Here is a 72,089-nt window from a genome sequence, read left to right on the forward strand (position 1 = left end):
TAATAATAATAATAATAATAATAATAATAATAATAATAATAATAATAATAATAATAATAATAATAATAATAATAATAATAATAATAATAATAATAATAATAAATAAATAAATAAATAAATAAATAAATAAATAAATAAATAAATAAATAAATAAATAAATAAATAAATAAATAAATAAATAAATAAATAAAAGTTCTAATAACTAACAATAAATCGGAAAATAATAAAATACAGTAAATAAAGCAAAATAAAGGTTATTAATGCAATCAGTTCTGTGACCATGTAACCTGCTTGAATCAACATGATTAAATTAAAGCAATCTGGTTTCGAATTATTAATGAGAGTCGGCAAGGGGTATTTCCGTAAGCTGTAATCAATTGCTTTTATTCTCGTAATAATGTAATTCAAATAAATAAAAAAAAAACGCAAATTCGTGTGATGAGTGATTATATTCGTCCGTAATTTGTACAAATATCTTGTTTTTTGTAAGCGCATGAAGCATTTTCCACATTAAATGTTGCAATTCGTACGCAATTTCCAATTTTGATTCTTAAACACAAATTTTCAAATATATTTTAAAAATGTAAAATATAATTAGGAATTTGCTTTATCTGTAAGTGTAAAAACCTATTTTTCACTGTAAATGGAACTTTCATTTTATTTTCTGTAAAAACGTGAAATGCCTTTTTTTTTATTTCTTGTAACCTGTACCAGCTGTCCCCCCTTGCCCCCTCCATTAATTTCCTCGAATTCTGCATTTATTTGATATCATTCTAACTGAGTAACTGCGCATGCTCCGATAAAGATGAATTATGGTCACACTCAATGATATGCAAATCTGGACCTGTAACAGTTGGTAGGGATAATATTTACTCAAACGTCGTGACGCACATCTTTTCAGTCGCTTTAATTGACGCTGTTGTATTTGCTGGCCGTTTTCGACAGGAAATCTATCCAAAATCTGAAGAGAGAAAACGGAACTCTATCTTATTGTTACATTCGTCTGTTTTAAAGCTTGACCTCCGTACGTGACCTCGAATTTCCGGAATTCTTTCTTATGCAAATTATCCAAAATGGCGCTGTGCTTCTGAATTGTCGTCGTTATTCCACTACATAATTTGTTTTAAACGATTATTTAGTAATTTTGCTGTCCAGTTTAGGTGAGTATAACTTCCTTTTACATAGAAATCAAGAAGTCGATGACTGTTGTTTAAAATTTTTACTGTGAGTTGTTTTTATCCTAACTACACACAATTCACCATCCCGAGTTCCACGTAAATACATCCTTATAAATACGATGCACTGTATACACGGTTACCATCGATGTATTAATCTATCGAAATCATCAATCCAACAGAAAACCGATAACCTATCAGTCATACTGTAAATTCTGTTTTATGACATTCAAGCCAATGGTCGGCGTTTCTCCAAACACAGAACTATTTTTGTGTGGATTCCCTCACTATACTAAGCTGCATTTCCGAGCAATACTTTCAAGTTGATGTCACTGTGGTGACGTGGTGAGGGTTTGGCGAAATTGTCGGTCGATACTGTAAACTACATGATGTATTGGGGTAGGTGGACACTGGAGGAAGTGGCTTGAATTAGAGTCATTGGTGAACCTTTAAATGTTATTTAAAGCTTGGAGAGAATTCTTTTTGCAGCCCCTCCCCCTCTCCCCACCTCCCACGAATATCAGGTAGAGGGTCGAAATCGAGGTCTTTCCTAAAGCTGTTCTAAAATAAAACCATACCCTGAAAACTGTTGAATCCAGTGATGCTAAAATGGAAATCTAGGTGATACCCTAAATATCAGAAAACCACTGTCTGTTCACATGCTTATATTTTTCTTTTGTTTATTACTGTTAAAAAGTTTAAATCTAGGCAGTATTTTATTTAAAGTTGGTTGTATAATTGTGCCTGTTGTATGTAAGTTGTCTCCTGAAAATCTTAGCATTTTATAGCAATAACAATTGTATGTTCTAAATTCTTCCGTGATGAATAAACTTAACTTTGACTCAATAGATTAATACTTTTAAAAACCTACACTAAGTTTTTGTTAAACATGGACAATATGTCCTGAAACCAAGTCCAAAACAGTGAAACACAAAATATGGAACACAATTGACCCTTAGTTTGTACTCTCAAAACTCTCAACTTTTGTAACTTTTGCAAAACAAACCTTCAAAACTTATGTTTGTTTTTTTTCAAAACTTGTAGCCATTGTTATGATTGCTCTGAAAGAAAATAGAAACTTTAAACATATATATAACTATCTATGTGTAAAACATTCTTTTAACTTTGAACGCTTGATGAACAGGGTGATAGGCACGTACTTGATTCTGTGGGGTTCAAAGGTCAGTTTATTGACAGTGATCGTAACAAATTTATCTGAAAACAGCATATTCTTTTTAAGAATCATTTGTTTTTACATAAATGTCTTTGATACACTAACACTGGGGCCTTTTGAATGGCATAACTAAATGTTGAATATTGAAGATATAAGAGGTTCTATATTGTACTACACATAGAATGGAACTCATGGCTTCCTTGTATTTGAACACTAATGAATATTTGGAGTTTATCCAACTAAACCTCATGGTCCTATATTTATACTACTGCTCACTGTAATATTGAGTTAACTTATAAAATAAACAGTACATTTTTCAGGGCCATGGTCTTAGTAAACACATCCATAATGTTATTTGTTTAACATTTTTGTGGGAAAATAATGTCTGTGCAATAAAATAATACAGGATTAGACAATTTTTATGTTATTCAATATTCGCTTAATACTTACTGGAAACTTTGAATTTTAATTTTATCATTTTCTTTTTTACATGTATTATACTTATGACTGCGTTTGTGAGGATAGAATAATGTGATCGTCATGGTTACTTATTAAAGACATAAAATGTCAACTTTTTTCCAGTTTTGCTAAAATCACCAAAGCTATGTGGTTTATAGTAATGTACGGTAGTATTATCTATAGTATCAAACCAGTGAAGCTAAATATATATTGACAATAGAAATGACTGCAGTGAGCTGTACACATAATTTGTATGCAAATATGGAATATTGCTTTACCAGTGTTTATAACAAGGAACCATATTGGTGAATTTTATAGACAAAATTCAGTGTAAGGAATTTGACCTTTAGATAATAATAATAATATTTTATTCAAAATTGGCCTTAACAATTTCATAATATGAGCAGCATACAGTTATAGGATATTTAATGTGTTAATGTCAGCATAATTCATAAAAGACAAATCAACCACCTTAACCAGCCAAAGTCCACATATTTAGCCTCCACCTTTTCACTGTATTTTGGCAAATTCTGTTCAACAAGCGCAGATTTAATTGTGCCCTCTTTGGCAATTCAACATCTAACTACATGTATTACGTTTTACAAGTTTTAAAGCGAGTATCATTTACCTATACATGTTACTAATATGAGAAATATTTAGGCAGATTTTGCTACATAATTTAGATTTACAATGTTTGGTTTTTTTAAAAGCAAGCTAAGCTTCAAGTCACCTTCAAGCTATATCAAGTCTCAAGTTACACTGTACTGTAGACCTGGTTAAATATTTTTAGTCATGTTGGCTAGTACAGTATGTTATTTTTCTTGGCAAACATGAGGATAAGACATACATCGCAATATTTTTCAGATTTATTTAGCAAATGTAGTAACTTAAAATATGCTCCAATATACTTTCCTGATGTTACCTTTCTGTGGACAATTTTATGTATGATCATGAATTTTTTTTAAGAAAAATACTTTTCTTGAATGGGACTTAGCCATCATGGCATAAGTGAAACCCAGTCATTGGTGACTGATGAAGGTTTAGAAGAAGCCCTGTGATTGGTGACAGGCAATACATTTTTTTGAGAAAAATACTTTCCTTGAATTGGCCTTCATCATGGCATAAGTGAAGCCAAGTCCATCCCCTATATTTCTCAGGTTGAACAATTACCAAATAATGACACAAATGTATGGGATAATATATTTTACTTTCATTTATAGTACTTGTAAATAAATCAATAATATATCAACGGCCAAAACCACATTTAACCAGACACAGTGGAGGGTGCTATGGAATTGAATTTCTAAATCAAAATACATTTAAATCTTTTTGTAATATTTTATATTTAATTTATGACATGCATAACAATTGTGACCTTTCGGGACTGGCAAGGGTTAGTGGAAGCCCTGTCATTTGTGACTAGTTAGCAGAAGCCAAGCCATTAGTGACTGGTGAAGGTTTAGCGAAAGCCCTACCATTGGTAACTAGTGAAGGTGTCACAAAATGGCGGAAAAGCAGCCGTGGTGGTCGCCACTTTATGAACAAAACGAAACAAAATGACAATTGCAACTGAGTTCAAAGCAAGCTGCACAGACTATATTTATATCCAAGCATCATCAACAAGAACATGGAAAGTACAAGATGTAAATATGTTACCATGCAATGGTTTACAACCTTGGTGGGCTCATAAATTCTTACAATGGTTTAAGCACTAAAAGATTTAACAATAAAGTGATACACTTATCTAGAGTTCTTGGCGATGTATGTCTTTTATTATAGTCAGCGATCTTGTCTCTCGAAGCACGGAGCAGTAAGCATCAACGTGGAATGAAAGCAGGTAAACAATGGAGACAGTACACGACCTAGACTGACAAAGTCGTGACTTCTTTCTTGTTTTACAAAAAGAAATAATTAATTGTTCTTTTAGTCATTTTAGTGTGATTGTGAAATTAATAACCTGGCCGCTAAAGAAATCCCGACTGGACGCATCTACAGGCATTTGTCTGCTATTAATTATTCATGATGTCATTGATTATTCATGAGTGGGTAGGTGAAAGGTTGCTTCGATTCGATCGCAGAGGTGGATACTTTAACTTTCTAAGTGCAAAGATACTTTCATCCATGTTTACTGAAAACAAGTGGATTTAAATGTCCATTGTATATTAAGCAGTCTTTCAAAATCGCCGGGATCTCAGAAGTGTAAGGTCACGTAATTAACATAGATACGATAAGACGTATACAGCTGCACTCTGATTCATTGTTAATGCTAGTCAACAACTGTTAATTAGCATAATCACCGGAGTGATTCCGCTCTGGTTTTCACTTTAACGCAAGGGGTCGCCTGCAGATGCGTCCAGTTAGGATTTCTTTCGCAGTCCCGTTTTCATTACAGAATCTGCATTTGCGAATACCACAAAGCGATACTTAATTACTGCGGTTATTTATCCGTCTTCAACTCACTTCCTAACCAACCAACTCAGGCTTTACGGCTATTTCCCTGGAAGTACACAGCGATACGTCTCAAGCCAACCATGCCGACAAAAACGATGACATGGCCCATTGCTGATATGACATAAATTAGGAACTTGCCCATGAAATAACACACCTGTATTAGTCGTCTGGCACTCCCTGTAATCTAACGCTGTGTTCATGAAGGACTGTCTCATGTAAAAGTGGTGTTCCCGGACAATGAAACTTTGCGTGGTACTCGTACACCTGGTCTGCTCTCTCTGTCGTTCACTTCCCACGTGATCTCCGAAGATACCCGAAATTTTGCTTGGGGTCGAGCTAACATGCAACAATACCAGAAATTTAGTCATGTCAACCTGGTTTCATTCGGAGTTTCATGTAAATGTATAAAGTTACATAAATGATTAAATCTATTTCTGACAGAAGGCTTATTGGAAACCATGCCATTAGTGACTGGTGAAAGGTTAGTGGAAGCCCACCAGCCATTGGTGTCTGGTGAAGGGTTAGTGGAAGCCATGCCATTAGTGACTGGCAATGGACTAGTAGAATGCCAGCCATTAGAGATTAGTGAAGGAATAGCAGAAACCCAGCTATTGGTGACTGGTGTAACTTAGCAGAAGCCCTACCATTGGTGACTGGTGAAGGCTTAGCGAAAGCCCTTGCATTGGTAACTGGTGAAGGCTTATTGGAAGCCCTACCATTGGTGACTGGTGAAACTTAGCAGAAGCCCTACCATTGGTGACTTGTGAAACTTAGCAGAAGCCCTACCATTGGTGACTGGTGAAACTTAGCAGAAGCCCTACCATTGGTGACTGGTGAAACTTAGCAGAAGCCCTACCATTGGTGACTCGTGAAAGCTTATTGGAAGCCATGCCATTAGTAACTGGTGAAGGGTTAGTGGAAGCCCACCAGCCATTGGTGTCTGGTGAAGGGTTCGTGAAAGCTGTTTCATTGGTAACTGGTGAAAGCTTATTGGAAGCCATGCCATTAGTGACTGGTGAAGGGTTAGTGGAAGCCCACCAGCCATTAGTGACTGGTGAAGGGTTAGTGAAAGCTGTTCCATTGGTAACTGGTGAAAGCTTATTGGAAGCCATGCCATTGGCAACTGGCACTTGGCTAATAGAATGCCAGCCATTAGAAATTTGTGAAGGATTAGCAGAAACCCAGCTATTGGTAAAGGTGAAGGCTTAGCGAAAGACCTACCATTGGTAACCTGTGAAGGCTTAGAGGAAGCCCTGCCATTGGTGACTGGTGAAGGGTTAGTGGAAGCCCAGCCATTGGTGTTTGGTGAAGGCTTAGCATAAACCCTACCATTGGTAACTGGTGAAGGCTTATTGGAAGCCATGCCATTGGTAACTGGCAATGGGCTAGTAGCATGCCAGCCATTAGAAATTTGTGAAGAATTAGCAGAAACCCAGCTATTGGTGACTGGTGAAACTTAGCAGAAGCCCTACCATTGGTGACTGGTGAAGGCTTATTGGAAACCATGCCATTAGTGACTGGTGAAAGGTTAGTGGAAGCCCACCAGCCATTGGTGTCTGGTGAAGGGTTAGTGGAAGCCATGCCATTAGTGACTGGCAATGGACTAGTAGAATGCCAGCCATTAGAGATTAGTGAAGGAATAGCAGAAACCCAGCTATTGGTGACTGGTGTAACTTAGCAGAAGCCCTACCATTGGTGACTGGTGAAGGCTTATTGGAAACCATGCCATTAGTGACTGGTGAAAGGTTAGTGGAAGCCCACCAGCCATTGGTGTCTGGTGAAGGGTTAGTGGAAGCCATGCCATTAGTGACTGGCAATGGACTAGTAGAATGCCAGCCATTAGAGATTAGTGAAGGAATAGCAGAAACCCAGCTATTGGTGACTGGTGTAACTTAGCAGAAGCCCTACCATTGGTGACTGGTGAAGGCTTATTGGAAACCATGCCATTGGTAACTGGTGAAGGCTTATTGGAAACCATGCCATTAGTGACTGGCAATGGACTAGTAGAATGCCAGCCATTAGAGATTAGTGAAGGAATAGCAGAAACCCAGCTATTGGTGACTGGTGAAACTTAGCAGAAGCCCTACCATTGGTGACTGGTGAAGGCTTATTGGAAACCATGCCATTAGTGACTGGTGAAGGGTTAGTGGAAGCCCACCAGCCATTGGTGTCTGGTGAAGCTTAGCGAAACCCCTACCATTGGTGACTGGTGAAAGCTTATTGGAAGCCATGCCATTGGTAACTAGCAATGGACTAGTAGAATGCCAGCCATTAGAAATTTGTGAATAATTACATGTAGCAGAAACCCAGCTATTGGTGATTGGTGAAGGTTTATTGGAAGCCATGCCATTGGTAACTGGTGAAGGTTTATTGGAAGCCATGCCATTGGTAACTGGTGAAGGTTTATTGGAAGCCATGCCATTGGTAACTGGTGAAGGTTTATTGGAAGCCATGCCATTGGTAACTGGCAAAGGGCTAGGAGCATGCTAGCAATCATACAGTTGTATTCTTTTATTTACATATATACATGTATATATTATTATATGGCTAATTTGTATTTTATGTATTGATATTTAAAGAAATCTATATTTATTCTTAAAAAAATTGTCTGAAATTTTAAAATTTGATTGAATACCTATGAATTGACATGTAACATTAGTTCATGCTTTCTATTATACAGCGACAACTTATTTATTTATATCTAAAGTGGCAACAGTTGCTGGACTATTTAGCTCTTTTGTATTTCCCCTGGCCATCTGTTTCTCCTTCTTTGACTCTCACATATTAAAATGTAAATATTCAATAACCATAACAAAATTTGCACAATGTGTTGGTACATTGTGTGGTCTTCTGTAAAACTGGTTCTTTTGAATTCAGCTTGGAGGTGAAAACATTGCTGCATTCTGTATTGTGAGTTTCTGTTTTTGTGAGTCATTCAGTGTTTGTTGCAAGACAAATTTTAACTCGGGGTCTTTTATAGTGTTTATAGTTTGCGTATTAATGATATGTATAATTCATACATCTAATGAATTCTGTTTAACTTGATGATATCATACATGTAATGAATTCTGTCTAACTTGGTGATGATGTCATACATGTGATGAATTGTCTAATTTGGTGATGATGTCATACATGTATTGAATTCTGTTTAACTTGGTGATGATGTCATACATTTAATGAATACTGTTTAACTTTGTGATGTCATACATGTATTGAATTCTGTCTAACTTGGTGATGATGTCATACATTTAATGAATTCTGTTTAACTTGGTGATGATGTCATACATTTAATGAATTCTGTTTAACTTGGTGATGATGTCATACATGTATTGAATTCTGTCTAACTTGATGATCATGTCATACATTTAATGAATGCTGTTTAACCTGGTGATGATGTCATACATCTAATGATTTCTGTCTAACTTGGTGATGATGTCATACATGTGATGAATTCTGTCTAACTTGGTGATGATGTCATACATGTAATGAATTCTGTCTAACTTGGTGTTGATGTCATACATTTAATGAATTCTGTCTACCTTGGTGATGATGTCATACATGTAATGAATTCTGTCTACCTTGGTGATGATGTCATACATATAATGAATTCTGTCTAACTTGGTGATGATGTCATACATTTAATGAATTCTGTCTAACTTGGTGATGATGTCATACATGTGATGAATTCTGTCTAACTTGGTGATGATGTCATACATGTAATGAATTCTGTCTAACTTGGTGATGATGTCATACATGTAATGAATTCTGTCTAACTTGGTGATGATGTCATACATGTAATGAATTCTGTCTAACATGGTGATGATATCATACATGTAATGAATTCTGTCTAACTTGGTGATGATATCATACATTTAATGAATTCTGTTTAACTTGGTGATGATGTCGTACATGTAATGAATTCTGTCTAACTTGGTGATGATATCATACATGTAATGAATTCTGTCTAACTTGGTGATGATGTCATACATGTAATGAATTCTGTCTAACTTAGTGATGATGTCATACATGAAATGAATTCTGTCTAACTTGGTGATGATATCATACATTTAATGAATTCTGTTTAACTTGGTGATGATGTCGTACATGTAATGAATTCTGTCTAACTTGGTGATGATATCATACATGTAATGAATTCTGTCTAACTTGGTGATGATATCATACATTTAATGAATTCTGTTTAACTTGGTGATGATGTCGTACATGTAATGAATTCTGTCTACCTTGGTGATGATGTCATACATGTAATGAATTCTGTCTAACTTGGTGATGATGTCATACATGTAATGAATTCTGTCTAACTTAGTGATGATGTCATACATGTAATGAATTCTGTCTAACTTGGTGATGATATCATACATTTAATGAATTCTGTTTAACTTGGTGATGATGTCGTACATGTAATGAATTCTGTCTAACTTGGTGATGATATCATACATGTAATGAATTCTGTCTAACTTGGTGATGATATCATACATTTAATGAATTCTGTTTAACTTGGTGATGATATCGTACATGTAATGAATTCTGTCTACCTTGGTGATGATGTCATACATGTAATGAATTCTGTCTAACTTGGTGATGATGTCATACATGTAATGAATTCTGTCTAACTTGGTGATGATGTCATACTTGTGATGAATTCTGTCTAACTTGGTGATGATGTCATACATGTGATGAATTCTGTCTAACTTGGTGATGATGTCATACATGTGATGAATTCTGTCTAACTTGGTGATGATGTCATACATTTAATGAATTCTGTCTACCTTGGTGATGATGTCATACATGTAATGAATTCTGTCTACCTTGGTGATGATGTCATACATATAATGAATTCTGTCTAACTTGGTGATGATGTCATACATTTAATGAATTCTGTCTAACTTGGTGATGATGTCATACATGTGATGAATTCTGTCTAACTTGGTGATGATGTCATACATGTAATGAATTCTGTCTAACTTGGTGATGATGTCATACATGTAATGAATTCTGTCTAACTTGGTGATGATATCATACATGTAATGAATTCTGTCTAACTTGGTGATGATGTCATACATGTAATGAATTCTGTCTAACTTGGTGATGATGTCATACATTTAATGAATTCTGTCCAACTTGGTCATGATGTCATACATGTAATACATTCTATCTAGCTTGGTGGTGATGTCATACATATAATGAATTCTGTCTAACTTGGTGATGTCATACATATAATGAATTCTGTCTAACTTGGTCATGATGTCATACATGTACATCAAATAAATATTTGTATTTCAACCTTTTTATTTAAAAAATGTTGGTGAGTTGGTCTGAATCTGGAAAAATTTCCTAACTTTGTACAAATGTAGTAGTTCAATTCGCTAGGCTGCTCAAAGGGTTTTATAATATTTGAGTGATGTAAACTACCAAAATTGAGTAGAGTGTACCTAAAACACTGGATGTTTTATATGAGAAGGTGGCCTCTGACATGTACCGGTATGTATAGATACAAATTTTATTCTTTCCAGCTGTCTACTAGTAGTTTCTGCTTATGTGATGCATAACACAGAATCCTCAGACACTAACACTGTATGTGTTCATTTAGTGCCACAAAAGTTATCATGCTTCTGTATTAAGTGGATTTAAAAATTGATAGAACAGAGATTTAAGGCAGCTAGTTGGTTGCTTTTGTAAAATGTTATTAAATCATAGAACAGTTGTAGTTGCTATAACTTAAAAGTTGGCGGTCATAGTGCATGATTTGTTTATATGTAATTAAGACATACAATGTGTGATGATCACTGTGGTTTTGGAAGTTAATGAATATAGTTGTGTTATATCTCTGTTGTTAGAAAATTATTCTAATCTAGTCAGCTGAAATAAAGGGTTAATAAGGGACTTGTAAACTATAAAATATTTGTTGTTGCCAACAAGAGATTAGCATATGGTTTATTATATGGTTGGTGTGACAGGTGGTTATTGACATTTCAACCATCACGTGAGATCTGTGTGATATTTAAATTGTCTATTTATACACTGACTCATTGTATGTGTATAGCAGTGCGTCTCTAAGCTGATATGATGAGGCACTGATGTACAGAGATTTGCAGTGACGCAACTAGTGTCAGTTCTCACTGGGTAGGCGCATCATTGACACAACAGAAAATTGTCTGTTGATATTTTGAATTTTTAAACTTCAGTATATCTCAGTATAGTTATAGAATTTGATAAAATGAAATTCACTTTTTATTAAATACAAAAATAATGTAAAAATAAAGAACATCAGCGGCTACTACATTTTTGTTTGTATAACCAGTGCAGTCATGTACAATCTTTATTTTTTTCTTGAAGACTCTCCCCAGCAGTCAACAAGCTGACCCCATTTTTGGAGACTTCAATTCAACTTAGGATCCCTACAAAATCAGACTTCTTAGAGGGCATACTGGGCATATGAGACATCCTTTGTATCAAGAGGTCATTTTTCGAACATTAGATTGGCAAATATTTTCTTGATAGTACAAATGTCTATATTTCGGCAGTAATTATACATACCTTTAACTGATTTGATGTTTAGAGTCAAAAACAATCACTGATATTGACCATTAATGAAATTCATCTCAACCTTGGCGATGGTCACCATCTTAAATAACTGTTCTCTTGTTACCAATCATCTTTAAAAATTCATTGAGTCGCAATATACCATGGGTATTCTAAGTATGTGATAAATCTTTGGATTCTCTATCTCACTGTCTAAGTGACCTTAAAAATAGACAAATATGTCCTTTAATTAGTCTAAAACACTATAGCATTGAAATAATGTCTGTTACAAGAGCTTACTACCAAAGAACTGACGTAACCATACTATATTGTTCATCATGTGAAAAAAGTCAAACATTTTCAACTGTGTGTTTTTTTATAATAAAGGGTAATAAAAGTTTTAATAGTAAACTTAGTGAATTCTGAGTATAACTTGACTACCTCGCTGGCTATCATCTGGCTTTGCCTTTTCATAAAGTGGGTGTCATTGATGTAAAAATTTCAGCTTATTTTTTACTGTACAATTTATACACAATATACATTGATGGAGATAAGGTAGCTAAATGTTGAGTTACCCTCAGAATGTAGTTAACTTTTGCAAGCCTTCATAAATTTAAACCTACTGTAAAATTATTCACTTTCACTATTTCATATTGCCTCGTCCTTTAAGGCTGATCACCCGGGCTCTTCAAGCTAAATTTTGCTCTACTAAGCATGTTTCTGCACTTTATATATGCAATGCATTATGGGAGAGAACTTTCAATTGTATATTTGGAAAATTTGAAACTTGCTATGAAATGTTCTTTGTTTGACAATATTTTTTAACAATAGTAGGATTCATATCAATAATACCATATTACTTTTCATCTTCTGTTACTGAGCAAAATTCCTAGATATGAAGAAATAATTTAACCAGTACAAAAATTTTCCTTCATATTTCAGACTTTTAAAAATTGTCCTTTTTATTTTTGTTTTTATTGTTGGTATCCCTTTGGCATTAACTCCTAATAATGAAAGCAGGGAAAAAATGACATATTATTTTATTTTGACTGGAAATTCTTTCACAACATTTGTACTTGGCATGTTAGTGAGGAAATCAAGGCATCAGGACTTGGGTTAACCTTTTCACCACCTGTTCCCTCTTTTCATCACAAATTCACAAAATAGTCCCGTTTATAGTCTGCATTTTTGTTCTGAAGAAAATTTTGTCCTGATAAAAATAGCCAAAATTTTGTTAGTCAAAACTGAAAATTGACACACATTTTGTCTATTGGCTTCAAAATTAGAGTTCATTTCCAGAAATGTTGATTTGGATCAGAAATTCAGACAATCAAAGATTAATTAAATCTGATGATATTTTATCATTTAACAGTCAATTTCTTTTCTACTTGCAGCTTGATTAATTAATATTACATCAATAAAAGGAATATGAAGCCGGTCACATCCAAGATTTTCTTCGTCTTTGCGTTGTTAGTGTTATCAGTTGAAAGCCAAGATGACTATGATACGTGTAATTTAGATAAAACTGTAGAAGAAAACACAGTCATTCAGCTGAAAGCTTCTAAGATGAATGGTGCAGAGTTTTTGGGTTCAACCTTTCCTGACACATTAGAAGAGTGTTTTACAACATGCTGTAGTGACCCAAGTTATCGTGAGTATACTTCTGTACTCGTTCGACTTAGTGCCCAGGATACTAAGCTAAAAAAAGTGATGTTTTTTAGGTGGCTGGGTGCTTAGTCAAGCAGTCCACTCGAAAAACTGTCATAATGACAATTTTTGTTCACCATGTGCCAGATTATGGGGAATACAAATGTAGTACATCTTTTTTGTTGGAATTAAAATCTCAACTTTATAAATTTTCTTCTTTCTGATATTTAGACATGTATGAAATGAACGAATAATCATAACTATTAGGGTTGTACAAACCTGTTTGTTTACCTAATCATACCTACCAGAAAATCAAGCTTCCGAGCGACCTCCTGTAGTGCACCAGAAACATTTGGGAGAATGGAAACTACAGGCCTCGAGTGCGTGATCGCTCTGGACTTTCTTAGAAAATGTTACCCTAGGGTGTTCCCCTTTGGACCGTGTATATAATAGTTTCCCCATTTGGGACCGTAATTTAGCCTAACAAGTAATAAATGAAATTTATTTTTTCCACGGATTTTCTGGTAAGTGATGTAGTAAACAATTAGGTCGTATGAATTTGAGTGTCTCACAAGTATACAGAAATGTATATGTAAAAGTTAGCATACTCTTTACATGTGCTTATTAGTCCCCGTTCGGACGCAGTCCGAAAACGGGGACTTATGTTTTGCCCTGTGTGCGTCCGTCCGTGATCACCTGTATCTCGAACATGCATGGACTGATTAAGTTCAAACTTCACTCATACATCACACATTATATGGGACATATGCACATGCATTTTTTTCATGATCTGATTAACGATAGCCGAATAGCGGCCATTTTAAGGCCGAAAATGCATCAAAATCGCACATTTTCACCATTCCGGACCCGGATCTCAGTTATGCATGGACGGATTTTGTTCAAATTTGGTACTTACATTGAACATAATAGGACCTTGATGCACGTCATTTTTTTTTGGGGATCGGGTTCGAAATGGCCGACTGGCGGCCATTTTGTTTTAAAGAATTCAGTTCTGGATCCGTATCTGAGACATGCTTGGATTGATCGAGTTCAAACTTCACACACACAAGGTACATCATGTCACAAATATGTATGTGCATTTATTTCATGATCTCATTAACGATAGCCAAATGGCGGCCGCTTTAAGGCCGAAAATGCATTGAAATCGCACATTTTCACCATTCCGAACCCGGATCTCAGTTATGCATGGACGGATTTCATTCAAATTTGGTACATACATTAAACATAATAGGATCTTGATGCACGTCATTTTTTTTTTCGGATCAAGTTCGAAATGGCCGACTGGCGTCCATTTTGTTTTAAAGAATTCAGTTCTGGATCCGTATCGGAGACATGTCTGGATTGATCAAGTTCAAACTTCACACACACAAGGTACATCATGTCACAAATATGTATGTGCATTTGTTTCATGATCTCATTAACGATAGCCAAATGGGGGCCGCTTTAAGGCCAAAAATGCATTGAAATCGCACATTTTCACCATTCCGGACCCGTATCTCAGTTATGCATGGATGGATTTTGTTCAAATTTGGTACATACATTAAACATAATAGGACCTTGATGCACGTCTTTTTTTTTTTTCGGATCAAGTTCGAAATGGTCGACTGGCGGCCATTTTGTTAAAGAATTCAGTTCTGGATCCGTATCCAAGACATGTCTGGATTGATCAAGTTCAAACTTCACACACACATGGTACATCATGTCACAAATAGAGATGTGCATTTGTTTCATGATCTGCTTAACAATAGAGGAATGATGGCCATTTTAAGGCCGAAAATGCATCAAAATCACGTATTTTCACAATTCCAGAACCGGATCTCAGTCATGCATGGATGGATTTTGTTCAGATTTAGCACAATGTGTTGTACATATGCAGGTGCATTTCGGTCATGATCTGCTTTGAATGTATATGTCACTCAAATATGAACGGAACGGGGACGTGTCATTGACAATGACTTGTTGTTTATTGTTACAGCTACATGTACCGTGGCTGTGTTCAACTATGATAAAGAGAAAGAAATACAGTCATGTAGCTTAATCCAGTGTGATCCATTAGATCAGTGTGTGTTTTCAACAATGGATAATTTTACAACAGTGACGATGGTCAGAACTACACTTACAGGTAAGTTAGAAAAACTTATGACAGTAAAATAAAACAATTGATACGTTCACATTATGGGATCTCGGCATGCGTTTGCAGAGGGATTACAGCAATTGCGTTCACCTTAATTGGGACCCACCTGGCTTGTGCTGAAGTCACGCTTTCATTCGTTGATCTGTTATTTGACCCAAACATGGAAAATGATATGCATATGATGATAATAGTAATTGCTATATTGAAATTATATCTATTTGCTGTTTTGAAGATGAAACGTCAACTGCCAACACTTCCGAAGGAGAAGAACACATAGGAGCTACTGAAGTAGAAGAAGTTGGAGGAGTTAGTGACGGGGATTATGATGATACGACAGTTCAACCTCATATCACAACTAAGCCAACCTTTACAACACAGAAAACAGCTACAGAAAAGGTAAGCTAGTATTGCATACTAACATCATCATGCTGTTGAAAATCATCTTTTGTAGTTTTTGTTTTCATTCTTTCTTTCTTTCCAATTACAACTCTTTAGATTTAATAAGGTATTGCTGCAGACATTGATGTAAAAGTATCACAATTCCTCATAGAAGTCTTAAACTACATATATTTCTATGTACATGTTTTAAATCACATGCATATTTCCTTCTTGATGACACCATTGAGAATAACAATAACCAAATTGTAACAGGAGGAATTGAATTACAGAATTCATGCCACCATATGTTAGTTATCCAATTTTCAAAATGATTTGCATGCCAACTCGTTATTGTTTGCATGTGCTATAAACTTATGACGTAGATGTCAATAAATTGAGTACTTGGCAACTTGGGATGATATACTGTGACATGGGGCATTCATTAGTGAAAAACCTTTCCCTATACTGTCTGTGGTGTAATCTTTGCTGCTTTATGTCGACATAGTGATAGATAGAATTTTTTTTTATTTGGAACGTACCATTGAAAACTTGATTGGGCCAGTATGAAATAGTTATTACTGAAATTAGATAAGGATGGTGGCACGAATGAGCTCATCAATATAGTGAATCAGGACTAGTTTGGATTTCCATTGTCAAATATAAAATTTTGAATTTAGTAAATTAGCATATAAGAGTTATATTTGGAAATTCTACTCTGTATGGTGGCACAAAAGAACTCATCAATACCATAAGTAGGAACTACAGTTTTGGATTTCCATCTCTGTATGGTGAATGGTGATTTGGAAATAAAACTTTGTATGACTTATACACCCATGGAAATTATACCCTGTATGAAGTAAGCACACAAGCTCATCAACAGGGAGGGGGGGGGGGCAGATATAAACTGGAATGGCCCAATAACAAAACAAAACATTCAGAACAACAAAAACTTACAGTACTAAAGCATATCAAGAATATGGAAAATAAATTTTGCAAAAATGCTAAGAATGAAAAAATCATTACTTGAAACAATAATAGGAAATAATTCATCCATGCTAAAATCTTCCAGCTTTGGGGCATAGATGTATAGAGCTGCAAGGAATCTAGATCTTTGTTCTTTGATTTGACAGTTATAACACTATAAAATGTTTCTCATCCCCTACTTCATTCTTTGCCTTAAGGGTACTCTGATAGGAAGATGGTCAAACAGCCAAACTGTTGTGTAGTCCAAAATAGTTAAATGTACTACAATGTATATGTACCATCAAACATCTGTGCATGTTATATGATCATCAAAAAGTCAGGAGGGACAACAACAACATTAAATTTCATTCAGCTAATTAGTTCCCGCTCCGACCGTCCATCTGTACTATTGTCCGTAGCTATATCTCGGACACCCATTGACGGATTTCATTCAAACTTTACATGAAGACAATACATAATATCTTACATATGCATGATCGGAAAAAAATGGTCGACTGGTGGCCATTTTGTATGTAAAATTTGCTATTTCTGATACCTAAACGTGTCCGCAGCAGATTGGATCAAAGTTAGTATGATGATCATACATATTGGGTTATATTGGGATTCGAACAAATATGGCCGACTGGCGGCCATCTTGTTTTTCATGGTACCCATAATGCAATGAACGTTTCTGTTTAAATTTTGTACAAAGATAGTATACCAAGAGATACATCTGCACCAACACGATTTTTGTGATTCAATTCAATATGGCTGGCCGACGCCCAATTTTCATGTAAAAGCGCTAAATCATCATTTTTACATGTCGGGAGCTGTTTCTCAGAGATGACTGGGCCGATTTAGATCAAACTTGGTATAATGATCATACATATCTGGTTATAGGTGAACACTGGTGGCCATTTTGTTTTTCATGGTACCCATGCCTACTTTCCCATGAACGCAATGAACATTTCTGTTTAAATTTTGTACAAAGACAGTATACCAATAGATACATCAACATGAACATTATTTTTGTCATTTGATTCAATATGACTGCCCAATGTCCAATTCTCGTGTAAAAGCACTAAATCATAATTTTTTACAAATCCATCTTCTATTAATGGTTTCAATCTAATCTCAATGACTTCATTAGCATCAAATTAATATGTCAGATCACAATGTTTTGGACGGGACTGTGTCATTAACAATGATTTGTTTAATGAAAAAGTGTTCCAAAATAGTACACAAAACAATCACTTGTAATTTTGAAATAATTTGAAATTATTATATCTCAGAAAGTTGAAAAGTTATCATTTTGCTGCATGTTATGTCATTATTTATTAGAAATTACCTTTATAGGCATTGCAATGTAAAATCATTGTTTACATTTTTACTAACCAGCATGTCAGATAAAAAATATCGCTATCAATCAACACAGGCTCACAATCTGCTGTAATTTTATTGTCCATATGTTGCTTTCTTAATATGGACAAGTACCAGCTCCCCTATTTTATTATCAGGTGCGAACAACACGTTCCTGCCAACCACTCATTGTGCAAAACATAAACAAGCTCAACAGCCTATTAAAAATATGAAAATTATTGTTATTTAACATTATCAATATTAGAGTACCTGAGTAATTATCATTATATCTTAATTTATTTTTGTTTTTACAGGAAGAAACACAAACAGAAAACGAAGGTAACAAAATATTCAATAATCACATTTTAAACTCTTAAATTTAGCTTTAATTTGATTTTAAATTACTAATTTCTTCCTCCTTAACCTATTGTATGTAATCTGTCAAATTGTTATAACATATGAAGATATATTTAGATATTTTTTTGTCATAATTCATAACTTTTAATAAGTATTTTACTATTTGATTTTCTTCTGATACTTATTTGATTTTAATAATGTAAATTAATAAAACAATCTTATAAAGTTTTAAAACTTTATGAAGAATCATGTGAAAACGAGTGTTACTGACACTCAGCATCTCTGCATGTGCATGTCTGCTTGTTATGTCTGGTGTTTATTTTTCAGAAATTCCACTTTTGATTTTTGCATTATTTCATATTTTAAAGTTTTCACATGTATATTGAGACATACGCAAGTTCCTCTTGTTACCCATTTTTTATACAAAACTACATTGCTATATACAGTGCAATCAATTATATACCAGCAAGCATTCAAAAAATTCAAAACAAATTGATATAGGTTTTAGTTTGCGAAAGATGACAAAGTTGAACTCTGTAATGAAACAGATGAGGACCCACAATTGGAAATTAATGGGGGGGGGGTATTAATAATGTTTCGATATTAAAAAGAAAGTATAAACAAAATGTTTTGGATACATACTAGTCATGTATTATAACAATATTCTTGATTTCAAATGCTTCACCATTAATTTGTGCCAAGAGGAAATTAGAAGTAAAGTTCTCATGGACATGGTCAAGCTCAAGACAGTTGTTAAAGTGGTATATAGACTTGGCCATGAAGTTAATAAGCATTTCCAATTTGCTCCTATTATTTCACTTACCCCAAGGTTTGTTTTATTGGAGATGGGGGTGGAGGTGGGGTGTTATATTGACTGGCACAATATGACAAGGATTTCCTCACTATTTGCTCATCAAAATTTTACGACCACTTATTCAAATTACTGATATACATTGTACGAAGTATTTTAAAAATCTGGCTGTAATCTGAGAGGTTTGCGTAAGTCTCGATTGTCTCTGAATAATGGGTACTTTTTTATTTGTTGAACCTGTTAAGGGAAAGTTACAAATAGCACGGGGAGAGGTAGAATTAGTACAACCCCTACAACTCATACTATTGGTGTTGGGAAAACAGAAAGCACAGTTTTATCAAAACATACAGATGCAGCAGCTATATCAACAACTGTCAAGAAGGCATCTACACAATCAGTGCCTGTCACACAGCATGCTGGAACCGAGAAGGCATCTACACAAGCACTGCCTGTCACACAGCATGCTGAAACCGAGAAGGCATCTACACATGTACCTACACAAGCGGTGCCTGTCACACAGCATGCAGAGACTACAGCTGTGATTGGTGGGGGGAGTACGGCCAAGAAAACAACTATTGCCATGGAACATGATAAAACAACATTAAATCATGAGTCCAGCACACATTCAAGTAGTAAACTTATAAGTAGTTTACAATCAACTGTTCGTACCAGTACACAGTCAGTTAAAACAACTGTTAAATCTACTACAAGTAAGTTCTATGGTTGTGTATGAGTGTCAATAAATCATGTATTGGTATTATTATACATGTCTGATAGTTGTGAATATACACAAAAATGCCTAATGTATATTGCACCGATATACAAACTGTTATCGAAGTGATGTAGTTTTGGCTCATGCAAAACTTGTTAAGTGATTTCATGTGTATGTTGCCTTTGACTGAAATACATCATGTCTTAATACTATGAGGTTATTATGAGAATACCGAAAAGTGTGCACGAAAACAGTACAACAGGAGTATTGACTGACGTGCAGATGCAACGGCATACTGTCTGAGTGCATACTTTACGGTATCCTCGTAATAACCTTATTATTATACATCTTTTCCTCCCAATGATACTTCATGGGAATGCCGAAATCCAAAAAGTTTAGAACAGAATCAGCAAACTTCTTTGTGTGGAGTTCGGTCAAACCCTGGTGGCAGCCATGTTTGTTTTTATTATTATTAGAGGACGCTTATGTGTGTAATCGTTCCATATTTGGAATTCACATTTGTGGTAGGGTGAAAATACACCATAAAATACAGCAAAATTACGGCACACTGTAACTGGTGGCATTACGATGACAGGTGTATAATAATGACATATACACAAAATGTTATAACATTACATTGCCAGTAAATGTTGAAGCATTACAGTTCTTGCATATACGACATGTGTGAAATATTTGAATGTGTCCTGTGGAACAACTGTGGTACTGGAACTTTTATTTCAATTCCGTCTTTTGTTATATTTATTTTTAAAGCTGGTGTTAATAAGTTACCTACTCAGGCAACGTCTGAAGCTCTTCCTACTTCAACTTTGAAGACAAATTCTGTTAAAGTATCCATCCTCTCTGTTACCCAGTCTGTCACACCTCCTGTTATAAAGAGTAAGCAAACTGAAACGCTCACATCAGCAGTGTGCCCTCTAAGTAGATATAATGCATCGCTAATGTAAAAAGATTTACTGTGATAATTCCCACAACAGAAAAACATTCACTATTATGAAAAAAATGAAATTCACATTTAAAAAAAAAATGAAGAAATTTAGATAGCATAACATTTTTGTTTTTGACTCTAGTCAACTAAACTGTCACATGCAATTTTATTTTTCTTGAAGACCGTTAGAGGGCACACTGCACATCAGTACCTTTGTCATGTGTTACAAACTTTTTAATGTTATTTATTGAGGATAACTCATGAGTTACCTTGTAATAACATATTTTATTTTGGAGGCATTAGGAATAATAACTGCATACAGATATGGATTATCTTATATTTAAGTCTATGCTAAACATGCACATACCAATATTAAGGCAGTGTGAGCCAAATTCAAATTTGAACTATTATCTCATTAGAAACTTCCTGAATTAAACATTCTTTTTAAATGTTAAAAATATTCATATTAATAACCAGATGACTTCATCGTACATGAGAGAGGAAATTTTTCAGATATTAAGAAAAGCAAATCCTGATTTTTCGGACTGAAAAAAAATTGTCTAATGACAATTACCATTTTCTGTATTCTAATAGCATTAAGAACATTAATGTAATCTTCAATTTGATCAGAACCTCTTTACATATACATTAATTTAGTAACACAGCATAAATTAGTTAATATTTTGTCATACAACATCTTTAATCCACATTGTATCATAATACCGGATGTAACCACATGCAAAATTACTCAAAATGACCCATACGTGTAATTGTGTGTATTTTTTTGCTTTGATGAAATTAAATTTGATGCTTTTAGATTTGTTGCTTTCTCACACATCCTTAATAAATGGCGGTGGTCGTAACACCACTTCCTGTTTGATATGGGACTCATTGCAGTGCACACAATTTGAGTAAAATGCATCGTTTGTTCACGTGAATTACGAACACGTGATGTGCCGACCACTGCCACATCAGAGTTTACTAACCCTATCATCATCTACTCATTCACCATCAAATGTTATTGCCTTTAACAATGTAGCCTTTAATGTCAGCAATTTGTTATTATCTGTGATCAAGTTTGCTTCTCGGTTCAGAGAATTATTCAGACAAGATGCCATTCAACTTTGGAAAATACTTTTATTGTGCATTTGACATTATAATAATAGACAAAGGTACATTTTTCAAAATGATACATGTTCATTAGAATACACAAACAGGTTATTTTGATGTGTTTTATAATACACAAGTTACTAAAAATGGGTACGTCTGATTTTAAAATCATCATGTTGACCATCCCTATGAACTAGAGCCATCAGCAACTGTTCTTTAAAGTCTGGAAAAAGCAAATGCTAGGTCTTTCGCAAAGTTGCAAGCAATCTTGCTATCAGTCTGAATAATTGTCACAAATGCTTTAACAATAAATAATCATTGTGTCCATGTGGGTCATTGAATCAATACAGTTGCTAGATTATTGAGTGATACATTAACACTTTGAACATCATCATATATTTTTGGTGATACTTTTTGGCGATACTTTTTGGCAACATGGTCACAATTTGACTGCTAAAGGTTTGATTAAAATTTTGGAAAATATGAGAAAATATGACTTTAACGCTCAAAGGGTTAATTTTGTATCTCTCATAATCATTCATACTTGGCACACTAACTGCTTGTAACTTGTCATACCACATCAGTTCGTCACACCTTTTAATGAAACTCATTTTCAAGCAGGGGAGTGATCACCTACGCATATGTCAGATGGCCATAACGTGTCATTGTTTACAAACAACCGTCTACCTATGAGCCTTTGCGTTTTTAGCGTGTGTTGTTATCGATGTTTGGGACTCAATTCCCGCGCGTGCGCAGGTGACGACCCTCTCGCTTTAACTTGTATACATTATAAATGAATGTGCTGTGTCATTGTTGTATGTGCTCTGAGATCACTGAAAAACACGCCTACAAATGCACAGTTATATATTACACAATCTTCTATATATTTCACTCACTGATAAATGTGTTGAAATGTATCAGTACATGTGTGTAGATCTAGGGGGTGCTGTTAGCAAATTATCTTCAGTAGAGGATGGCTGTGGTATATATGTATCTTGAAGCGCCCCCTAGTGATGCTTTTAAGAATTATTTTGTTTTTGTGAAAGATCATGTCCTCTATTATAACACCGTCATTGTTCTGTTTTATAATGTAATGACTTGTAATCTCTTAAATCATGTGATTCTTACTAATATTTCATTTGTATTTGTCATAGTAACAGTTCATCATAATTACACACTTATGAATTGTTGTGTATACTATTGTTTATTTAAATGCTGCAACTGCAACACTAATATAACTTGCCTGTTAATTAATGCATACCTGTTTGTATTAGAGTAGGCATGTAAAATTGGTGTGCACATTCTTATTGGGTCTTGGTATTAGCGTCGTTATCAACTGCATCAGAGCAAGATGTAGAATGTTAAATTTAGTAATGGTTATCCAAAATTAATGAACCAATGCATTACAATTTGTCTATAGTTATAATAATGCATGTGGTGTGTCTTGAAGTAGTTGCATGCAAAGACAATATTTCATACAATCTGTTAACCAGTCTCAGTCGCTGACTCAAGTATTGACCTTGCATGAGATTTACACAGATGATTTTTTACTTAATGAAGGACAGTTTATAATAAAAGTTTTGCATGGTTATATAAAAGTTTTTGACAGATAAACAATTCTAATTACCAGTAATTCATGGTTGATTATTATTTTTTGAAATTTATAGAGCACAAAACGTGTTAACCTGAAAAAACACTTCATAGGTGAAGTTTCATCAAGTGACAAATAAATGTTATAATGTACACTACTTGAAATGAAGTAAATAATTGTTATTTTAAATACAAATGGAATAAAATGCTATTCAGATGCAAAAAAAAAAAGTGATATAGGGATGTAAAGTGATATATAAAATTAATATGATAATTAATCAGACATACTAATAGATAAACATGATTACTGTTTGACATGCATATGCATGAAAATATTTGATTACATTTATTGCCAATTTAAATTTTTAGAAACAACTGCTTCAGAGTCAACTGAAGAGGGTAATGAAGAGACAACAAGTGGAGATGAGTCAACCAAACCATCAGAAGCAACTGAAAAGCCGGAAAACAAAGAGCCAACTGATGCACCGTATTATACAACCCTAGGATTTGATGAACAAACTGATGCTAATGTTGCTAACTTGACAAACTTTGACCACAAACTTTATGATCAAACATCAACAGGTATTGTGTTGCTAACATGGGTCCCATATGACTTAAAACATGAAATACTAACAACATTAACCCACCATAGAAAACTAAATTGAATCATCAAAAAGTTTAAAAAGTAACTACTAGTCTGAACTTGTATAGTAGGGACAAAATCCTACATTATTATTTCATTTATTATTTGTGAACTGTTGTTGCCTTGCTGCAAGAATATTGCCGTTAAAGTCCTAATATAAACCGCATACGTAATAGTAACCGCACCCCCAATTCCGGCTTCGGGGTTAAAGAGTTCTTAACAGAAATTGAAAACTTGAAAAGTACCTATTACTAACCGCACCCCCAATTCAACAAGACCGTGACTGACTTCATTGTTTCAACCAGCTGTTCCAAAACGGCATTGTTCCTAATCCTATTCATTTGTTTCGACAACATGGCTAAAAATATTCACACCTATTTATTGTTCAGCGGTGATAAGATGTCAGACAGGCAATGAAACTGCTTTTGTTCTGGCGGCGACCTCTGTCAATACTCTTTCTGAATACGTCTGTGTTTCGTAAGTTTTAGACAATGAGCTTTTATCACCGTAAAAGTGTTAAACTGAGCATTGAAGAATAATTTATTTTTCGAAAACAAATAATTTTTTGATTTAAAAAAAAAATCATGCCGTTTTCCCATGGAAATCAAAGGCAAAAGATCGCACTACATTATCGGTAAATCTCTTCCGTGTTCACCATGAGGTCGCTGAACTGTCATTAACATATTTAAATGAGCTATGTAATTTAGACACGTGGGCACCATCCAGCATTTTGATTGGTTAATTAGCGACTTGACCTATCCGATCAATAATACGTCCCGTGAGCATTCAAAAACATGGCGGATATCGTATCGGCTGTTTACATGTGACTGAAATCATTCACTTACGGGGAAACTAAGTTGAATTTTACTTGCATCTTATAACAATTCAACGAATTTATTTTTCGTGCGTTATTGTAATCACTACTAAATAATAATCACGAATATCAACACTTCGAAAACAAGTAAGTTATTCACTTGTGACCCGCAGCATGGCCGGATCAAGCTACCGTTATGTGTTCATTTGCTACTAAGCAGTGCATTCGTGTTTTTATTTGAAACTTCTGTTAGAATATACTTTTCGTTACCAAGAAAATTAAAAAATAAATGCATATTACATTAAAAATACCGAGTATTTTTTGTATCATGTTGAATTTTTTTTTGCTTGACTGTAATTTTTCAACATTTCGTAACGACTATTTTATAACCAAAATAAGGCCTTTCACTCTTCCCCGATGCCTATTCAAGAGATTGTACAGTGTATTGTTTGTTTTGTGCATGTGTTGTGGACAAAAAATGACCACGCCCATTTAGCGATTGCAATATGTACGTAATAGAAACCGCACCCCAAACTTGAGCTTTTGATCCCAATTTTTAAATTGATACATTGTAATATAAACCGCGGTTTATAATAGGACTTTAACGGTGTATAATGTTGTTATGCAATTAGTTATTAAGATACTAATGATGGAATTATCGTTATAATTATGTATATGACCGTAATTCAGGCCACCAGCCCCTTATTAAATACAGTGAACATGATAGCAGCGAGTTAATAAAAAAAAAAAATAGCAACATACTGTACAATCTCTCTTTTAGTTCAAATGCATGATATATATATATAATATGCAAGACTTCTGACAACAACAGCCTGTTTTGAAGTCAGTAACTTGTTGAATTTATGGAGAGTCAGATACATGGATAGTTCTTTAGGTAGAGAGTGTTTTCCCAGACTGTCTCGGACATTTGAATGAGAAATGCTACTTGTCGCCAATTTCTCTGTAGCATAAATTACAAAATCTTATTTTCCTGTTAATTTCTTGATGCCTACCGGTCTCTATTTCTATATTAATAAACTGACAACATCATAATTGAACACACCATAATTGAACACACTGATTAGGTAAAGGAAAACAAACAAGAAATTTATAGTGTTTCTCACCTTTGGAAGAGTGGTTTCTTGTGCAAGTACATGCAGCAAAACAAGTTCAAGTTCAAAACAAGAGTCTCTTTCTGATTTCCTCTCCCACAGAAAACTGTGAGGGTGCATAATATATATAAAAAAGTTATATTGATTGCTCAGTTTTACAATTGACTATCTCCTGCATTTTTGTCTTGTATATATTTTACAGGTGCATTAGTCGCTGCCATGTGTTTTGGGATCCTCTTCCTCTTTGCAGTCATGGTGTTGCTTGGCAAGAGAGCTTATGAAAGTTACCAAAGAAGACATTATTCGAAAATGGATTACCTTATCAATGGAATGTACAACTAACAACCTCCATACTCGCCATGCTCACAAGGAACTATGGGTAATTTATTTCCATGGCGACTGAGCATGCTCATATGGAGCTATGAAGCTAATGGCGGCATGCTTCCAAGTAATTTATTCAAAATTATTAGTAAGCAAGTATAATTTTTCATGCAATACCAGCTTAGCGTGGTAAAATAGATGACTTGTAATTATGCTTGCATAAAATCAGATCTACCATATTCTAGATCTTATAATAGTATTTTATTCACCTTGGCAATCATTATTACAGTGGTACAGAATTTAAATGAGGTAAATATTTTAATGATATGGTTGCAATAATGACCCTTTGAGTCCTGGGTGTTGGATCCCATAAATAAATACATTTTATATTTTATAGCATTCAGTATTAAGGTTGGATGAATTTTGAGATTGCAATAAATATTAAGAATTATTTGTATCACATCCAGCTGCAAGGTTTTAGCTTTCAAAAGTGGTCCATTCTTTGATAGTTTTGTATTTGTGAGGCATTACGGCTTCCCTAACAGCCCCACAATTCAATGTATTTTGCATGAGACATTCCATTTTTTATAGGGGTTGGCAGGGTTTGGAAATAGACACATCACTGCCACAGTATTTATGTGCCTTTGCATGATATAGTTTGTTCAAGTTGAATTAATAACTTCGAACAGTTTATGTCTCTGTTGGTCACAATGAATCATTATGGCAATAATCCTACTAAATTATGTTTTACTTTTCACAGGACGTGGAATATAACATATTTCTTATTCAAAATTTCAGAGACACAAGCAGAAACTGTGTTTAATGATTCATAAAGTAGGAAATATTATCATTAACAATGAATGCATGTATGATGGTATTGTGGCAATCTTCCACCAATAATTGCTGCATTACCAGTATATATATACATATATATATATATATATATATATATATATTTAAAATAGTATATTTTGGTTTGAACAAGCTATGTTCTGAGGCATGTAACCATCTACTTAATATTTATGATGTCCATTTTGATTTGATTTTAAATCCTGGTGCTGGTATTACTCAGGAAGTCCTGTTTAGAGTATAACCATGATTTATTTACAGTTCTTATATTAAATGATCTGTGTCTGGCTGTAGTCTTGCACATTTATTGTCTTCACCGATAACTCATCTATTATTGTATTTCTAATCATTTTTAGGGCTATTCTAGATACTGAATCAATGTATTTTCGATATTAAAGTATATGCCCTTATTCGGTCACAGGTACTCTTTTATTGAAGGCATGCTTTTTTGGAGGTTAATTTAATAAAAAATTATTAGAATCCTCAGCATAATAGTTTAACACTATTCATGACCACGTACTAAGTCATCAATGCCATCGTTCAGAAGTGCTTCACTCACAACTTATTGTACACAACTTATTGTTACTTTCATGTCAAATATCCTAAATGTCTTCTATATCTATGAATCTAAGGGCTTCCATTTTGAACAAAATGAAACTACGTTTACTACCTATGTTGGTAATAATGTATCAATCATACCTATTACACTCTGTAGATATGGTGACATTGTCTATGTTGGTAATAATGTATCAATCATGCCTATTAAACTCAGTAGATATGGTGACATTGTGTATGTTGGTAATAATGTATCAAAATCATACCTATTACACTCAGTAGATATGGTGACATTGCCTATGTTGGTAATAATGTATCAATCATACTTATTACACTCAATAGATATGGTGACATTGTCTATGTTGGTAATAATGTATCAATCATACCTATTACACCTATTACACTCAGTGGATATGGTGACATTGTCTATGTTGGTAATAATGTATCAATCATAGCTATTACACTCAGTAGATATGGTGACATTGTCTATGTTGGTAATAATGTATCAATCCTACCTATTACACTCAGTAGATATGGTGACATTGTCTATATTGGTAATAATGTATCAATCCTACCTATTACACTCAGTAGATATGGTGACATTGTCTATATTGGTAATAATGTATCAATCCTAGCTATTGCACTCAGTAGATATGGTGACATTGCCTATGTTGGTAATAATGTATCAATCATGCCTATTAAACTCAGTAGATATGGTGACATTGCCTATGTTGGTAATAATGTATCAATCATACTTATTACACTCAGTAGATATGGTGACATTGTCTATGTTGGTAATAGTGTATCAATCATACCTATTACACTCAGTAGATATGATGACATTGTCATGTTGGTAATAATGTATCAATCATACCTATTACACTCAGTAGATATGGTGACATTGTCATGTTGGTAATAATGTATCAATCATAGCTATTACACTCAGTAGATATGGTGACATTGTCTATGTTGGTAATAATGTATCAATCATACCTATTACACTCAGTAGATATGGTGACATTGTCAAGTTGGTAATAATGTATCAATCATAGCTATTACACTCAGTAGATATGGTGACATTGTCTATGTTGGTAATAATGTATCAATCCTACCTATTACACTCAGTAGATATGGTGACATTGTCTATATTGGTAATAATGTATCAATCCTACCTATTACACTCAGTAGATATGGTGACATTGTCTATATTGGTAATAATGTATCAATCCTACCTATTGCACTCAGTAGATATGGTGACATTGCCTATGTTGGTAATAATGTATCAATCATGCCTATTAAACTCAGTAGATATGGTGACATTGCCTATGTTGGTAATAATGTATCAATCATACTTATTACACTCAGTAGATATGGTGACATTGTCTATGTTGGTAATAGTGTATCAATCATACCTATTACACTCAGTAGATATGATGACATTGTCATGTTGGTAATCATGTATCAATCATACCTATTACATTCAGTAGATATGGTGACATTGTCTATGTTGGTAATAATGTATCAATCATACCTATTACATTCAGTAGATATGGTGACATTGTTTATGTTGGTAATAATGTATCAATCCTACCTATTACACTCAGTAGATATGGTGACATTGTCTATGTCGGTAATAGCGTATCAATCATGCCTATTTAACTCAGTAGATATGGTGACATTGTCCATGTTGGTAATAATGTATCAATCCTACCTATTACACTCAGTAGATATGGTGACATTGTCTATGTTGGTAATAATGTATCAATCATACTTTAATATTACACTCAGTAGATATGGTGACATTGTCATGTTGGTAATAGTGTATCAATCATGCCTATTAAACTCAGTAGATATGGTAACATTGTCTATGTTGGTAATAATGTATCAATCATACCTATTACACTCAGTAGATATGGTGACATTGTCTATGTTGGTAATAGTGTATCGATCATGCCTATTAAACTCAGTAGATATGGTAACATTGTCTATGTTGGTAATAATGTATCAATCATACTTATTACACTCAGTAGATATGGTGACATTGTCCATGTTGGTAATAATGTATCAATCCTACCTATTACACTCAGTAGATATGGTGACATTGTCTATGTTGGTAATAATGTATCAATCATACTTTAATATTACACTCAGTAGATATGGTGACATTGTCTATGTTGGTAATAATGTATCAATCATAGCTATTACACTCAGTAGATATGGTGACATTGTCTATGTTGGTAATAATGTATCAATCATACCTATTACACCTATTACACTCAGTGGATATGGTGACATTGTCTATGTTGGTAATAATGTATCAATCATACCTATTACACTCAGTAGATATGGTGACATTGTCATGTTGGTAATAATGTATCAATCATAGCTATTACACTCAGTAGATATGGTGACATTGTTTATGTTGGTAATAGTGTATCAATCATGCCTATTAAACTCAGTAGATATGGTAACATTGTCTATGTTGGTAATAATGTATCAATCATACTTATTTCACTCAGTAGATATGGTGACATTGTCATGTTGGTAATAATGTATCAATCATACCTATTACACTCAGTGGATATGGTGACATTGTCTATGTTGGTAATAATGTATCAATCATAGCTATTACACTCAGTAGATATGGTGACATTGTCATGTTGGTAATAATGTATCAATCATAGCTATTACACTCAGTAGATATGGTGACATTGTCTATGTTGGTAATAATGTATCAATCATACCTATTACACTCAGTAGATATGGTGACATTGTCAAGTTGGTAATAATGTATCAATCATAGCTATTACACTCAGTAGATATGGTGACATTGTCTATGTTGGTAATAATGTATCAATCCTACCTATTACACTCAGTAGATATGGTGACATTGTCTATATTGGTAATAATGTATCAATCCTACCTATTACACTCAGTAGATATGGTGACATTGTCTATATTGGTAATAATGTATCAATCCTACCTATTGCACTCAGTAGATATGGTGACATTGCCTATGTTGGTAATAATGTATCAATCATGCCTATTAAACTCAGTAGATATGGTGACATTGCCTATGTTGGTAATAATGTATCAATCATACTTATTACACTCAGTAGATATGGTGACATTGTCTATGTTGGTAATAGTGTATCAATCATACCTATTACACTCAGTAGATATGATGACATTGTCATGTTGGTAATCATGTATCAATCATACCTATTACATTCAGTAGATATGGTGACATTGTCTATGTTGGTAATAATGTATCAATCATACCTATTACATTCAGTAGATATGGTGACATTGTTTATGTTGGTAATAATGTATCAATCCTACCTATTACACTCAGTAGATATGGTGACATTGTCTATGTCGGTAATAGCGTATCAATCATGCCTATTTAACTCAGTAGATATGGTGACATTGTCCATGTTGGTAATAATGTATCAATCCTACCTATTACACTCAGTAGATATGGTGACATTGTCTATGTTGGTAATAATGTATCAATCATACTTTAATATTACACTCAGTAGATATGGTGACATTGTCATGTTGGTAATAGTGTATCAATCATGCCTATTAAACTCAGTAGATATGGTAACATTGTCTATGTTGGTAATAATGTATCAATCATACCTATTACACTCAGTAGATATGGTGACATTGTCTATGTTGGTAATAGTGTATCGATCATGCCTATTAAACTCAGTAGATATGGTAACATTGTCTATGTTGGTAATAATGTATCAATCATACTTATTACACTCAGTAGATATGGTGACATTGTCCATGTTGGTAATAATGTATCAATCCTACCTATTACACTCAGTAGATATGGTGACATTGTCTATGTTGGTAATAATGTATCAATCATACTTTAATATTACACTCAGTAGATATGGTGACATTGTCTATGTTGGTAATAATGTATCAATCATAGCTATTACACTCAGTAGATATGGTGACATTGTCTATGTTGGTAATAATGTATCAATCATACCTATTACACCTATTACACTCAGTGGATATGGTGACATTGTCTATGTTGGTAATAATGTATCAATCATACCTATTACACTCAGTAGATATGGTGACATTGTCATGTTGGTAATAATGTATCAATCATAGCTATTACACTCAGTAGATATGGTGACATTGTTTATGTTGGTAATAGTGTATCAATCATGCCTATTAAACTCAGTAGATATGGTAACATTGTCTATGTTGGTAATAATGTATCAATCATACTTATTTCACTCAGTAGATATGGTGACATTGTCATGTTGGTAATAATGTATCAATCATACCTATTACACTCAGTGGATATGGTGACATTGTCTATGTTGGTAATAATGTATCAATCATAGCTATTACACTCAGTAGATATGGTGACATTGTCTATGTTGGTAATAATGTATCAATCATACCTATTACACTCAGTAGATATGGCGACATTGTGTATGTCAGTGAGTCGTATATAGTGTTGATGTTTACTTTCCAAGTAACTTAAACTAAAAAGGTTCAAAAGGTGGTGGGTAAAACTGGTAATATAAGCTTGCCATACATTAAATGATTGTGCAATAAAGATATAATATAAAATTACTGCATTGTATGTTTGACTTCAATCCATCCAGCGTTGTTTTTATTCTGCATTTTGTTCTTTTATTAAACAGTGTTCTATTAGATTTCACTGCCATATTTTTATGTGCATTTTCTATTCGTCTATATATTCTCAATTCTGTCAAAACTCTGTATCTGTGCAGTATTTGACAGTAATCTTGCATTGGAAACCCATAGTGCAGAAATGCTATCAAGTGTTTCAGCACAATCCAATCTCTCCAAATAATGAAGGTTTTGAGCTAGTCTAGTTGGGGATATTTGTATTGATAGATATTTGAATATGAATATATCTCTTCCAGGAAAATGCTGTGCATTTCTATCCCCTTTTATTTAAAAGAAAATGAATTAAACATGTAACTATGGTTATGAAATAAAGTATTGTTTAATGTAGTTAGTCTATGAATGTCCAATAAACATATAGCGTCACCTTATTTTTGTGAATGTGTGATGGCTAATATTAAGTCGCAACTTGCATATGGGCTTGATTTCTCTTGTCACTTTGATCACAATCAGAGCAACTTGTACAAAAAACTATTCACATTTATTTCCAATCAATAGCTTTAGTCATTGCTTCTCTTGTTCCTAATAGGTTAGGGTTAGGGGATTAGGGGTAGGGTTAGGGGTAGGGGTTAGGGTTCTCTATCATTCATGCATGCATACTTTTTAAATGCATTACTCTGCTTCTATTTAGTTTTAGTACACTTGTGTACTTTAATGTGTTTTTAATTTTTTTGTGAGAAGTGGAATTTATTGCTAGAAAAAGAAATGGTTTGTTTTACCAGCAAATCTTATCCTTTTTTTTTATTTCCATAAACATTTTGGAGATAATGAATATATCAACCTTGTCGCCATAACTGTCCTGCACAAAGTCACTTCCTTTTTAGGTTTTTTTCTTTAAATTTTTGAAAAGGCAGATCAGTAATTGTAAATTAATGTTTATAATGTTCAAGACAGCAGTCTACCAATTCGTGAAAAAGATACAACTGTGACGAGAGGGTTGACTCTTCATTTTACAAAACGTTTTCTGAATTTCAATTTCTACTTCGTATGCAACAATATCATAAATTAACAAAAAGTATACTGTTCATTTCCAGTTAGAAATCAGAAAATTGAGTCATTGTTGGTATTGGTGATAAGTGTTTCTGTAATTATGAGCTTATTTTTAGCTTTTTTCTTTGTGTGAATCTTCATGTTAAGTTGCATGATGTTTATTACAAGGGCAATAAAGATATTCTACTTAAGATGGTGCCATAACGATGTGAATGTTGAATTATTTACAATGTTCTGTCAAAAAACTAATCATTGACTAATTGATGACATTAATTGAATTCCTATAATTGTATTTAATATGCACAAATGTACATAATTGCGCATGTTTTACTTTGTGCCAATTTACCGGAATTTAGTTTTCTAAAGGGTAAAATTAATAAAAGTGACCAATTATGCCAAAGTGTAGGTTTATTTAAAGTGGATTATATATGTTCAAAAATGAAGATGTTATATTTTTGAAGACCTACTCTGAATGTATGTGGGTATGCATGTATTGTATAATTTGTTTTGTTCCATGCCTGAATATTAACATAAATGGCATCCTATACAATCCACATTGGATATGATCATTGAATACACCAAACTGTATATTTAATATGTTGTATGTTGAGTGCCAATCTGTTTGTAACAGCAACAGATGCCAAAGGTCGACAGGAGATCAAAGATCTAATAATATAACATGTGTGCACGAAATTTCAGCTATGTCATCAACGACAAACTGCATTTGTTTTAATGCGAGCTGAGATGGTGCGTGGGAATTGTGCACAGTATATACAAAACAATAAAAAATATATTGTAAAATGTATAAAAAAAATCACGCCATACAATACATCAGATTTTAATCACATTGCCCCGCTGTCTCTATTTGCCACAATCGACGTTACCCGGGCTCATCTGGACTAACTTGCATGTCAAATTAAAGAAATACTGTCTCACCACAAAGCTGCAAGCTTACAATCGTCAAAATTGGCTTCAGCAACAAATTAAGGTGTCATTAGAAACCTTTCTAGATGAAGTTAATTTCTGGTCACATAATGTAAAAGGAATAATATTCCCAAACTAAGTCATAAAACAGAAATGTCTAAGGACAAAATAAATCGTTGACAAACAATTGACAATACACTACCATCCGTAAGAACAACTGTCATCGCACTGCAGAGTTAAAATGATATATGGATATCATGGTATTGGCATGTTTCGAAAACACATAGTGCTACAAGTGTGGCACCCGCTATGTATTATTTAGCGTCATAACCAAATGGTTTCTGTTGATAGGGTGCCATCTAAAATCACCTGTATTGAAAGGGCGACAGTCGTTGTGCCGCGTCTTGTTTGATATGGGAGTCATAGCGATGTATACAACGCGTGTAAAATGCATTGTTTATTTACATGAAATTCGAACACGCGCTGCGCCGCAACCACCGCGCTTCAACCACACAAACATATCTGACAAAAAAAGTTGATGCCAATCGTTTTGAACAAAACTTCTGGTTTATTGGCAGAGACAGTGTCTCTGACAACCTGGCACATGTACAACTTGCACTGGCATAGCGAGTAAGCCGGAAATGGGATACCACGTATGCAGAAGTGGTATATTGCTGTGAGAAGGCGCAAATTAATGTTAACAATAAAATTATCTCTGCTATCACACAGTCATTTTTCTTCTTTGAACATGTTGTTTTTAACTATATTTCCAACGAATGGAACCATTTCTAATAAAACTGCTTGATGGATAATGTATTTAATGCCTAACTTTGATTTATCCTGTGGTTGTAACAAGATGGTACTCATCGTTCAGTTGGACTAAGTGAACTTTGGCGTTTCTTATGGTCAGCACGACTAAGTTGAGTCAGGTGTATAGTCTGTACACAGTAAACCATAATTCCTACGAGTATTGCTTTTGTATTTATTTCAAGCCAGTTAGAGTAAAGCTTGAAAAAGTGGTAATAGTAATTTTCTGAGTTGAAAAATCTAGAGTGAATTGAAGATAACCTTGACATTGGTCCTTATATCAACTATTAATATACATCTGTTACCGTAACGCCATGTTACAGCGTGCAGTAATTTTTTGGTATTTCACGGGGTATTTTCATCCTACCATATTAGGAATTCCAAATATGAAATGATTATGCACGTAAGCGTCCTCTAATAATAAAAACAAATATGGCTGCCACCAGGGTTTGACAGGACTTCACACAAAGCAGTTCGCTAATTCTAAATATTTTGAATTTCGGCATTCGCATGATGTATCCTTGGAAGGAAAAGATGTATAATATTAAGGTTATTACGAGGATGCCGCAAAGTATGCACTCAGACAGTACATCGTCGCATCTACCTCAGCTGTGAATACTTTGAGGTATCCTCGTAATAACCTCATACTCATACATACTAAAGAATGGTGGGACTTGTAGCAGCGTAATATCAACGGATACTGTCAACCAGGATGAAAGTGAACAAATTTAACAGGAAGTGCAACAACATTTTCTCAGGATTGTCTTTGATAAGACGACATTGGAATCCACGAGTTAAACCACAAGACATTAACTAATTATGAACTCTGATTAGTAATTCGACAACCAACGGTAATTGCAAGGGACATCTGAACCCCACAAACATTATAACAGTCAAATTGAATGATGTAGTTAGTCAATCGCTAGTACGTATATGTTGTGTTTTTGTATAATATCCCATAGTATATTGTACTGGCAAGCGATAGTATCTTGCATAGACTATCACCTCTATATGAACTCTATATGAATGTGTGGCGTCATTTATATTATTAGACGATGAAGTAATAATGTATCGAATAAACTGACTCTGAACCCTGAGTAAAGTTGAGGTACTTCACTATCATATACACATGAACAATTAACAATAACTGTTTAGTATTCCGAGTGAAATAAATAAGTTCACGCACAGATTGTATCAACATTACATTATAGTGAGCTTCTCTACTCTATCACCATTTTGAGTGCAAAATATGTGGCTCTCGCAATATTTTATTTCAGAATTTAGAACCTTCCTTTTCTCACAATCCAATGCGTTTTTATAATAGAAATCACGAGTACGAATTTTGACCTGGGCGCAATGTCCACAAATTACCGTTGGTGATGCCTTCGACACTTTCCAATCACCACAAACAGTACGTAGCTAATAAAGCTTAGTAACGTCTCAGTTGGTCTGCAAAACAGTCAAAATCGCCATCTTTGTTCAAATGAGTCCCATATTTTGCGCATGCGTGGTGCGACATATTTGCATTTCCTAATATGGTAGAATGAAAATACCCGTAAAATACCGCAAAATTACGGCACGCTGTAGTCTATGGCGTTACGGTGACAGATGTATAATAATACTCATTACTTTTACTTATTACTTTCTCATACTGGGACATGAGACATGCAACATTTTGTATTTAGAATACATTATTAAGGTGCTTAGCGATGTTCCAAAGAATTTTATTCATTTGGTTGTTTTTACACGTGATATCTATTTTTTTGTTTAAAGATTAGTAAATAAAATGGGCTTCAAAATAAAGAATATTCAAATAAACACAGCAATTATGATGATCCTAAAAATATAAAAAAATAAAGGTTAAATTTACATACTTTCTTGTAACTAGAACACTGGGTGATATTTAAATGCACTATGTTCAACGAATACAGTATACAAGTAACCTGTAGAATGCTGTGTGGGTAATATTTTTATATTGATTTTTGTTGCATTTGCAGCAAATAGTTACCAAACAATGAGAAATCTATAGGATTGGATATATCTCTCAGCTGGCTTAACATGCATAGTTCAAGACTGCCTAACCGGTGCTTATACCAGGATTTAGTTGCAGCACTGTGGTCTGTGGTTACAGCTTCATTTTCCGAGTAATCACAAGAAATTGACATTACAATAGAAAATAAAAGACTGGCACTCCCATACAATTAATAGCAAGTGAAATTCCTGGAATTGAAACATAGATTTTGAAGTCACTGGTGTAGGCATTGAATAACTTCAAGTGGGCATAAAGACGAGGTAGTTTATTTAATCAGTGCTGAACTAGAGGATGAAATTATAATTAAGTTCGTTGTCATATAATTTGTTTATTTAAATTTCTCCTGAATTCAAATAGAATACACTGGTGAAAGGATGTTTTTGAGGTGTGGTTACATTGTGTATGGAGTGGTAGGGTTGGGTGTCATATAATTTTTTTCATTTTCAACTCTCATGAAATCACACAGAATTTCACTTAATTTATTTTCGATGAAAAGTTTTCAAGCATACGGTGTGAATCAAATTTTCACTGCGCTGTGTCAAGTCTCAATAGAGTATGAGGGAAATGGCATTTTCACTGGAATTTATTTTAGCAGAAAAATGTTCACAGTGAAAGGAAGTATTCCGCATTATTACATATATACTGCAGTTTATTTTGATTCGTCCCTGAAATCAAAATCGGTACTTCCACACCCCATATGCAAATGAGGTCTGAGAGCGAATAAAGTAGTCCGTTCAAGCAATTGGTTCAAGAGTAGCGTTTCTCGAAACATAGCAGAAATAAACAATATTTAGAAGTACGATACTTTACGTTTGGGTACATGAATATATTTGCCGAGTAAAATGACATTTGAACAACAGTAATGGTACTTCTAAGCAGTAACTTATTTTGACTAAAACTAATTTGCATATCACCCATGCAATGATGTTTTTGGTATTTTCACGGTCAATATGCAAATGAACATGGTATTGGCGATTCGCTCCACTTGGATTGCCCTTACAATCACTTTAATTTTGTGTATCTGTGTGTGTGTGATTTCTAGTATTTTCACGTATTAATTCTTCTGTGATTTGTTTGGCTTGGCCGATTTCGCTCAAACTTAGCAGGTAGGTCACACTTTCACCCTAGTTATCAGGAAATGTATCTCCTACAAATTTTGGATACAACACCTCAGACATAGCTCATTTTGCTCAGCTTGAGTGTGGGCACAAAGTTACTATTGGTAAAATCTGAAAACAAATTCTGACCACCGTTTCCATGGAAACAGCCAACAACTGAATTTTTTAATACCTTCACGCCAAATGTATCACACCCTACATTTCTATGATTAAAAAGCATGGACGTAGCTCATTCTAATCCGCTTGAGTGTGGGCAACAATTTACTGAGATTTTTTTTTGGCTTGGCTAATTTTGTTTATAATTGACAGGCAGGTCGTACCGTCAGTAATTGGCAAAACAATACTGGTCCACAGCTACCATGGCAACAGCCAAAAACTGTTTTTTGAATACTTTCGACCCCAAATTTATTACCTCCCACTAGTCTTGTATTCATGCCTTTTATTTTGGCTACGTTGCACACCGGTAAGAGATCACCGACGCCGACATTGTTACACTGTATCAACGTAATCCCGACGCAACTTTGAACTTTGAATGAACTGTAAATGCTGCCTGCAATCTAGAAAATACTATCGGTTGGAAATAATAAATTTAAGGGATTGTTCAGTTACTCTGGCCTGGGGGGCGGCAGATTCGATTTTGTCAGCTGTAAATCTCAGTTGACCCACCCCTATCAACAACAAAAAGTGGGCAACCCCTAACATTATATTTTAAAACATGCTGACCCCCCCCCCCGAAAAACAAAGAAACATTAACAGTTTTGGCTCTGACATGATTACAAAATGTATGATGTGCATTGAAAATATCGTGGTTTGCCGTAATTGTTAGTGTTTGTATTTAATAGACCAGTCACCTTAGGAGGGGAGGGGAAGCATAAAGCCAAAAAACGACTACAGAAAAGGCTGCAGGAAGTAGGGAAATCTATGCTGCTAAAGATAGTAAATAAAAACAAAGCTGTGGAGTACTCACTTGATAAACGCCCTTATAAGATAGGAAAAGAGGATTTGAATCTAGGCGGTTTGAAAACTAATTTGGATTTAATATATCTTTCATATCTTATAGACCAGGAAAGCTTTACACCTGAAGCACAGTCTGTGCTTATGAAAACAAAGGACACTTCATTTGAATTTTGTATAAATTTGTGTTGGATTTTGGTATTTTACAGAGCAAAATATGCATATTTAAAAGTTAAAAAAACAAAAAAAACTATTTATTTATATACATGAATCCATTCAACTTTTTTGATTTGGTGAACAAAAACTGTCACTGCTCTTTGTACTAATTGCTGTTTTTTTTCCGTCTCCAGCTACAACTGGATAAATCCAGTAAATATCTTATACAATGGTGACTTCAGACTTTAAATAAAATAATCTGATATCACATGGACTTGGGATGTGTTCAAAACTTAACTGTATAATTGCATGGGGCTCTGTCGCATTGCATAATCTGTTAGTTATTTGTCAACTTCAACCCCAAAATATTTAGCCTATAACATTTTTTGCATCAACAAATTTATAGGCAATATGGGTAATAGTTATTATTAAGAACACATTTGTACGATTAACTTTTTAATCTATTGTTCTGAAATAAAATTTAAAAAAATATATGCATAAGCGCGTGTGTGAATTGTGGAAAACAGGGTGACCCCCCCATTCGCAAAATCAAAAACAGGGTAACCCCCCTACTGATCCACCCCCAGGCCGAAGTAACTAACCAATCCCTAACAACAGCATACGTCCTAGCAATAAAATAAAATGACTTCTAAGGACTGAATGTTTTTTTGCGAACTTTGTATACGGTGCCCGGTTTTAGTTATAAACCGACGTTAGCTTCACGTTCATGTCCTACCATGGCAACAGCCGAAAACATATTGCTAGTTTTTTTTAGTGGAGTGGATCGCCAACCGGCTTGTTTTCATTGGCAAAATCGTTCAGCAACATGTTTGGCATATTAGGTGTACATCACCTGGAGTACTACGATTGAGAGAACTTTATGTATGTTGAATGAGTTTTATAAACCCCGAAGGGCTCTTGGAAGATCCACCCGCAGTAAAATGAGCGATTGCCATGGAGGCGCAACCATCAACATCAAAATCCCAGGAGGTTTCTGCTGGCGACGTTACCCAGTTTCAAATAAAGATCACCAACGCCAAATAAGCAACATTTTAACCGGTAATCAAGATTAATTCAATCCACGGCTAACAAGCAACATCACAAGTGAAGTTGTAGCGTGAAGCTCAGCGACTGCTGCTGACAACGAAGTCATGCTTGCGTGCCTTCACCATTGTATTCAAACAAATCACGCGGTGTGCCGTTCTCTTTCAAACCCGGGATTCGATCAATAGGGGAGTTTCAGTAAAAAAAACACATAGCAAATCATGCAAATTCAACATTTTCAAACCAGTATACTAAAACAGAAATGCTCAGCGATGCAAAAGAATGATAGATGTTACTTTTCATTATACACATCTCTGTTGATACAATCCCTCACATATTCTATTCCCAGTTATACCTGCGTAAATGGATTAGCCTCTTTTGATGTTGACATTCAGACTAAAATCACGTGACAGGCTGTTAAAATTGGCTGTTGCATACACTTTCGCCGGTCTGGAAAATGTGTTTAGTTAGCTCTCATTCAAGTAACAATGCAGATTTCCCAGTGGGAGTGAAACTATTCGACTCTGCCATTAAAAAATAGGGGTGTTTTGAGCAAAAAACGAATAACCCTGGAGTACACACAACACACTGAATTTCGGAACAAATCTTGCATTATTTACAGCAGCAGAATACCACAGAAATATCAGACGAAACATGGAAACACTATATATATGTATTTCTGCCTGAACCCTCTCTATTGCAATTCCAGGAATTACCCCCCATATGTGCAACCATGTTCCACCTTGGTACCACCCAAGCCTGAAAACAAAATCTTAATACCACGCTGAAGCGTTGGGTAATAATTCAATTTAACTTACATTCTGGTATTTTGTACCCGAATGTGCCCGATTACATTATGTGAAAACTTTCATTTGTTACGCAATCCACATATATCGGTGCTATCGAGTGTCATATGTTAGGCTGTCATCTGTTCATTGTAGAAATAACACTATATCCAATAAATATTAAAATTCATATACGTAATGAAAATAAATACACGCGATTAATTTAACAAGTAATCAAAGTGGACTTACGCACTAGAGATTTAGGATTTCCATAATCCGGTATGACTGACTATCTGCAGGTGACTTATTATACTTTTTATGTGGTGTGTTTATTTGCCAAATACGTCATTGTATATCGAGTTAATGACTGTAAGGAGGAGGGTAGTGGGTAAAAAACTGCGCCAATTATTTGTTATTCCTATTAATTTTGATTTATTTCCAGAATAATGTTGGAGACAATTGTTTTGGTTTTCCTCTATTAAATGTGTGTAGTTTTTTTGGATATGCAATTTATTTTGTATTGTCCCTGTAAAAAATATTTCGAGTTTTTGTATGTCAAATAAAGGAAGCCATTCGTTTATTACTACGAATATTGCCTATGTATGGTATGATTCATGTTAACAGACCTTGAACTTGAATGGCCACAGAGTTCTTGTTGAGAGTGGAGGATCAACAATGATTGGTGCGACGGCTTAGGAGTAATATGATGTCTCGTGGCTTTCTCACTTACATCGTGATCTTGGTGGCCCTTTTTATGTCTAAAAACTATTTTATCACAAAAGAATCGCACGGGAAGCGTATATCACGCGATTTAGAGTCACCCACATCATGCATATACAACTACACAATCACAATCTATAGGGAGAACAAAGGACACACTTATTGATATAAGTTAATTCGGATTCCGTGCACATTGATTAATTTAGACTTTACCATGACTAATTTCATAAGAATAGATGATGGTAACATACTTTTGGATTATTTAAAAACGCGATGTTCATACTGTGTAATTCAAAAGGAAGCAATATAATTTACAATCGGCCTTAGTGCCAATTCATCGTTGTCGATGAAGTGCCATGTTTGGTAAAGGGTGGCATTGTACCTCCAATCTAAGGTCACATTTTAAAGTCACTGGTAGTTTGTATTTATGCACAGAATTACGAATAGTTTATTCATTCATGAGTGTGAATTTGCATAAATGTAATATGTTTGTTGCATAATTATTAATTCAATTCATAAGCGCTGACTATGTAGGTAACCTGACACATCCATGACGTCTTATGACACTTCCGATACGGTGGTATAAATCGTGTCAAAATGTGTCAAATATGAATATGAAGTATCTTAATAGTAGCAACAAATGTAACTCAGTGATTCTCGCTATACCCACATTTACGTCATTAGTTAAAGAACTTATTGACTATAAAAACTGTACACGTGGCCTGTCAATCAATTGGAGCACATGGAACAAACAAACAAACGATAGGTTTTCAATCAGCTTTCATTAAAGCAGCTTATAAAATGAAGTGTATGTCACAAATATTGCAGTTCAACGCCATACTAAGATCAGCTCCATTCAATCACTGTTCTCACTTCCTGCAAGCATGCTGAGATTTGGTGTGATTCTCTCCGTCGCATTGCTGTTACTGCTCAACACTGTTGCAGCACGTAAGTAACTATATGGTATTCTATTTAGACAACTATAATCACGTCTCAAACCGCAGACGTGATTAACTAATCAACTGGTAGGAATTTAATAATGACTAATATTACGACAATTCCATAGGTAATGTCATTCCGTTGAGCGATCTCTCAAATGTAGCATAATTACATTATGAATATGACAAACTATTGTCAATGAATTTTAATAATAAACAATTTAAGCTTAAGTTCCAACAGCTAATTTTCAGGACGGAAATTGTTCTTCAGAATGTGTGAAACTTTCTTTTTGTGAGACATTTTTTTCTTGTCGTTTCTTTATAGTAAATACTGCTGCTACAAACGACAAGAAGAATGTTTATAAATGTACAATTCACGCATCCTTTCATTCATTTCAGCACTCAATCAATAGTTTGTGCTTTAAGTTATTCCATTATACGTTTCAGCATTAATCGATTTATGTATTGATTGATTCATTAGAACCAGCGGCTCCTACAGATTTACAAGTCACAGGTTACACATCTACATCAATATCTTTTACTTGGACGGGTTCCGCTGGGGCTAATGGCTATGAACTCAACTATTATGAATCAGGCTCTGGAAATCTGCTGCAAACTATATCTTTACCAGGGACAGGAACAACGTATACAATGACTGGTTTGACTCCTAACACATTATATGAACTAATATCGGTACAGGCAGTGGATGCTGCAGGGACTAGTGGTAAAAGTAATGAAATACAACTCGAAACAAGTAAGTACCTACAATTCCCAAAAACATAATGCAATATTAAGGTGTCCATTGATGTAGCGAAACGATATCTTCAAACATTAGTTGTCTGTATAACGTAATATGCAAAATCATGTTTGTATTATTGGACTTCATTGTGCTGTATGTCGCTATGTAATTCTGACACTTGAAATATTTGTAATACTATTAATTGTACATGCAAAAGAATAAACATATATATAACTTGAGTTCACGGCTGGCAGGCCACTCTGACTTCATTCTGAAGTCCGAAATGACGTGTAGCTATGTATTGTGTTTCACTAAGAATTTTGATGTTATTTGACAACTTGGCGTGTTATGTACAACTTGGGTTAAATGGTGTTATTTAGCAACCTGATGAATTATATAGGTTTAATGATGGTATTCGGTAACTTGGTTGCATAGGGGTTAAATGATATTATTCGGCAAATTGATCGAATATCTGACTTGAACGATGGTAATAAGCAGCTCGGTGAACTTTATGGGTTATTCGGAACTTGTTGAATGACTGTATTTTGAAACTTAATGATTTGTATTACAGATATATGTCTGCATTTAAATTCAAAGCCAAGCTTGTGCAACTTTCCATCTCAAAATTTAGTAACTTGCAATCGTGACAGGTTGTACAGTGGAGGTGTTGTTCTGTTTCTTCACATCTCTGAATTTACTCCCAAATTAACACAATATTGATAATAACACAAGCATAACTATACACCACATCCTCGCCGATATTATGGACAACTTCATCGAGTGTGGAGCCATAGAAACGAACATTTCAAATCATTATACGTATTCAAATCTAAATAATTACTTCATTAGTTTAAATTTAAATTCTCTATTCATCGACTTATTAATAAATAAATCGATTGGTGGACAGATTGATTCATTAATTTATTTACTAGAACCTGCGGCTCCTACTAATTTACAAGTCACGGATCACACGTCTACATCAATATCTTTCACATGGACGCCTTCGGATGGAGCAAATAGCTATGAACTCAACTATTACGAATCGGGAGCTGTGAGTCCGCATTCCGTGTCTGTATATGGGACATCTTATACTTTGACGGGTTTGAAACCCGGTGTATTATATGAAGACATATCTCTACAAGCAGTAAGTAATGCGGGTACTAGTGGTAAAAGTAATGAAGTACAACAAGAAACAAGTAAGTAATACAATAATACATTGCTTACGTCATCTAAGTATCAATGTGAATGTAAAATTGAAAATAATTACGTGTATTTATTTGTATTTAGAGATAATCGTAATTGATTCGTCTTATAATATGTGGCATCGAGCAACAAAATTAAAAAAATAAATGTTTTGCATATATTGCTTATTCAACGCGTTCTAAATCAACTACTACATCTGAAAATTCCTGTTCGCCAACACTGTACCCGCATGTGTATTGGTACAACACATATACAGATACACTAACACACTAACACACTAACTTGGCAGTTCCAGAAAGTGACAGGGTAAATTCAAACACACTAGTTGCTTTGTTAAAAATAAACGTTTGTCAATTGTTGAACTCAGATAAACGCAGGAACAGAAATTATTACCTTTATGCACAGTTACATATGATTTTCACATTAAATATGGCCAGCCATCCATTTGCTTAAGTCTGTTGATAAATACAGATTGACAGATTGATTCATTATTAAATCACTAGCACCAGCGGCACCGACTAATTTGCAAGTTACTGGTTTTAGCACGACAACCATATCTCTCAAATGGGATGCGTCTGTTGGAGCAGCCAGTTATATACTAAACTACTACGAATCTGGAGTTGATACATCCGTTCCTATACCAGGAACAGGGACTACATACACAATGACGGGTTTAAACCCTGGTACACTATATGAATTGATATCTGTACAAGTAGTGAACAGTGCTGGTACAAGCGATATAAGTAATGAAGTACAGCAAACTACAAGTAAGTATACTTATTGGTATGTGAGATCATAGGAACACCCTAGCTACAACTAACATCACAGCAAGACGGCATGGCCCAGGTAGATGTAACCATAACCGTTTTATGGATGCAACAATGTCGACACGTACTTTCGCTGGTTCCCGGCGTCCTTTGCGAATGGTAGGTAGGACGCAGGTAACTAGTAATCGCCATATTGTTCCATTTGGGCCGGTTTTCCGGCCGGAAGGCACGTGACTGAGTGACGTAATTTGAAAACATTCCCAGTTCCGTTCTGCGTAAACATGTCTATAATACTACAATAAAGCCATGCTCAAACATACTGCCTGCTTAGATTTACACATTTGAGATGTTTCTGATATTCCTCGCTGTTTCTGTGAAAATTTATAACAAAAGAAACAGTTTTTATTCACCCAACTTTCGAAAGTAAAAGGAAACCCCTGAACGGCCACGAGCGTAAGCGCTGACGTCAGGTAACTAAGGGAAATGGAAGAAGCAACGAGAAAGTGACGGACCAATCAGAATGCCGGATTCATTACTAGTTACCGGCCTCTTGTGGCTTGGTACGCCATGACACTTGAGGCGGGAACCAGCCAAACACGTACTGTGTGTAATCACTCAGTAATTCTATGTTGCGTAGGCAGCTGTAGCCTGGGACGGGCGTGACAACAGCTTTTCTTATACACTCTCAATATGCGTTTGTGCTATTTATTTGTCAGGGGAGATTTACTAAATTTTCGATGCTCGGTATCCAATTACACATTGATTGTGTTAGATTTATTTTAATCGATATGGACTGAACGTGAACATATTATAATTACAATGTTATTTCCACTGAATGTTGCCACTGTGATTTGATTTTTTTTAAAGAGGACCAGGTTCAAAAGGACCCACATATGGAAACATTTGACGGAGTGCGGTATAACTTCCAAGGACTCTGCACGTATGTACTCTCTCAAGACTGCAAGAACATCAACCATCCAACATTTCAAGTCACTGCCGATTTCCGTTCTAAATACTCCGAGTTGCTTTCTAAGCAAGTAACTCGTGTGGATTCTGTTAATATTATTGTGGGTGGACGTCAGCTAGTGAGAATTCTCAACAACAATTCGTTCTTAGTAGGTTATATTACAATTATTTGTTTCAACTAATTAGACGCAATTACAAGATGAGCTAACTCAGCTATCTATTCACAAAGATTGTCACAATAATACACCTGGTCCTGGTCTGTAATAATGACGTTTATTCCTTTCAACGTTTCGCCCTAGAATTAGGGCTTCTTCAGGAAAACTGTTATAAAACAAACAGATACAGTGTGTAAATGATTATGCGTTGTACACATGGGCGAATACCCCAATAGATAGGCTTATATTGTTAAAGGTAGTTTAGATTTAAACAAAATGGTTGCAACAAATATATATATATAATATAACATAATGACATAACGGACATAATTCTTTAATTGTGTGATTAGAAATTAGTTTGTGTTTAGTAGACTAGTGAACTATAATAGAGTTGTATACATGTGGCAATGATGCAACTACCAAGTACAAATTATGTATGGCAATCATTTTCAATCGATGAATAATTAACAAAACTATTTTATCTTTCAGATAAATGGGGAGCTATTATTCAGCTCATTTGCAGTAATTGGCAAAAACGAAGGAACTGTGACTGTCTCAGATGACCACGTACACGTCGAACTCCACAGACCCAATATGTCGATAAGCTGGACTAAAACCACACGAGGTGTATCTATCATCTTCAATGACGAAGCTATGCATGGCAATGTATGTGGGTTGTTGGGAAATTTCAATGGTAACATGGAAGATGACCTCATGAAACCCAATGGTGAAATAATGTCTCACTCAGACATCGAAGAATTTGGAAACAGCTGGGAGCTACCAGGAAGGTGAGTACTATTCTGTAATTAGTTCTCAGGAAAATGTTATAATGATAGTTTAAATTTTTGTATAAGTTTTATAAAGAAGCATTATAACATCATGTTCATAGTAGTTTTAACGCTGAAAATAAGAAAATAGTCTCTTAAAGTGTGCAAAAATACATACATAAGATTTAAAGTACAAATAGAATTTATACAATGTGAATATAGTAGTCATCGTAAAACCATGTGTTTCGGCGGCACCAAACATATATTGCCTGACAGGTACATAGAAAATGTGGATGGCTTACTTTTCAAAATGAGAAATGTTTTTTCTCACATCACGTATACATGCTTTATTGACTGAGATGTTATTACTGCCATTGTTAAAATAAGTGTTCCTACCAATTGCAACATTGTAATACGATTAAGTGGTGACAGATACCAATTAAGTAGGCCTAAACAAATATATTTATATTTTATCTCGCTGTTGAGAATTTTGTATTACTGATATATTAAATACAAATCATGATAGCAATGCAATCATAATATGTTTTATATCATTATTAATATTAATTTCATTATTCCAGTTGCGAATAACAGCTCTCACTTCACTGCAACGTCACTGCCAGCAATGTAAGCATTCTGTAAACAATGTATTCATATTATGAAGTGATCATTGTAGAAGCAGCTATTTATTTACTTGAAATCATAGTGATCTACATAAAATACTTACTATTTACATTACTTATTACAGTACTTAATTCTTGTATAATACGATGCTTAATTTTATCAGTAATACATACATATATCGTACATATATTGCAAATGTAATTTCAATATAATTCTTAGTAACAGGCGATACATATTTACGTTGGGATGAATAAAATGATATAAAGGGTAAACTATAATGTTTTGTTTTCATTTATATACATAAAAAAGGTGAGATTATATATTGTATGGTTGTTACGTGAAATGCTTTATTTGTCAGATAACAATATAGGACCTTATTTTGCGCCTTACCTCATATATCAATTTAAAGACACGATATGGAATAATGTGGCATTTCAAATGTGGCAGAACCAAATTGGATTATGGGTAATCGTACACTAAGAATTTTGCTTTTGAAGTGCACTGTGTAGTAGACACATGCGTAGTTATTGTACATATAAAAGCAAGTGAGAGTTGCATTGTCTCCGAACTATTACTTGGATATGAGCTTTAAGATCAACGTTTTCAATTTATGACAAACCAAAATATACAAATGTATTTATAAATATGTATTTATCAACTGGCAGAATAAAACAGGAATATTTAAAATCCAATGCCCCATCCACATTGCACTTGTAAAACAATAAACATTAACAAAAACTATACAGGCATAACTAAAAAGTGCTTACGTTTCAAATATTATGTAAGTGAAATAAAGATGCTATAATAAATGATAGGATTATGATGCTTATTTTGAGGCAGTGCAGAATATTACCTATACACGAAGTGGTCATGGAGAGAGACCACGCTATTGACTTGTGAGAGCACAATAGCAAATACTTGTTAATAAACAAGTAACCTGTAGAATGCTGTGTGAGTAATATTTTTATATTGATTTTTGTTGCATTTGCAGCAAATAGTTACCAAACAATGAGAAATCTATAGGATTGGATATACCTCTCAGCTGGCTTCACATGCATAGTTCAAGACTGCCTAACCGGTGCTTATACCAGGATTTAGTTGCAGCACTGTGGTCTGTGGTTACAGCTTCATTTTCCGAGTAATCACAAGAAATTGACATTACAATAGAAAATAAAAGACTGGCACTCCCATACAATTAATAGCAAGTGCAATTCCTGGAATTGAAACATAGATTTTGAAGTCACTGGTGTAGGCATTGAATAACTTCAAGTTGGCATAAAGACGAGGTAGTTTATTTAATCAGTGCTGAACTAGAGGTTGAAATTATAATTAAGTTCGTTGTCATATAATTTGTTTATTTAAATTTCTCCTGAATTCAAATAGAATACACTGGTGAAAGGATGTTTTTGAGGTGTGGTTACATTGTGTATGGAGTGGTAGGGTTGGGTGTCATATAATTTGTTCATTTTCAACTCTCATGAAATCACACAGAATTTCACTTAATTTATTTTGGATGAAAAGTTTTCAAGCATACGGTGTGAATCAAATTTTCACTGTGCTGTGTCAAGTCTCAATAGAGTATAAGGGAAATGGCATTTTCACTGGAATTTATTTTAGCGGAAAAATGTTCACAGTGAAAGGAAGTATTCCACATTATTACATATATACTGCAGTTTATTTTGATTCGTCCCTGAAATCAAAATCGGTACTTCCACACCCCATATGCAAATGACGTCTGAGAGCGAATAAAGTAGTCCGTTCAAGAGTAGCGTTTTTCGAAACATAGCAGAAATAAACAATATTTAGAAGTACGATACTTTACGTTTGGGTACATGAATATATTTGCCGAGTGAAATGAAATTTGAACAACAGTAATGGTACTTCTAAGCAGTAACTTATTTTGACTAAAACTAATTTGCATATCACCCATGCAATGATGTTTTTGGTATTTTCACGGTCAATATGCAAATGAACATGGTATTGGCGATTCGCTCCACTTGGATTGCCCTTAAAATCACTTTAATTTTGTGTATTTGTGTGTGTGTGTGATTTCTAGTGTTTTCACGTATTAATTCTTCTGTGATTTGTTTGGCTTGGCCGATTTCGCTCAAACTTAGCAGGTAGGTCACACCTTCACCCTAGTTATCAGGAAATGTATCTCATACAAATTTTGGATACAACACCTCAGACATAGCTCATTTTTCTCAGCTTGAGTGTGGGCACAAATTTACTATTGGTAAAATCTGAAAACAAATTCTGACCACCGTTTCCATGGAAACAGCCAACAACTGGATTTTTTAATACCTTCACGCCAAATGTATCACACCCTACATTTCTATGATTAAAAAGCATGGACGTAGCTCATTCTAATCCGCTTGAGTGAGTGTGGGCAACAATTTACTGAGATTTTTTTGGCTTGGCTAATTTTGTATATAATTGACAGGCAGGTCGTACCGTCACTAATTGGCAAAACAATCCTGGTCCACAGCTACCATGGCAACAGCCAAAAACTGTTTTTTGAATACTTTCGACCCCAAATTTATTACCTCCCACTAATCTTGTATTCATGCCTTTTATTTTGGCTACGTTGCACACCGGTAAGAGATCACCGACGCCGACATTGTTACACTGTATCAACGTAATCCCGACGCAACTTTGAACTTTGAATGAACTGTAAATGCTGCCTGCAATCTAGAAAATACTATCGGTTGGAAATAATAAATTTAAGGGATTGTTCAGTTACTCTGGCCTGGGGTGGGGTCGGCAGATTCCATTTTGTCAGCTGTAAATCTCAGTTGACCCACCCCTATCAACAACAAAAAGTGGGCGACCCCCTAACATTATATTTTAAAACATGCTGACCCCCCCCCCGAAAAACAAAGAAACATTAACAGTTTTGGCTCTGACATGATTACAAAATGTATGATGTGCATTGAAAATATCGTGGTTTGCCGTACTTTTTAGTGTTTGCATTTAATAGACCAGTCACCTTAGGAGGGGAGGGGAAGCATAAAGCCAAAAAACGACTACAGAAAAGGCTGCAGGAAGTAGGGAAATCTATGCTGCTAAAGATAGTAAATAAAAACAAAGCTGTGGAGTACTCACTTGATAAACGCCCTTATAAGATAGGAAAAGAGGATTTGAATCTAGGCGGTTTGAAAACTAATTTGGATTTAATATATCTTTCATATCTTATAGACCAGGAAAGCTTTACACCTGAAGCACAGTCTGTGCTTATGAAAACAAAGGACACTTTGATTTTTGTATAAATTTGTGTTGGATTTTGGTATTTTACAGAGCAAAATATGCATATTTAAAAGTTAAAAAAACAAAAAAAAAAACTATTTATTCATATACATGAATCCATTTAACTTTTTTGATTTGCTGAACAAAAACTGTCACTGCTCTTTGTACTAATTGCTGTGTTTTTCCGTCTCCAGCTACAATTGGATAAATCCAGTAAATATCTTATAGAATGGTGACTTCAGACTTTAAATAAAATAATCTGATATCACATGGATATCACATGGATGTGTTCAAAACGTAACTGTATAATTGCATGGGGCTCTGCCGCATTGCATAATCTGTTAGTTATTTGTCAACTTCAACCCCAAAATATTTAGCCTATAACATTTTTTGCACCAACAAATTTATAGGCAATATGGGTAATAGTTATTATTAAGAACACATTTGTACGATTAACTTTTTAATCTATTGTTCTGAAATAAAATTTAAAAAAATATATGCATAAGCGCGTGTGTGAATTGTGGAAAACAGGGTGACCCCCCCCATTCGCAAAATCAAAATCAGTGTGACCCCCTACTGATCCACCCCCAGGCCGAAGTAACTGACCAATCCCTAACAACAGCATACGTCCTAGCAATAAAATAAAATGACTTCTAAGGACTGAATGTTTTTTTGCGAACTTTGTATACGGTGCCCGGTTTTAGTTATAAACCGACGTTAGCTTCACGTTCATGTCCTACCATGGCAACAGCATAATTTTTTTTTAGTGGAGTGGATCGCCAACCGGCTTGTCTTCATTGGCAAAATCGTTCAGCAACATGTTTGGCATATTAGGTGTACATCACATGGACTACTACGATTGAGAGAACTTTATATATGTTGAATGAGTTTTATAAACCCCGAAGCGCTCTTGGAAGATCCACCTGCAGTAAAATTAGCGATTGCCATGGAGGCGCAACCATCAACATCAAAATCCCAGGAGGTTTCTGCTGGCGACGTTACCCAGTTCCAAATAAAGATCACCAACGCCAAATAAGCAACATTTTAACCGGTAATCAAGATTAATTCAATCCACGGCTAACAAGCAACATCACAAGTGAAGTTGTAGCGAGAAGCTCAGGGACTACTGCTGACAACGTAAGTCATGCTTGCGTGCCTTCACCATTGTATTCAAACGAATCACGTGGTGTGCCGTTCTCTTTCAAACCCGGGATTCGATCAATAGGGGAGTTTCAGTAAAAAAACACATTACAAATCATGCAAATTCAACATTTTCAAACCAGTATACTAAAACAGAAATGCTCAGCGATGCAAAAGAATGATAGATGTTACTTTTCATTATACACATCTATGTTGATACAATCCCTCACATATTCTATTCCCAGTTATACCTGCGTAAATGGATTAGCCTCTTTTGATGTTGACATTCAGACTAAAATCACGTGATAGGCTGTTAACATTGGCTGTTGCATACACTTTCGCCGGTCTGGAAAATGTGTTTAGTTAGCTCTCATTCAAGTAACAATGCAGATTTCCCAGTGGGAGTGAAACTATTCGACTCTCCCATTAAAAAATAGGGGTGTTTTGAGCAAAAAAACGAATAACCCTGGAGTGCACACAACACACTGAATTTCGGAACAAATCTTGCATTATTTACAGCAGCAGAATACCACAGAAATATCAGACGAAACATGGAAACACTATATATATGTATTTCGGCCTGAACCCTCTCTATTGCAATTCCAGGAATTACCCCCCATATGTGCAACCATTTTCCACCTTGGTACCACCCAAGCCTGAAAACAAAATCTTAATACCACGCTGAAGCGTTTGGTAATAAACACCATTGTTTGGCATTAGGGTAAGCAAAGAATGACATAATTTGGGTTCCAACAACCCGGGTCACATCCTCCCATGTTTTAAAGAAATGACAACCTCGTCAATTATACCGACTAATATAATGCAACATTGAAAGAATTGTATGACAGAAGACTAAGGTCAACAAAGTGTAAAGTCGAATAACAAGTGTCCACCATTAACTCACACTCTTCACCAGTAGTAAGTGTGCTTCTTTCTATACGATAATTAGTGGTTGTAAACGGCAACGAGGGTATTTGGTAGTGGATATAAGACCTCCATTGGTAACATTAGCATATGTGGCGGGAGATAATAACAGTGTGTAATCATTTCGTCATTACACCTTGACAAATCAGCCTTAGTACATAATGACTTCAAACCATGATTGATAGTCTTCAACTTATACTTGAATACCTTGACGAAACTTAACAACCACAATAAATTGACTGCCACATGGCAAGTTGAAATTAAAGAGCAACTGGAAGGGATAACCTCATCACTGAACAAAACTAACTCTGAAGTTACCAGCTTGAAAAGATCCATCAACAAAATACATGATACCCAAAACATAATTATGAACATTCTAAAAGAAATCCAGAGTCCAAAAAACAATTTGAGAGCACCAACTACTACAAGCACCGCTTCGCAAACAGAGAAAATGGAAAATTCAAATCCAGGTAGTTACATGCATGAGTCTGATATAAGTACTGCTTCAAATGTACAGCAACAACAAACACTTGCTCTTAATGCAGAAGCAAAAGAATTCATAGTAAATGTACCAACCAACAATTACTACAGTTCTCTAGAAGATACTCTAAAATCAACCGATATACAACAGAGCTGTTCATCTACCGATGTCACTCCAGACAATGATCAATTGGCATCCAGTAGCACAATTACTCACCCCAGGCACAGAAACAACAACATCCGCAGTAAAAATCAGATCAACAATAGCAAATCTGATCCCAGCTTTCAAAACAAAGGTAGTTACAACACTGTTATTGTGGGGGATTCCACAATGAAGCATATTATACCTGAAAAATTTTCAACAGTACGGAAAACTTGTGTTAAAGTAATGAATGGTAAAGGGATAAATCATGTATCCTCATTCATTAAGCAATCTAAATTTAAAGATCCAAAAAACATAGTGCTACACATTGCCTCTAACGATATTGACAACGGCATCCCCCTACAAGAATGCTGTGACCAGTATGAAGATTTAATTGACGTAACACGTGGCATGTATCCAACAAGCAGAATATTCATATCCAGTGTCATCCCTAGACTGGATAAAGATATCTTTAATGAAGCAGCAGCAAGGTTCAACACATCATTACAACTCTTCAGCAAACAGAAGACTGGGGTATATTATATTCACCATAACTTCCTTGACAACGAAAATAACATCAAAACATATCTATTTGAAGACAAAGTACACCCCAACCACAGAGGAACCAGATTCATTGCAAGCAATATAAAACGATATGTATACAGAACCATAACTTCGCAACCTGGAGGCAAGCCATCCAACACTCACTCAATGCAAAATCCAGATCTCAGAGTAAAAAACACTCAACGCCAGGTATATAGACAAGACAACAAACACTATAAAAGTAACCAAAGAAACTCGAGAAATAAACATATAGAGAACTTACTCACCAGCATTATGAACATTATCCACAATTGAATCCAGTTGTCTGCATGTTACACTGAAATAGGTAACTTTTACATATTTACATTTGACCTAGAATTGTGTATTTAACACTCTTTATCTGCTCTTACTTACTGTTTTTTTTTTGTTTTTGTTTTTTATCAGCCATTCAACAATGAAGTCCAGTTTAAAATTTTCGACTTGGAATATTTATGGCAGTCTAGTCCAGAAAATTAATGACGTAGATTTTTTAAATAGTATTAGTGATTTTGATTTTGTTAGTTTAGTTGAAACCAAAACTAATTTTGGTTCAAAGATTAAAATCCCCAACTATTGCCACTTTCATTCCTTTAGGAGGGAAAAACATAAAAATGCTCGTACCAACTCTGGTGGGATTGTTATGTATTTTAAAAACTTGTAATAAACAGGGTGTAAAACAAATGGCAAGTAGCAGTGATGACTTTATCTGGGCTCGCCTAGATAAAGAATTCTTTCAACTAGATGAAGATATATTTCTGTGTGCATTATACTTGAGTCCTCAGTCATCCAGCATTTTTCGTTGGAAAAATTCTAACCTATTTGAACTACTGGAAAATGATATCACAAGATATTCTCAATTTGGCTCAGTAATGCTTACGGGAGACTTTAATGCACGTATAAAAAATGAAAAAGATGTAGCATCTTTCAACAACCCTATTTACTAGCAGTCTGGAAATACTAAAAACCCATACAGAGAAAGAACAACACAAGATCTAACAGTTAAAAACCAGTATGGTAACCAACTGATAGAACTGTGTATTGGTGCAGATCTAATTATACTAAATGGAAGGTGCATAGGGGACCTCACTGGCAAATTTACCTGCTATCAAAGCAAAGGACGTAGTATTGTAGATTATAGTATTGTTAGTAGCAACTTATTTAAACACATTTCCTTTTTTCAAATACATCCACTTAATTTGACACTCTCGGATCACTGTCAAATGTCTTTTCTTCTTCAAACAAATGCTGTAACGAATTGTGAAACTGCTAAAACTAATCAAAATAATTATACTACAATTCATGGCCCGAAATACTTTTATTCTTGGCATGATAATTCCAAACTTCTTTATAATGATGCTTTACACAGCAAAGAGATTTGTAAGCTAGTCAATAATTTCTCCAATGCAAACTTTGATGACACACAACAGGCAGTTGATGAAGCAGAACATTTACTCTCAAATATTTACCATGAGGCAGCTGGTAAAAGTCTTAAAAAAAACTTTATTAGAAAAAACAAAAAACATCAAAAAATTAAACCAAAATGGTACTCCAATGATCTTGGCAATCTTAAAAAAGATGTCCAGAAAATATCCAGGAAATTAAGTTCGGACCCATACAATAATGATCTGAGAAACAACTGCTATAGTCTGAAAAAGAAATACAAACAAATGGTTAAGAAAACGAAAAGAAACTATAAAAAAAATATACTAAATAAACTTGAAGAGATGGGTAATTCTTCTCCAAAGGAATATTGGAATTTGATCAAGGAGCTTAGAAATGGTCAAATTAATAATGACAGTGAAAACATTGAAGACCAAAAATGGTATGAACATTTCAGACAATTAAATGCAATAAATAATACTGATGAAAGCACTTTAAACGAAGAGATTGCTAAGCTTGAAAAGGAAATTAAACCTATTACTGAGCTAGACCAAAATATTTCACAGTTAGAAATACAAACTGCAATTAGCAACTTGAAAAATAAAAAATCTCCAGGCATTGATAATATTAGAAATGAGATGATTAAAACAGGGAGAAATGTGCTCATCAAACCTCTACAAAAAATGTTCAATCTCATCCTAACGAGTGGCCATTTCCCTAGCTCTTGGAATTTGGGCATTATCACTCCAATATTTAAAAAAGGGGAAAAATCTGATCCAGGCAACTACAGAGGGATAACTCTCTTAAACAGTCTTAGCAAGCTCTTCACAGCCGTATTGAAACAAAGGTTGACCAAACATGTAAAAAGCAATAATATCATAATTAAAGAGCAAATTGGTTTTCTTCCAAAATTCAGCACAGCGGACCTTATCTTTGTTCTCAAACAGCTAATAACAAAATATCTTAATAAAGGGAACTATTTATTTACATGTTTCATCGACTTTAAGAAGGCGTTTGATTCCATTTGGCACCTCGGTCTTTTATATAAACTTCACAAAAACAAAATCTCAGGAAAATTTCACAACATAATTAAATCTATTTATCAGAATGCCACTGGCTGTGTTAAATTAAAAGGTGGTTTGACTGCTAGCTTTCCAGTTCAAAGGGGTATCAGACAGGGAGATGGTTTAAGCCCACTCCTTTTCAATCTTTTCATTAATGATATCAAATGCCAGATAGAATCATCCAATAATGAACCCCCTTTACTTGTAAACAATCATTTGTCATGTTTGATGTATGCGGATGACCTCCTCCTCCTATCACAATCTAAAAATGGTCTGCAAAATGCAATACGCACAGTGGAAACATACTGCAAACAATGGAAACTAGATATCAATGTGTCAAAATCAAAAATTATCATTTTCAACAAGCAAGGTAAAATATTAAGTAAGTTCCGATTTCAAATCAATAGCCAAAAATTGGAGTACGTCTCATCATACTCCTACCTTGGTGTTAAAATCAATGCTACTGGTAAACTGAACAGAGCTCAAGAAGACCTTAGTCACAGAGCAATGAAGGCACTTTTTAAACTAAAACAATTACTCTATGCAGACCCAAATATTCCAATCAAAACACATCTGAAATTGTTTGATGCTATGGTTAAACCAATTTTACTCTACTGTAGCGAAATCTGGGCAAGCGATATTATTAATATGCACTCAACAGACTTGTTTAAACAATCCTTGCCTATGGAAAAATTACATCACAAAATGTGCAAGTACCTACTACAAGTAAACTGTAAAGCCACAAACTTGGCATGTTTACTTGAACTGGGAAGATATCCACTTATCATCTCAAGCATCAAACGTATGATTAACTACTGGCTGAAAATAAAACATATGGATGAAACCACTCTGATCTCTGAGGCCTACAAACTTGGCTCCAATTTGGACAAAGAAAACGTCAGTAATTGGACCACAGGCATAAAAAAATTACTGAACCTTTTGGAAATTAGTGATGTTTGCGAAATATGTTTGAGAAACACTGCACAGAAACAATGCATAATGACAATAAAGGCACTAATCACAAAAAAAAACTTCGTACCTACAGACAGCTGAAAACTGATTTTGCACTTGAAAAATACCTTGAAATTATTAAAAACCCCATCCACAGATCATCTATGACTAAACTGAGGATAAGTGCCCACATACTTCAGATTGAAGTTGGGCGATATCACAACATAGATGTCTTAAATAGAACATGCCTTGTCTGTGACTCCAATGAAATTGAAGATGAAGAACACTTCCTCTTCAATTGTAACCAGTACAAATTTGAAAGAGATGCTTTGTTTGAAAACGTAAACTTTCCGGTAATCTGAAAGCACTTCTCAATAACAAAAATTCTGAAACCGTCCAAGCAATTGCCAAGTTTATCAGCGACTGTTTCAATAAAAGAGAGAATTTCATGAAAAGCAATTTACCAGCTGCCTCAAAATAACACCAAAAAAATATTTATATAATAATATTTTCACAGTATTACTATTTATTTCTTTTTTATTATTATTATTACTTATGTATTTTATTGTTCCTTATATCCTTATTGTATTCTAATCTAGATCCCAGAAGGGATACGATATCAATAAAGATTGTTATTATACTTAGGTCTGTCAGTCACCAAACCATCACAAACATTATTCATTTTATTTGTTCAATATGAACTGTACACTGTAATAGTCGTCTTTTTGTGGAATACAAAACAAATATTATGTAGTTATGTTCCTAGCTGAACAGTGTTAAATACTCCACCAATTATACAAGGCAGGCCAACGAAATTCAACACCAACTACCTCTTTATATGCTTTATACTTCAGACTCTTCTTCGATTTCGATCAAATAAAACATACTAATAGAATTTCTGAATCATGTGCGACATGCCCTAATCAAGAGACAAAATTAACTCCCTGCAGTAAACATTTATTTACCTTTTACAGCAAAAGTAGGTATCTTACTGAAAACCTGACCAAGGCAATACTAGTGTCATGATTTATTTCCATTTGTCTAAAGATCGGTCATTGATACGACTTAATAGTTGAGTTCTAATGGACAGCTGGTTTATTTCATTTAACACATTTCTATAACCTGTCATCATTTAAGCTTATACGAGGTCCTGGACGGAACTTGACCCAGCGAATAAAACTAATTGCGATATGAACGTCGCCAATCTGACTACTATTTCTGACAGTTTGGTATTTGTAGTTAATTAATATAGTAGACGATTAATCAGTAGATATGACGTGTTCAATATTTCGTGTGATTGGCTGTATGATTGAAGGTTACGCATTATAGTCTTTATACTCCCCTGTGATTGGTTAAGTTTTGATGAGTAATAAACGAAGTTTTAGTCAGTGTGGTTAAGGTGCTCGACAAGACGGTCACGAAGCAAGAAAGTCTTAGAGACTTTTCTCAGGGCATTGTGTCTTATAGAGTACTCGACTGTCCGACTAAAGACGAGACGAGTCAATCAGAATACAATAATGATTACCATCATCAACAACGATAATGATGTCTTCATTTGGAAGGTCAAGTTCACTTTTTCAGTCACAGTAAACTCACTTTCCTGAAAACATTTCAATATAGACTGGTTCAAACAGTAATGTTATTATTAGCACTATGGTCACTTTTGACATGTTCTTCAGCTGTGGGTTCTAGTTGTTCCAATGAACTTGTTGTTCAACACGATGTTCTTGTACATTTTCGTTGAGTCTTGCTTCACTACTTCTTACTATTTGCTCCACTACTGGGGCCTTTTTTCATGATGCGGTGTACTATTCAGTTTAAAAGTCATTTCACCAGTTCTCTGTTCCATGCTTCTTAGGGATTGGTCAGTTACTTCGGCCTGGGGGGGGGGTCGGTGGATCAGTAGGGGGGGTCACCCTGTTTTTGGTATCATGTTTTCCAGAATTCACACACGCGCTCATGCATATATTTTTAAAAAATTTATTTCAGAACAAACGATAAAAAAGTTAATCATACAAATGTGTTCTTAATAATAACTATTACCTATATTGCCTATAAATTTGTTGATGCAAGAAATGTTATATGCTAAATATTTTGAGGTTAAAGTTGCCAAATAACTAACAGATTATGCAATGCGGCTAGAACCCCAATTATACAGTTTTAAACACATCCCAAGTCCATGTGCTGCTGATATCAGATTATTTTATTTAAAGTCTGAAGTCACTATTGTATAAGATATTTACTGGATTTATCCAATTATAACAGGAGACGGAAAGACAACACAGCAATTAGTACAAAGAGCAGTGACAGTTTTTGTTCAGCAAATCAAAAAAGTTAAATTTGTGAAAATGCTGATATATAAATTAAAATAAATGATGAAAAAATAAATAAATAGTTTTTTTTGTTTTTTTTTAACTTTTAAATATGCATATTTTGCTCTGTAAAATACCAAAATCCAACACAAATTTAAGCAAAAATCAAAGTTTCCTTTGTTTTCATAAACACAGACTGTGCTTCGGGTGTAAAGCTTTCCTGGTCTATAAGATATGAAAGATATTTTAAATCCAACTAAGTTTTCAAAGAGTTCAAACCGCCTAGATTCAAATCCTTTTTTCATATCTTATAAGGGCGATTATCGAGTAAGTACTTCACAGCTTTGCTTTTATTTACTATCTTTAGCAGAATAGATTTCCCTCCTTCCTGCAGCCTTTTCTGTAGTCATTTTTTGGCTTTATGCTTCCCCTCCCCTCCTAAGGTCTATTAAATGCAAACGCTAAAAAAATATGTCAAAATTATGGCAAACCATGATATTTTCAATGCACATATAATACATTTTGTAATCATGTCAGAGCCAAAACTGTTAATGTTTCTTTGTTTTTTTAGGGGGGGTCAGCATATTTTAAGTTTTAAAATATAATGTGGGGGGGGGGGTCACCCACTTTTTTTTATTTGATAGGGGGTGGGTCAACTGAGATTTACAGCTGGCAAAATGGAATCTGCCGACCCCCCCTAGGCCGAAGTAACTGACCAATCCCTTATTGGCTTCCTCTTATTGACCACTTGCAATCTTCTCCCCTAACTGTTATGGTAGTAAGGAAAGAACAAACAAGCAAATTTGAGATATTTCTCGTGTTGTAGCCACGCCCACCTATCCTGAAACGGTCGACTGTTTCCGGATTTCCGACTCATGCCGAAAGTGCGCCACCAAATGCCAAAATATAAGAGGAAGTCATACCCCTGAGCCGTAATAACACTGGTCATTCAGTATACTTTTAATTTTTTCGGTCGGCGTTTTTTTTCTTTTTTTTTGTCTGTTTTTAGATGTTGTGTTATGGGCAGTTGCAGTGAAACGTACAGTCATAGTGTAAGTATTCACACGTTTCTAATCGATCCGAAAGTGCGATATCAGTCATGGACCTTCCATGCATCAGTGGACGAAAGCCACTTAACCTCAGTTTCTTTTTTTTTTTGGAAAAACTGTCCTCGTTCATGAAAAAAAACAACTAGGTTTAAAGAGAAACGCCGACAACATAAACCTGGCGCAACACTTTTGAAAGAAATAGATTCCGGACCATAATCACCAAGGCGAATTTCAGAAGAGAGAGAGAGACGGCAAGTGTTTCAAATGAGTTGACTGTTTTTGCGATCTTTATCGTTATATAGAGACCATTTAGTCCCTGTTAAGTAAAGAGTAGCAATAATTTTGACAGTGACACGAAAACGAAGCGTCGGACAAACAGGAAATTACACAGCCCTTACACACTGCTAATTGTTTTCATTTTTGAAGGCTAAAAGTTTCTGAATCGTTTAGTGATTGGTGTTGAACGTCGAATTCACACCTCTGTTCTTTTTTTACCTCCATGCTTGCAGCTTGATCTGCGTAATAATTTATGAAATAAGAATCCGGGCTTGGTCAATGTGTTTTCACTAAATAAAGTTTTAATATGATGTTATAATTATGACAATTACGCCATGGATCACGCTAACTCGAATCCACTCTGAATTTATCTGTATGTGTGTCGATCTCGACTATTTTTGTTATTCAATTAAACGCCGCTTGTAACGCACTTGCCCTCGTCGTGACCCGACGCGTTCACCTATTTCAACAAAATTTCAATTTATTTCCACGCGGCTGTCATTTATTTAGTAACTGTGATTTGTCATTTTTTAATTATTTTATAGTGATCACTATAGTCTAATGTTTAGAATGTCAAAATATGTTCTCTTTTATTTTAATTTTGCTCAGACGATCGATGAAATAAAACAGTGTAGTGACGTGCCTCGTAACCTATTTTGTCCAGCGACAGTGTACAAACGTGCACCGGTGACGATCACGGTGACCAGCTACACCAGAACGGACATATTTCGCATCTACCTCAACCCCATGCAACAAAAATTGATACTATGTGTTCATTATGGTCCATTCCTCCTCGACGAACAAGTACATAAGTGATAATTTAGTCAAAGACGAGAAAACTCCACAAGAAATTTGCCTTATTTACACGTATCGGCAATGCAAGCTGCCATGCGACTTCCCCTTCTGACGTCACAAGGGGAATTTCTGTATGCAAATAAGAAGCTAATGAGGAGCCTCGTTTTAAAATACACAAAAATAAAGTTGCCGTAGATTGAGTTTAAATCACATTTTTTCACTTAAAAAAATAATTCATGCTTAGAAACATAAAAAATTAATAATATTTATGTGTCAATGGATAATTTTATGCGTGAAAATAGCAGCCATTTCACAGGCACTTTAAATGAATCTTTGAAAGATTAAACAAACTATCACTGCTATGTTTTTTCTTCCTTTCTACACTTCCTACGCTGTTTGACATCGGGTTGTATCTTTATTGGTATAATTACATAACAATATATGCCACTGGCACCGCTTAGTTTTCACAGTCGGGACACATTTACACAAATCGCACCCCGAATTTACTGCAGTGAGATGGTAATCACAGTCATGATTTCGATGTCGGTCATTCTGTCTTTCCTCAATCGAATGCAGTACAGTAACTGCTTTTAAAGCTATGGTATAAACAGAGCTCGTCCATTAAGGTGCTACAGGGTACTGACGCTGATCATGATCATATTCAGCACGCATCTCAGCAAAAGTTATGTTCCTCACCATGTGGTTCAATATCAAATGTCTTGAACTGCATATGCTTAGGTATTCACCATTTATTGCTATTCTGTAACTTGCACTGAAGATCACCCAGTCAATAAACGGATAATACGGATCTGCTATCATAGTATTACATTGAAGCAAGGTTTCGGAGAATGCTGGGTAATGTGGCGCTGTACAGATTTTACAATGATGGAGAATCATAATAATTTAAATGATAACTAGGCGAACTAAGAGACAAATTGAAAACGAAATACTCTTACGATTATTGATCACGTTGCATGAAACTAACCATATAAACTCTATCGGGCACACTATTTAGTACGGATACACTTGTGAACGTTTAACATAACTACAGCCATTCTTGGAGAATACAATAAAACATGTGGGATGCAGGGGTACGCTGTGATATATAGCTGCCGAATCTCTAAGCATTTGCATATGTCCCATATAAAGTACTATGCATATGTGAGGAATGAACGAAATCGGTCCAGAGGGCTCTGAAGTATGACTTGGACGAATAGACGGACGATTTCACACTCTACGCCTCGGTTCCCCATTAGCTATCGGTAACCAGGGATATTACGTCTAACGCAGGTGTATGCCGTCATTCTTTGTGCGTAGAACAAAGTAAAATTAGAGATATTACCAGCGCAGATAATTGTCGCCCGATTGCAATTATATCTGTTTCACCAAAGGTTTTTGAATATATATTGCTCGAGCGGTGTGACAAGTTTTGTTTTAAACCTACAGACAACCAGTTTGGTTTTAAAAAGATCTCTGTATTCTAATGTATTCATTCCCCATCATAATGGTCTTGGAAGCAGTGTTTGTGTGTGTTTTCGATCCGTGGTACATCGCGGCCATTTCACAATGTAATCTCATCCTTACAATTAATTAACTAAATATTTAGTATATTAGTCTTATTTGTGACTCGCTGTTAACATAACTCTGTACTATGGTATTGGTGATATATGAATTGGGTGCCATAGAATAGTACTTGATGGCCAACCAATCTAATCAAATATGTATTTTGCATTGTACGAGTGCAAAATAAGTTATTAGGAAATTAGGATATTAGTACCAGCTGTTTTATACGCATGCGCATTGGCCGATCCTTTCAACTGTCGTCATCTGTTTTGGGGCGTGTCTGGTCGATGTGAAATTGCTTCAGCCATTGGGTAACAGAATTACCACCTAGTGTATGTAAAGACCGCTGTAAAATGGCAGTAAAATGAATTTGCGCGGATTTTGCGCTGCCATTTTCTGAATGATTTTGGAGCAGTAATGGAAACCGACCATTTAATTGTCCAGAATATGATTTCAAATGGCTGAACTTATAGAGAAATCTCGTATTGGAAAGCATGTTTCCGGGAAGGAGAGGTATCGAGGTGGAGTGACGTGGTGAGCAGATTTCCTTCCCGGGACGCCGAGTTGGGCGTCGGTACCGAGGGGGAATATGGTGTCGAGCGACCAACATATTAAACCAAAATTAGAACTCGCGATACTGGTGCAGACGACTATGGTTAAACAACCATGGAAAATAAATGGCGGGACTTTGGTGTTGCACATTTAGCACTAAATTAAAAGACACGCCCACAGTTGATCATACACGATGTGCCGCCATCCAATGGCGAGATGAGCGGCTTCCTTTGTGCACAATCTACAGGAGTGAAACACGACGCACTTGCTAAGCCAGACCGTCTAGTGGCGCCCTACTATTTCATCAATAACCAAATATACTATTATCCTGTTCCCGAATTGGACATTTGTTTATTTGGAGTAATTTCCAATTCTACGCCAGGTCCTTAGTAATTAATGATTCCACGTATTGATTTGGCCGTTATTTGACAGACGTAAAATGCCATAATGTTAATTCGCGGAAATTTAAACACACTGATACTGATAGTGAATTACAAATTTGTGAAAAAACACTAAATTTGCTATCCCATAGAAATAATTGAAATCAAAATATTTGGCAATATATTAAGTTTTGCGCCGCATGCATACGATTGAATTATCATATAAAATGGGCCTAATATACTAATGTTGTATTTATTTAATTGTAAGAACGAGTTTACATCCTGGAATGGCCGCGATGTACCACGGATCGTTTTCTTGACGTGTTTAAGGTTTTCGACAGAGTGAATCCTTGGCCCTTATTTATTAAGTGTATTGAACAGAATGTCCCGGTGTATGTCATACGTCTTCTTGTGAATTGGCATTGTAACCAGTTGTACTGTGTTAGATGGGGAATTTCCAATGGAATTCGAAAAGTAATGTTTCCAGCACTGTTCAGTATTTATATGTATAATCTCAGTGCAAAACTTGGTGGCATGTCATAAGGTTGTCTTGGGGATACAATTGTAAACAATTTGAGCTAGGCAAATGAGATGTGTGTAATTGCGCCCTCAACATATTTGTCAGTTGATGAGCATGACATTATCTATAACTCAAACAAGTCTAAATTCATGCATTTCTATGGTCATGAACATTTGCCTACCAATAAATGTTGACTTTGCTGAGATAAAATCAATCGTGACTTGAAAGACAATGCGAACGTTTATTTTCAGAAACGTTTTTTTCTGTGTGGGCAAACATCATGCTACGTAAATTAAGGAACTATAGTCGTGATGTTAAACTAGTGTTATTTAAAACATTTTGTTCTAGCCTGTATCGCTGCCAGTTATTGTGTATGTATAGAAACTTTCGGGTCTGTTATAATACTTTCGTAAACTGAGGGAGGGGGGTACGCCCGTGACTAAATACATTGTTTGGGCCATGCTCAATAGTGATATGAGATGGAAGTCTGATTTAGTGTAGCATTGAACAAAAATAGTTTACTATAGTTTTCAAATATGAATGGTCTGTAATTTCATCTTTTTTCATATTTGTTTGTCTGAAATAAACCATAAATTTTCCACTCCATGTAAATATTGTATCAATTCCACCTCTATTATAAAATAAACTCATTTAGTATGCAGTGAGCAGAATGAATGAATGTATGTATGTGCTGTATGTATGAGCGCCCTCTAACGTTCAATCATTGGGTCACTGAACCGGATGTGGCGTCATAGTGCATTCACGACGTCGTCATTACTCGTACGTTTAAAAGAAACTTGAAAAAATGAACCAGTCTAATATATGATAACTTTTGATAATGTATTTAATTTGAGACGTCATAATTATTCAATCGTACCAATAGGATGGTATTAAATACTGTCTATTAACTACGTACATCTTCTGATACTCTAACACTGATGGTGATATGAATGACCCGCGGATTACCAAACCATGGTGTATTGTACAGTTTAATTTTACTGAATATGTTATACGTATATATTGCTGGGTTACATAATGATTATTTAATAGCGTAGTTACTGAATAGATTATACGATTGATGTAATATTCTGGTATATGTCCACAACTGTTCATTCACCGTACTGTCATGTGATGGTTCAATACTTAATAAAAATCGCAAAGAAATCAGCGAAACTCGGATCATCTGAAAATATACTTGAAATAATATTTCGTCATTATGTAATGATACATGGCTATGGTTTTACGAGTTATAATTATTATTTGGTATGCATATATAGTGGACAAGAGAATGATTAGATTGACAGTGTACTACTAATAGAAATAAACGACCTCATTTATCTGGAACGACATTATTGAAGGAGTTGCCCGTTATCATTTTAAAGTAAAACACAATCTCTTTTTGGTGTGTGTATGATACAAAAATGGCTATTTCATATATTTCCGAATTGATGTAAATCGAGTGAAACAGCTATAGTGTTTTTGTTTTTCAAGCTAGTGAAATCAAACTAATTAGACAGACCAGATGAGACGATCTGAGCATAAATATTATCTACTTTACATATTCACAGGTCACAAGGTATTCTTTCGCCTCATCCCAAAAAGTACCAATTTGTAAAAAATTTATTAACACTGGATTTAAACAAAAAAAACATGTTGTATATTATATATTAGCAATATGAATGTTAGTCTTTAAAAATTATATTTATATTCGAATAAAATCATGTTTTAGTTTTTATTGTTTAAATTTTTTTTCACTTATAATAACAAATAAAATTACAAAAAACTAAGAAGAGTGTCCTATTTAGCGAATTTATCACTTCATCATATTTGTTTAATAGTATGAATAACATCACTAATTATGATAAAGGCTCACTCATCAGGGCCTCAGTCCAAAGAGGGGTCGAACCGTGAAGGATTCCTATATTTAACAATGTGGTAACGATATCTGATGTTATAACAATTCCACCAATCACCAATTTGTGTTTTACCTTAACAAAAGCTCTTCATATTTGAATATTCTACAATATTATCATGCCTTTGTTTGAAAAAAGCGTGCTACACACGATCATATACGTCACGATGTTTGTGAGTATAAGAAACGACATTCACAGTGTCCATCTTGTTTATTTAAATAACAAAAACATTTGTTAGTTATAAATATGAACGACTTCAAGGAAAAGAATCGCCCCTAGAGACACTCATTAAAAAAGGAAATTATACCTTCACATTAAATTTTCAAAAACTGCCTTATAATCGTCCAATAACTGGCGGTAAATAAATTCAATATTAATGATGGTTTGAAATTTCTTTCTATCATATTATGTAACAAATTAAATAAAGCAGAATTTTAGTTTTAATACCAACCATAATTTTAAAGGATAATTTAGAGAAAGGGGTAAAGGAAAAGAAACAGTGTCGATATGTGCTATAAAATAATATAAATATAAATTGTATCATTATGTGTGCATCATCTATATTTAGCTTATAGAGAGAGCTAATAAACATACAATTGGAGTGTATGAATTTATAATAAATGTACACACATTGATGGTTTACATGATAAACATTTCTATTCATCATTTAATTCGAACATATCGTGTTTAATATTTCTTTCTCTGACACCAACCACCTACCAGCTTGTCAATTTCGATTATAAAATAACTAGATACCCACTTGAATTCGAATGTTTGTGGTGGTCAAATCACAAAATGTCATCTACAAAGTTGAAGCACATGGTCATAGTTGTCACAGTATGAGTGATACGAAACACTTCGACAAGAGAGACTGATTTATTTTTGTTGTTCAGATATGGGCACCGACAAAAAGTGAACAACACGGACCTGTGTGGACAGCATTTCGAAGACTGTGCGTATGATAAACACTATAGATGGTTTAGAAATTCAATTTATTTATTATGACAAATCGGAATCATCCCTAAACCCTCCTAATACTTGTCATGTATTGATTTTTTACAAATATTTGTAATTTTTCTTACACTGTTTCGTCTAATGGAAAACATCCCCTTGCGGTGGTTATGACATGTTACCTTCTTTGAGATGAACGATTTGATATATATTAGTAGTATCTCTAGTGTTTTTGTAACTATACATGTATTAGTATTTGTTAAAGATCTGCACATGGATTTACCCGTGGTCTGTGTATAAAAGCAATGTTAAAAGGTTTGTACAATTATTCTGGACCCATAATACGGGAAGGTGAATGTTTAAACACACTGAACACACTTCATTGCCTATTATATAATCTACTCAGTTATATAATCTATAATTATATAATCTACATCAAGTTTTGATGTCAACATACTCATACTGGTACAATAACAAAATGTCATGTATGAGATTGATGCCTTAGGTCATAGTGGCGACGATTTTTATTCAATGTCCTCTCAACCTTACCTCAAGGTTTTCTGTACATAGTCCATTGACAGTTATGATGAAAATGTATTACTGTTAAGTAAAACTCCTGTATTTTCTAAGGCAGTACTTATTGTGATCTACAAGTACTTGCTTTTATCAATGTGATATCCCTTCATTCTACATGGGGGAATATTGCAATATTGTTGTCAGCGTACCAGGCATCCATCATTATTTATTATAGTTTACATGGGTACCGATAGTTATAGGGACCTATTTGAATTTATTTTCCTGTACTTGAGTTTTGGGAGTAGACAAATGTATTACCGCCACATTGTTATTCTCATAAAAATAACGATATCACCATATTGTTTCATTTTTTTTAAAAATATTTAACTCAGTTTTCACTTCTTACTTTTCATCACAGTCACCTCTAACCTAGGATACATACAAATACAGATACTCATATACAACAGATGCAAGTAAATCTTTTTATTTATGCAAAATGTGTTATACATTAGCATAATCTATGAAGTAGTCACACAGTTCCAACTTTAGGGTAGCATTGCTTCTTTTTCAGTTTCGTTTGAGACCTAATCAACAGAAATATGACGAGTTACTATGTTACCAGTGTAAAGTCAGTGAATTTGAACATATACGTCTAGCTACGTAAATACGTTGATACAATTAAAGTCTTCTTTATCGTGTAGTCCTCTGTTTAAGCTGAATAACTTAGTAATACCTTATCATGTGTGCCTTGGTTGTCTTGGAAACAACAGCCACCACTTGTTGATGCTGTTACAATTGCAACAACAAATTCCACCAAAAGCAGGAAGATCATCACACCAAGAATTCCATAAACAGGACCCTGAAATTTGAAAGTGTTGATAGTTTAGAACATGTGAAAACAATGCATGGTTTATTGAATATCTAATGCCCATTAAAGAACAACTAATGTATTGTTTATACACACGAATCGACGTACCTTAGTAATCTGACAGACAGTACCACAATCAAAACTATTATAGACAGACGCAAATTGAGCCATAAGAACTGCCAAACCAATAAATAGTCCTGCTGCAAACAATGAGCTTAAAACAGACACCGTCACAACTGCTATTACCTATATAAGAACATAGCATCATCATCATCGTCATCATCATCATCATATCACCATGTTGTCTTCGACATTTGGATTATCAACTAATCGAATCTGACAATTCTCAATGATTCAGAATATTTTAAACTTACTAGTCCATCTTTTCGATATTTAGACAACAGCACCGCGAGGATTCCTGCTAAGGCAAACTGATCAATTATGCAATTATTAGACAATGAGACTGGTGTAGACGGAACATTTTTTACTTGGTCCTAGCTTTTTTATTCAAATTAAACACAAATAGCAAATGTTTAAAAGTGTCACAAATCGATTATGAAATTATTAGACAGTGAGACTTGTGTCTATGCCATTAGTTTTGTATAGACTAGACATCCTTATTTTTATTATTTTTTTCAACTTAAACACAAATAGAAAATGTTTGATTTAAGTGTCACAAACTGACTTTTAGCGTTATCTCGTGATAATATGATAGATATGCACACAAATAGAACAAACGATTTCAATAAACAACATTTAGTGTCGCAGTTGTATTTTATATGTAAACTTCATAAAATTAGAAACTACATTAAACGCACACTTACACAGATCCCTATTACGATAGGGGCCGAGCCATATTTGAATCCAATGTACAATGAGGTAACAATACCAAATATTATAATCAATCCAGAAATCACCAATTGCGTTATTCCCAAACCTATTATCAACCTGTGTGGATACGACTTTCCAAACGCCATGTCAGAGGTAATCTGTGAAAATCAAACAATTACTATCTAAATTCACTTTCTGTTAATTTAAATAAGAAATAACTTTTATAACGTTTATATATTTTCATTCAATGATGTAGCTTCAAGTTGATAGACCATTATGGCGTGAAAACATATAATGTGCAATAGTAAATCATGCATACGTCTTCATTATTATTTCATTAAACAAAAGTTATATTTGAATAAAATAAATTTTACGTATTCCAATATTTTCTTTTGATCAAGAAGTAATATTAAACATAATATACTCAGAGTTGTTCACTTCTCAACAGTTTGGCCGTTAGTGAAAATTTGCCTATTGTTTCAAATTCGTCTTATAACCAAGGCTGTGTATTGATGAACATGTTCTGTATAATTTTCATATCAAATCCTAAATGCAACACGAAGTTGATTTTTTATTTTAGTGGATTTCAAGTGATGTGTGATACAGTACTGTGAAAAAATATTTAAAACATGAATGTTAGCAGAATAATATGTACCATTATGTCTATATATTCTATATTTAGCTTAGAAACGAAAAGATTATACATTTCAGTAATGTATGCAGACTTATTTGCATACAAATATACTGAATAATATATATTTGGTATATTTGAGAATTTGTATTACAAACAGTAGAATAGGCCTCCCTATTATTTCTCAATTTAATTCTAGTGCAAAGCTGCCAATTAGTTTCCCATTTTCATTTGTATATAGCAATTATGTCTGCCAACCAATGATATTTCTTCATATATGATTAATAACATGTATCATTAATTAATTACAACATTCTTACCTTATAGTATGCTGTATTAATATATACTTGAAATTCAGCACAATAAATGCTGTCGATGTAGTTGTGCTATACGTCAGACGACGTGGGTTGTGAAACCTGGTATGAAATATTGGTATAACCTTTGACCTTATTATCACCACCACCTGACGATAAGAGTATTTACGTCACACGTTGAGTATCACGTGATGTTTGCAATAAATACAT

At 34.5% G+C, this 72,089-nt stretch overlaps 3 protein-coding genes across 4 annotated transcripts; 2 read left to right on the forward strand and 1 right to left on the reverse strand.

The window, feature by feature from the left end:
• Positions 1 to 840: 840 nt before the first annotated feature.
• On the forward strand, positions 841 to 32,732 carry LOC146735761 (uncharacterized). Of its 2 annotated transcripts, none has more exons than XM_085506612.1 (7): positions 841 to 1,160; positions 13,194 to 13,450; positions 15,443 to 15,589; positions 15,834 to 15,997; positions 18,616 to 18,640; positions 24,197 to 24,409; positions 26,599 to 32,732. In XM_085506612.1, the coding sequence occupies exons 2-7, from the start codon at positions 13,228 to 13,230 to the stop codon at positions 26,736 to 26,738; spliced, it is 912 nt and encodes a 303-aa protein (XP_085362738.1). In that variant the 5' UTR covers positions 841 to 1,160; positions 13,194 to 13,227; the 3' UTR covers positions 26,739 to 32,732. The 2 variants fall into 2 exon arrangements, with proteins under 2 accessions (XP_085362738.1, XP_085362739.1); XM_085506613.1 differs by lacking the exon at positions 841 to 1,160 and adding an exon at positions 8,080 to 8,169.
• A 10,428-nt stretch (positions 32,733 to 43,160) lies between these two features.
• Positions 43,161 to 48,777, forward strand: LOC100329025 (fn3_vwb domain protein). Its single transcript, XM_002742048.4, has 7 exons — positions 43,161 to 43,288; positions 43,760 to 44,032; positions 44,950 to 45,213; positions 45,724 to 45,987; positions 46,855 to 47,102; positions 47,598 to 47,896; positions 48,457 to 48,777. Exons 1-7 carry the CDS (start codon positions 43,225 to 43,227, stop codon positions 48,464 to 48,466), a joined length of 1,422 nt encoding a protein of 473 aa, XP_002742094.4. The 5' UTR covers positions 43,161 to 43,224; the 3' UTR covers positions 48,467 to 48,777.
• Positions 48,778 to 69,703: 20,926 nt separating this feature from the next.
• LOC102806516 (uncharacterized) lies at positions 69,704 to 72,016 on the reverse strand. The gene is made up of 6 exons (XM_078006207.2): positions 71,886 to 72,016; positions 70,928 to 71,092; positions 70,478 to 70,534; positions 70,212 to 70,349; positions 69,969 to 70,094; positions 69,704 to 69,819 (listed from the first exon to the last, which is right to left on the reverse strand). Exons 2-6 carry the CDS (start codon positions 71,078 to 71,080, stop codon positions 69,781 to 69,783), a joined length of 513 nt encoding a protein of 170 aa, XP_077862333.1. The 5' UTR covers positions 71,081 to 71,092; positions 71,886 to 72,016; the 3' UTR covers positions 69,704 to 69,780.
• Positions 72,017 to 72,089: the final 73 nt, after the last annotated feature.

This window comes from Saccoglossus kowalevskii, chromosome 12 (assembly GCF_978046115.1).
Source record: "Saccoglossus kowalevskii chromosome 12, keSacKowa6.1, whole genome shotgun sequence".
Classification (NCBI taxonomy): domain Eukaryota; kingdom Metazoa; phylum Hemichordata; class Enteropneusta; family Harrimaniidae; genus Saccoglossus; species Saccoglossus kowalevskii.

What these genes read in the sequence shown, in the direction of transcription:
- LOC100329025 (XM_002742048.4), top strand. Translation starts at nt 43,225, where the DNA reads ATGCTGAGATTTGGTGTGATTCTCTCCGTCGCATTGCTGTTACTGCTC. An exon ending in GCTCAACACTGTTGCAGCAC is followed by an intron (nt 43,289 to 43,759) that starts GTAAGTAACTAT and finishes TTGATTCATTAG; the next exon opens with AACCAGCGGCTCCTACAGAT. An exon ending in TGAAGTACAACAAGAAACAA is followed by an intron (nt 45,214 to 45,723) that starts GTAAGTAATACA and finishes TTAAATCACTAG; the next exon opens with CACCAGCGGCACCGACTAAT.
- LOC146735761 (XM_085506612.1), top strand. Translation starts at nt 13,228, where the DNA reads ATGAAGCCGGTCACATCCAAGATTTTCTTCGTCTTTGCGTTGTTAGTG. An exon ending in GGTCAGAACTACACTTACAG is followed by an intron (nt 15,590 to 15,833) that starts GTAAGTTAGAAA and finishes GCTGTTTTGAAG; the next exon opens with ATGAAACGTCAACTGCCAAC. An exon ending in TTATGATCAAACATCAACAG is followed by an intron (nt 24,410 to 26,598) that starts GTATTGTGTTGC and finishes TATATTTTACAG; the next exon opens with GTGCATTAGTCGCTGCCATG.
- LOC102806516 (XM_078006207.2), bottom strand. Translation starts at nt 71,080, where the DNA reads ATGGCGTTTGGAAAGTCGTATCCACACAGGTTGATAATAGGTTTGGGA. An exon ending in CTGTCTGTCAGATTACTAAG is followed by an intron (nt 70,095 to 70,211) that starts GTACGTCGATTC and finishes TTCAAATTTCAG; the next exon opens with GGTCCTGTTTATGGAATTCT. An exon ending in ACCAAGGCACACATGATAAG is followed by an intron (nt 69,820 to 69,968) that starts GTATTACTAAGT and finishes TCTGTTGATTAG; the next exon opens with GTCTCAAACGAAACTGAAAA.